This window comes from Trachurus trachurus (genome assembly GCF_905171665.1).
Source record: "Trachurus trachurus genome assembly, chromosome: 7".
Classification (NCBI taxonomy): Eukaryota; Metazoa; Chordata; class Actinopteri; order Carangiformes; family Carangidae; genus Trachurus; species Trachurus trachurus.
Window position 1 is genome coordinate 3,358,225 of NC_139901.1, and position 67,272 is coordinate 3,425,496.

The following is a 67,272-nucleotide window of genomic DNA, read 5'->3' on the forward strand; positions in this document are numbered from 1 at the left end:
ACACAGCACAGGTAGCCTGCTTTAAAAAGAAAAAAAGTCCCCTGCATAACGTTAATAAACTCTGAACAGATTGGTGTAAGTGTAAAACAGTTAAGGTATGATGTACGTCAGATTAATTCCCTTGTAAATTAAACCAAAGTCCGCAAAATCGATCAACACAGCAGCTACGTCGCTAGCCCGCTAGCTCCTTAACACACAAGTGAATGGAGCCGAGTTAGCTCCCGTTAGCACGGCCGTGGATCAATTAGGGATCGTTACGCTCTCGTTTCAAGTAGGTGACAAATCAAATAGTTGGCTTGCATGATGTGTTGGTTGGCGTTCGTATGGTCTTAAAACCGCTACACATTAGACGGCAGTAAACTTACACTTTTGACGTGAAAGTCGCGCTCCCAGCTGCTCCTTTGGTGAAGTAGTCCGCCATGTTTCAGATCCGGAGGCGGAGACTTGAGATCTGGAAATCCGTATCCGGCCAGGTAGGGATCACGGTGATCCACCCTGCCAGTGTTTTGAAATACTCAGATAAAGTCAGCAGGATCACCGTGATCCATGACTGAGAAAAGGAGGATTTCATTATCCGGATTATTCTGATCCAGATTACAAGTTTTGAAATACTGGGCCCAGGATAGGCTTTTGACTGGCCGCTTCAGATCACCAAAGGGATCAGATTTCACCCCTAGAGTGGAGAGCACCAAGAGGTGTGTCCTGGGCTCAAAGGGCTCCCCTGCACAGTGGCCAAGCTGCTGCCGACTTATAGAGTCCATCTTTATCAGGCTCTGTGAAATCCATAAAATCCCTAGAAAACAGGGAAAAGAGAGCCTGTCAAGATGGTCTCTTGTCCTTCAAGATTACAGAAGAATTCGACAGCTTCTTCTCTGCAATGGAGTCGTCAAAGATCAGACCAACCTTCAGCCAGTAGAGGTGAACCAAACCACTCTGATACAGTGGCACAATAAATGCCTGAAGGCTCAGGAGGTTGGTCTTCTGCTCAAAGGCTTACAGCTCACAGAGGCACGGCCAGTGGCAACAGAGCCTCTGTTGCCTGCTAACACACAGCCTGATGTGCCTGTACAGCATCATGACCAACATCTGCTGCATTCATATTCATTGCCACCCAGTACAGCAGGGCAGGCCAGAACCAGGTTCAGGAAGCCTCCAGTCACCTCAGTCCAGCCTCCAGCGACTTCCATCCAGCCTTCAGCCTCCCACATCCAGCCAGGGTTTAGAGCAGGGCCCCGGCAGATCGCTCCAAGGCCCATAGCTGCACAACGGCAACTGTTTCCTGCAGCACCACCTGCACCTGTCATGCCAGGGATGCGGCTGTTGCTCCCTTGCCCTGTCCCATCTTCAACACCCTGTACCACCACTACCACCAATGAACATACCAGTGACGAAGCTGCACCCACCAAACGCAGATATAATAGGTCAGCCTCATCAAATGTCTGCAGGAGGTGTGGGCAGTTTCGCTCCACAGAAACTGGCCACAGCCAGTACAAAGGCAAAATATACTGCCCCAAAACTGAAACACTGACAAAAGAACAGTGGTTAAAGGCCATGCAGAGTGCAGCCTATGAGAAAAGCCTCAACGTAAAGTTTTAGTTATGCATGTATATATTTCATTGTCTGCACTGCAGTTCCCACAGGTTTCAGTTGTTTCTCCTGCTTATTTTTAATGTTTCTGATTGTTCTTGCTATTATCTGTCTATTAGCAATACTATGCAGCGGCACCTACTGTAGCTACATGGTATTGTTATATTTTTGTTTGTTTCTCTATTGAATAATTGCACCAAGAATTGTGTCTTCTTTTATGTTTATGCACATAGCAATACTATGCAGCGGCACCTAGCTACATGGTATTGTTATCTTTTTTTTGTTTGTTTGTTTTTCTATTGAATAATTACTGCTAATATTGTGTCTTTTTTTATGTTTATGCAGATAGCAATACTATGCAGCGGCACCTAGCTACATGGTATTGTTATCTTTTTTTTGTTTGTTTGCTTGTTTTTCTATTGAATAATTACTGCTAATATTGTGTCTTTTTTTATGTTTATGCAGATAACAATACTATGCAGCGGCACCTAGCTACATGGTATTGTTATCTTTTTTTGTTAGTTTGCTTGTTTTTGTATTGAATAATTGCTTACTTTATTGTGATATCTGTAAAAATGTTACAGTAAGTTTCCAGCTTGTTTCCTGTATGTAAATATGTTTGGCCATTAAAGCTGATTTTGATCATGAATCATTCTTGCAAGTGTGTGATCATAACTGACACCATAGTTACTCACAGTGCTTAGGGTTTGGACTGTCCTGTAGAAAATTATGGTATTAATGAAGAGATAATCACTTTCAGTTAAACGAATTTGTATCAATGTCACACAGATAATACAATTAGAAAAAGTGCAAACTAAATAAAATAACTAAATAGTGGGGGGAAATCAAGCTCATTGGCAAATCAAATAAGACAGTCCTGAGGCTACATTTCAGCTTCAAATTAACCCTTTAACAGTTTCTGTATCCTGGGGGATACAGACATTTGGCAGGCTGTGGGGGGGAGGGGCATTAAGTATCTGAACTTAATATCATGAGAAAGTCTTAAGGGGGGATGGGTCAAGTACCCAGGTCATGTGACTTTATGGCAGCATTCAAAACTAAATTGATACTTTTATGTCAAACTCCAAAATGGCCACCTACGTGGACAGAGACACTAGACATAAGTAAAGTGTTTTGGTTTTTCTTGTTAATTACATTATGGGGGATTTGTTTTTGAAATTATTGCTCTTTAAGGATCATTTTATGTATTCTAGTTGAAAAATAATAAATAACATTAACACAACTTTGATAAACAGGCATTGAATGTCTGTATCCTGGGGGATACGTTGTCCAGATAGGGGTATGTAAACAGGCATAATCACTCTCAGATATACTTATGTTTGGAAGCCTAAACTCTACAGATAATCAATAATATAAAGGTGTTAAAGGTTGAAAATGGAATATTACTAGAATACCACCATCTATTGGTGAAGACAGGCAACAAATAATTAGAAAAGGGAGCGAACGACAGTAAAAGAGGGAGGATGTTCAGGTCATGATTAGAGTAGTATAGTGAATTCTTATGCAAAAGATCCAGTGATAGATAGAGCATCTGTCTGCAACAAAACATGATGTGTTGTGGGGCGGTGTTTAGCTCAGTGTTGAGGCTATAGTCCTAATTGCAGGCGACCTCGGTTTGAATCCCGCGCCAAGTGGTCCTATCCTCCACACATACACTTGCACACACACAGAGCCACAGAGAGTGGCTAATTAATTGCTTATAATATGTTTTAAAAGTTCATAAATGAAATATTTGATAAATTGGTAAATGGCAAATTTATACCCTAAACGGGCAATGTATCTTGGGAGATACAAACTCTAAAATGAAAAATAAAGGTCATATTTTGAAAAAAATCATAAAATTGTGTTATTCTACCCTAGAAACATTAGAAAATAAAAAAAATTTATTTTTCCAAAATTTTGATATATGCTTGCCCATTTAAGGGTTAAAGAGAAAAAGGTGATAGATCATGAATACAGCTGGATAAATAAACGGCACTGTCACTGAAAATAAAACAGTTACAGTCTTGGCAAAGAATGAAATATCAGGTAACAATTGACCTTAATTTCATAGATACAAAATTGTGTAAGTGGATTTTAACACAAAATTATATAAACATTTGCCACAAGAAAAGTACTTTAAAGCCATAAAAACAATCTCCCTGTGTTTATTTTAGTTGTGAGTAACAGTGTATTATTGAATTGACAAATTTAGAAACATTTGCCACAAGAAAAGCCTTCAACATTTTATGGCTTTGGACGGGATTTGAACTCACGCCACCTGTGTCCTCCCTTCCCTCCCCCTCCTCCCCCTCCTCCCTTCTTCCTCCCTTCTTCCCCCCTCTTCCCTCTTCTTCCCCATCTTATACGGACTATTGTTCCCCAGCTTCTGAGCTAAACACCACCCCTATATCTGTATAATTGACCTGTTGTTTTGTGTGTTGTCTTCTCATTTCAGCACCACAACATAGAGGACAGCTTCTACTGGCTTGCTGCTGCCCAAATTTGAGCTGTGTAAAGGTAAATCATTTCTGTCACATATAGGCTACAGTCATGAAATTACAACTTATATAGTGAAATCAATTCTATGTATGTGATCCATCCTAAGTATTCTATCAGAGAACCTGCTGGTAAAAAATAATACATTTTTATTTATTCTGTTAAAATGTATGTATCCGTATAATTGACCTGTTGTTTTGTGTGTTGTCTTCTCATTTCAGAGGGCCCCATGCCTGCCTTTGCCTTGGGCCGCAAATTTCTTAAATCCGCCACTGGTTCGTATAATGGGACAGGAGCCCATGGATACCAGTGACATCACGTCACCGAGACTGTCACCATATTTGTGTCCGATTTGACAGTTATCCTCAAAAGACAGCACGCAGACGGCGGGATGGAAATTACAGTTCTTGACAAATAGCAGGACTCATCTCCTCCAGTGATGAGACCACAGTTGTGTCATCTGCAAATATAACAGTAGTGTTGGAGGGGTGGATGGGAGTGCAGTCATGAGTGTACAGAGAATACAGAAGTGGGCTCAGTACACAGCCCTGTGGGCTACCAGTGCTGTACTGAGCTTGATGGTGATGGTGTAGTACTCGAGAATGGTCTTGGTCTCGAGACCGCATTTTCAAGGTCTTGGTCTCATCTCGGTATCGACTGCATTTTTACTTGGTCTTGTCTCAGTCTCGGTCGAGCTGGTTTCGGGTTTTTTTTGTCAAGACCAGCCGAGACCACAGCTGCGGTGATTTTTTTTTTTAAACCGCAAGAACTTCCCGAATTAAAATGTAACCAATACGGTCTTTTATTTTGAAAGTGTTGATGCTGCCACCTACGTGTCAGAGAGGAGAAAAAGAGGGAGAAAGGAAGGCAGGCTACAGTAATTTTTTTTTTGTTTTTTCATCAGCGAATCACTTTTCAAGTGTTGATATGTTCTTCATACATTGGTTGTAACAGCATCATGGTTGCTGCTTTTGAAAGCACCATGTAAAAAGGGTTAAGTACTTCTGCAGGCTGGTTGGCTTTACCAACAGTTTGAAATAAATGTATTTTTCAGTATGTCAAATAGACGATGCTAATTCTTCTGTTTATTCTGTTTGGTCTCAGTCTTGGACTTGGTCTCGCCCCTCCACGGTCTTGGTCTTGACTCGGTCTCAACCCCTCACATTCTTGGTCTTGTCTTGGTCTCGGCCTAGTCTTGGTCTCGGGTTAGGTGGTCTTGACTACAACACTAGTAGGAACTGATGTTGGCCACGTTTCCCAGATTCGATCTTTCTTAAGGACTTAAGAAGGCTCTTAAGAAGGGTTCGGCTAAGAAGGAGCGCTAAGATACGGGTGTTTCCCAGATGCGTTCTTAACTGCCTTCTTAAGATCACGCCAAAGTAGCTTCTTAAGAAGCTCTTAACGGGAGCTGTCCACCACCACAGTACTGAAACTGAATCAATAGATGCCAGGCAAATCGATTATTATATCACCCGCCACCTAATACACACATAGATCACACACAGTGACCAGCGCAGCTGCACCGACGGGCGATGTATAAACCGAAGACGGGATTTCCACTTTCCAAACGGGGTTAACACAGGTCCCGGTGTCCGCGGGCCTGATTAGAAACTTCTCCACTGTTGTTGCCGCGTTGGTCACGGGCAGTGACGGACTGGCCGTAGATGACACGGCACAGCCGCGTAAAGATGCGGCCGAGACGGCTGCGTGACCATGTGATTGATGTGTGTGAAAATAAAAAATAAAAACGTGCGCAGGGGCTGGCTGGTTTTCAGCCAGACAACTCTGGAAAAGAAAGTGGAAGCATTGCCGTGGTCTGGGTTCGAATCCACCCACTAAAATATTATTTTGGTGATCAACACGTTTTTCTTTTCTCATCATCATTAAATGATCAATGCAAGGCTACATATGTATATAGGCTACATATATATTTAGGCAGTGGAGTGTTAATGCGTGACAGTCTTTTTGGTGCCAGTATAACATGGCACAGGAGGATCAGTGTCACGGCTGCCACACTCCGTGACACTGACCCTTGCTTGCGATGCCCCCACCACACCAAGAAGCTGCCCACTGTGTAAAAACACGATGAAACAGCGACACTAGGGGCTGATTTAAGAACGGTTGTTTTTGATGTTCATGCAGATATGGGACGTGGATGTGTGCGTAAAAAGTTATGATGAATGATGATGATTAATTTTATTTGTGTGCCTGATGTGCAGAGCACATGTTATTCCTCATATTTAGTTTATTATTGTTCTTATTTTATTTTTTTATCTCTTTATTTTTTATTTCGTCACATAATTTAATGTTTTAAACATACGATGTGCACTGTTTAATATCTTGCTTAGTGTGATATTGATTTGCCTTGAAAACGTGAGCGTTGGTCGCTAAGAAGACTCGTAAGAGTGGGTCCGCTCGATCTTACATTTCCTTCTTAGTGAAAGATCTTCTTAGGCTAAGAGCGACTCTGGGAAACACGTTCTTCTTTCACAGCGCTCCAAAGAAGATCTTAGCGCTAAGAGCTTCTTAACAAATCTGGGAAACGCGGCCGTTGACAGTTTGTGAGGTCCAGAAGCAGATGCATGGGGGGAAAGGCCAAAGTATCAGTCAGGTGTCAGTGTTTGGAGTGTGGGTGCATCTGGGATGTTTTATATTTAGTCTTTTGCTGGAAAATGGTGTTGGTTATGGTCTGGTAATGCTCAGAGCAGCAACAATCTGCCTTCAACAACAACAACAGCTGAATAAAGTCATTCATAGGCAGTGGCGCCGCCAGCCGGAATCCTGTATGCACTGTGCGTACAACTTTTTTCATAGGTGGGGGGGAAAAAGCAATTTTGTTTATTTTGAGGGGGTGTGATAAAGACTCTTGTAACAGGCTAAACGTGCTCAGTTCATTGATTGTAAACCAATCACTGAAGACAGTGATTGTCGTTTACGTCATGTCATCTGTCACTTTTTGATTTCTGGCGCCTAATTACACTACCGCTCTGTGATGATTACGCTCGGTCCAGTATAGAAATGTCAAAAAGACAGATGAGCCTTTTCCAGGCATTTGAAAAAAAAAGAGATCCAAACCCACAATCACAAACACACAGCAGAGCAGCGATAATGAAGGTGCTACGTGAAGACTCTCTCCTCTCATTAGCTCCAAACTCACTTGTCTGTAATGGCGCCGATCCCGTGGGTGCTCCGGTGCTCGAGCACCCACTGACCAGACCAGATGCGCATTTCTCCGTGCTGGTCGGCAACCGCCTCAGCTGTGTGTCTGCGGGTATGTGTAGCCTGTGTGAATGTGTGTGTTAATCTCTCACGCGCTCTGTTAAGATGAATCAACACAAATAGCTGCAGAGCCCAAGCCTGGTACAGAGGCGCGCGCTCTGGCGCATCTGGCTCGGTTAACGGCACAGAAAGGAAACTGCTCCGCTCCGCGGCTATTTCGCGTCCGACGTCGATGTTAAGCACATGTTGCTATTGATATTGTAGCGTCTGACCTGACGTAACTACAACAACATAACACAAACTTATCTGGCAGCTCTCACTTCTTCCTCTGCTCCTCCTCACTCACTCACCTACACACACACAGACACACACACACACACACACACACACACACACACACACACACAGGACTCTGTCCTCCTCACACTCACCCCGGCCCCTCAGTTTCTCATCCTACCTGCCCGTACACATTCACAGTCAGTCAGAAATCACAGAACTTAAACATCAGAACAAGAACATTACTGCGGGGTCGCTACAATATTTTCAGTTGAGCAGTAGGCTATTATTAATAATGAGCCATGAGTCCCATTGCTATGTGCCCAACCCCCCCCCCCATTGTGTTTGCCGTTTCTGTGCGTACATTGACAGTGAACCCTGGCGGCACCACTGTTCATATAATGGTTAACTTATTACGTATTATTAGGAAAACTGTAAAATGCAAATGGTTATGTCCATAAACCCTTTGTATCAAATGAAGGAGCAGAGGCAGGTTGCTGAAACATCTTTGTATCTAGTGACAATCAGTCAGAGACTCAGAGAGAGAGAAACCTGGATGATACAGAGATGGAAAAACTTCTGAGCATCATAGCAGTATCAGGTAAGTATTTCTTATATTTTCTGTCACTGATTCTCCTGTTTAAATATAATATATGATTAGAAAATATACAACATTGTAATTTTTAACATCATTAACTTGATTGTATGTAGGTTTTTCTTCAATCAACATGAAATCTAACAATATAAGAAATAATTGCATTTGTAAGGTTTTTACAGTTGGAATAGCTTTTACTGCCTATCAATGACATTATGTATGTCTGCCACTACAGCACTGTGTGTAGTGTCATCACATGCTGGGCGTGAGTACTATTTTGTCTATGAGCAAAAGAACATAGCAGAAGCACAGAGCTACTGCAGAGAGAAATACACTGACCTGGCCACTATAGACAACATGGAGGACGTCAGAATCTTGAACGCCATGGTGGATTTAAACCAACTGAAAACCTCCAGCTCTGTGAGTTAACGTTTGACAATGAAGTGACTTAGTAGTAAATGCATATGTTTATTATCATAATTATTATTATAATTATAATCATCTTCTCTTTATGCTAATTTCCTGTTTTATTTTACATATCAAGCACTAACTTTTTAAATTGTTTTTTTTTTTATCTGTTTTCGACGCTTGACTGCTGTGTCTCAGTGTCTGTGACATAAAACTAGCATCCTGCTATAATCTGGCCTATTTACATGTTCTTATGCCCATTAATGTGCACTGTCCCATTCAAATAAATAAATGTGTTGATTTTTAAAGCTACTTTCATGCTCTTGCCCAAATAAATTGTTTTTGAATTGAATTGAATTAACTATTAATGGACCCACAAAGCAGACCTCAGACAAAAAAAGGTTCAAGTTTTTACTAAACAGACAGGTTGGTACACAGATAATCAGTCCATCAGGCAAAGATAACCAAATCAGTGGGCAATAGGGCATGTACTGTAACGCCACATTATGTAATAACACTGCATAAAATCTTCACGTCACTATGTAATAACGGCGCATTTTGTAATAATCTGCCACATTTTATAATAAAAATCTTGAACGCAATATGTAATAAAATTTGCCGCATTTTGTAATAAGTTGTTACATTTTGCATCACTTATTACAAATTGCGGTTGTTGCACTTTTTATGAAGAAAATGTAATAATTTGGTGCATTATGTAATAAACCACCAACACCCGCCAATGTGTGGCACAGTAGCCTATATGAATATCTACAGTACATGGACTGGACCATAGACTCCCAATTAGGGATGCATATTTAGAATTTTCTTTCTGACCGATGATTGCCACATCCACTGAGCTCTGTCTCAGCTGATCACACTCATATGGAGGTTAGATCATCCAATGTTGAACTGTTTTTATACTAAGTGCAGCCAAACACCAGGCTGAAGAGATGAAGAGAGAAGAACAGACGCAGGTGAACCATTTAATTTATTTTATTTTATTTTTTTGCACCGCACTGTTATTACAGGTGATGAACATCTACTGTATGTCTGTGTAGGCTACATTTGTTGTCTGATCTTCCTTCATGGGGACTAGACTGCACAGCACATAGGCTACTGCCAGTCCTCCTGTATTCATACTGGCAGTGTTGCTCTGATGGTCCTACTGTTTTTTTTTTCTAATTAAGACATCCATTTTGGTGGTTTATGCACCAAATTATTAAATTTTCTTCATAAAAAAAAAAAGTGCAACACCCGCAATTTGTAATAACTGATGCAAAATGTAACAACTTATTACAAAATGCGGCAAAGTTTATTACATATTGCGTTCAAGATTTTTATTACAAAATGTGGCAGATTATTACAAAATGCGCCGTTATTACATAATGACTTGAAGATGTATTACATTATTACATAATGCAGCGTTACAGGGCAAGTAATAGTAATAATAAAATTATTAAACCCGATTGTTAAAACCACAACAGAGGATAACCTCATGAGAATGCCAAGAGTGCAAAAGGTGGCTCATTTGAAATCCAAGACAATTTGCTTTGCCTACACATAACCCCCTAACCCTTGTAAACCACATCATGATTCCATATGTTTTTTTAAATCTTGTTTTGAGTAAGAATTAAATTGGAAATTGAAAACATCACATATAAAACCAACAATACTGATTAAAATCATAAACTATCTGTCATATTTGAGGCCAATGACAAGATGTTGTTTCCAGAGAGCCTGGATCGGCCTGTATGATGACGTGAACAGCTGGAGGTGGTCGCTGTCAAACAGAAGTTTCTACAAACCAGGGGAGGCTGAGTTCAGAAACTGGAGAGGTGGAGAACCAAACAATTATCTGGGCGAAGAGAACTGTGTAGTGAAGGAAGGTGATGGAACGTGGGACGATTACATCTGTGATTACCCGTTTCATGCAGTCTGCATGGATGTCAGAGGTAAGGATTATAACTGGATTCTGGCTGTAGGTTGACTGTTTAATATGCACAAGGTGGCCAATACAAAGCCATCAAACTTCTATTTCAGCTACCCTTTGGCCTCTGTCCACCACCCTCAGGAACAATGGGCCTCATACACTAATATCTTCTTAAGAATCTTCTTTGATTCTTTTTTAGGTTGTTCCTTAAAGAACAGTAAGAAATCAAAAGCAAATAGTCATAAAATCCTCCTAATATGTCACAGAGGCTCAGGAATAATGTTGATATAACATACTGATCTCACCAACAACAACAGTACAGCCAGAATATTTGCATGAACATTTTTTTTTGCAGACTGCAAATCATGTTTATGTTTTGAATTTACGTGTTGGCATGTCGCCACCCAGCACTCTCTCCCAATCACAGCCTCTGGGTTGCCAGTTAAGCTTCCACTGAGCTGCAGCTACGGCTGGGAGATAAAATGAGATCACGAAGAAAAAAAAGATTGTTTTCTATTATTGGTTATTATGGTCATATTTCCTTGATATCACACGGTAGAAATAAGCGGCTTGTCTCTCTGCCGTTTAATAGGCTACACAGCTTGCTGTTGTGATGTCGGAATAGCGGTATGTCGGAGTGGTGGGATGTCGGAATGACAGCATGTAACCACTATAGTGAGCTCATTGGCTAAATGAAAAAAATACTGGGCAGCTGTGGCTCAGGAGGTATAGCAGGTCGTTCATTAACTGGAAGCTCAGTGGTGCGATTCCCAGCTCCTCCAGTCTGCATGTCAAAGTGTCCTTAGGCAAGACACTGAACTCACACTTGCCCTCTGATGTATCATCGGATGTATGATTGTGAACGATTAGCCCCCAAAAGCCTGTCTGTGAAGAGAGCTATATGAATGTGTGTGTGAAGGGGTGAATGTGATGAAACAGTGCAAGTCCATTTACTCACACTAGTCATTTCCTTCCTATCGTTTTTTCTGTCTTTTAATTCATGATGGTATTGAAGGCATTGGGAGTTACTCCAAATCCACTAAGTAGGATAATAACTCTCACTATATATTAAGACTGCGCTACAAAATGGCAAGCTCACTATAAAGTGAACTTCATAGGGTGTAATAAGTGATTTTGCACACAGCCTCAGAGAAACTAAATGCTGCAAAGTTGGATGGTGGGTCCAGGTAGGCGGGGTCTGGGGCGGGGCTAAACTGCTTTGTTGTGACATCACACCGTTACAGGAAATCTGTGGGCTGTGTGCATTTAAAGAACTTGGATAGGAAAATAAATATTTATTAATATGACAATATAGCTCGGGCACAGACAGCGAGCTAGCGTGTCCGTGCAGTTAAGCCATGGGTACCGTTCAACATCCAACTCTAGACTAACATAAACAACAGGGGAATCTGCTCACGTACTCATCCCCGCCCACGTGACTTCCCACACCCAATCACTCACTAAGCTCAGCAGCACGTAACAGAACAGTATCACCTAGGGATGTAACGATGCATCGTGACTCAATTAAAAATCGATTCAAATGCATGACGACATCGGTGAAAATTAAAAAAAATCGCGATGCGTGACAACAAAGTCTCTGGTGAGAAGTAGCTTACATTATCTCAAAAGTCACTGGTTGATTCATTTGTTCGACACCAGACGCCGCCGCCACGCACACATACCAATTCACTCTCTTTTCTATCTCTCTTGTCCCTCGATGCTACCCCCCTCCCTCCCCGCGCACGGTCGCTGGTTGCTTATGAGTCTGGCAGTTTTGGGTCCGGGATTCAACACGGGTTTTAACTCATTGAGTGCCGCGCTCCTTCCCAAAGTTTTAGTCAAGTGTACCTGCAATTTAGACCATTTTTGACGTTTTTTGTAGAGCCACAGTGTATTCTATATTATTGCCACCAACACATACTGTGGCTCATTTGAAAGGTGAAACTTAATGCTTCAAATGGCCACAAACCGTTTGTTTCTACGTGCCTCTGTTCCTGAGAAAAGTCAAGCTAAACATGGCTGGGTTTCGCCAAAATCCCTCCTTTTTTTCTAGAAAAGGAGATAGAGCGTCTTTTATGAAAACTGCTCTGTTTGTGTCTGTCGCTCTTCTGACACTCGCATTTCTGGATCAAAGGGCTCGTGTAAGATAAATATATACAACAAATGTTGTTCTATTCACAAATCCACCATCGGGGGCGGGGGGGCGCCACTACACAACAATAACACAGACGCACCGTGCCGTGTCACAGCCTCTCGCCGTGGAATGTGATGGTCTCTGGGCCAAAAGCAGGTCGGGAACACCGGCCCCACCGGTGGTCGCGGTCCTTCTGTGGTACGGGTCGGTGCCGGCAGCCTGCTTTGACCGAGGGATCATCACATTTTACCGCGGGAGGACTTTGGGGAGGACACGGTGTTGCTCCAGATGAAGACCAGGCGGGACTGTCGGCTGAGAGCTTCCTGTTTCAGCTCCGAGCTGCTGCAGCCTCGCGGGTGAGAGCAGAGCAGCTGCTGCATCCACATGCAGAACTCCATTTGCAGAAGCCGAGTTATGATGAAAACTTCCAGATCATGAGCTGTCATGAGTTTTTGATCGTCATCTATTTCAGTTCTGCTCATCGTAGAGTCCCCAAATTTACACATAAGGTGTGTTAAAGTGTCTAGTTTCATAATTAAAAAAAAAAGCAAAAAACGAGAAATCTCGTTTTTGGCACTCAACGCATGGGAACGAAAAACGAGAAATTACGTGGTTGGCACTCAATGAGTTAATTACATTATGCCTGTTTATCACCAATAAACACAGTAGATGAGGTGAGTTGGTCAGCATGCAGCGGTGCGAGGCTCTGCCTCTGACTGCAGCGGACTGCTGCTCCAACTGACAGGCTGTGAGTGCTTTGAGACGGCGGCGGCTCGTTGAAAACAGCAGTGACGGCCGACGTGAATTCACGTCGGAGTCATGGATGTATAATATTATCTTATAATAGATCCGTGGTCGGACTAGTCTCCAAACCAGACACGTCTGTAACAACATCTGAAAAAACACAGGGATATTGCAGGGACCTGCCGTGTAGAAAAAAGAAGAGAAAAAGCTGACAGTGTCACGACTTCCTGTATGTGGCCCTTCAAATTAAAAGCCCATGGTTCAGTCATATTGATTTTGATTTAATTTTGACAAGCCTAGGCTCCAAATGTTTATTTTGTTTTTTTCTCAGACCAATCAACCAATGAAATTGGTTCATAAACTATTAGATTTTTTTTTTTTTAATTGAACTACTATTTGAAAATAAGACCAGTTTTACTTGTGATAAAAGGTGATACATGATGATGTGCAGTGTATCTGTAATGAAAGGTGAATTTTTCAGACTATCTTTCTCTTATGAATAAAAGATCATTTTATTAGGTCATAATTTGTCTGTAGCTCATTTTTGACCTAAAAAAGAAATCATGAGAAAATCGTAATCGTGAACAAAAAATCGGGAATCGAATCGTGAGTTGAGTGAATCGTTACATCCCTAGTATCACCTAATCTCAACTACTGTGATCTGCCTTACAATATATTAGCCCTGTGATAGACTGGCGACCTGTTCAGGGTGTACCCCGCCTCTCGCCCAAAGTCAGGTGAGATAGGCTCCAGCTCCACCCATGACCCTAGTGCAGGATAAGCGGTATAGAAAATGAATTAATGTTTATTCATTGGATGTAGAAAGAAATGGTGATCATTCACTTTCACTTTCACATTCTCATGTCATAGGCCACCATTTGTTGTTTTGTGAAATTCCTTTTTAGTTGTTGTTGCTGTACCTGCCTCTGTTTTGTGAAATCGTTGTGTGTTGTTTTTCTTGTTGCTAATATAAAGAACTTTGTAACTTCTGTTTGTAAAGTGCACAGCCTTTACTTTGGTTTGTTTCCAGGGTCCAGTAAGACATACTTCTTCACAGAAAAAGCTATGGATTGGACTGAAGCTCAGATCTACTGCAGAGAACACCACACAGACCTGGCCAGTGTGAGAAACCTTCAGGAAGTACAGGAAATGATGGCGCTGACCTCATCACAAGCCTGGATCGGCCTTCACAAAGGGACATGGAAGTGGTTGGATGGAAGTAACTCCTCATTTAGGTTCTGGAATGAAACAGCACTGGAACCTAGCAGCAGCCTTCAAAATCAGAGATGTGCAACAGTAAATTTTGCAAACTCTGGAAAATGGGAGCCCGGGAACTGTGATGACACAAGAGCATTTATCTGCTACAATGGTAAACCAAGAATCAGTTTTTAAATGTACATTTAGGGCCTGATCTACTAAAGGTTTGCTTGTATAAATGTGTGCAAACTTGATGTCACCCGCAAAAAAATGTGCAAGTTGATCTACAGTACTAACCGGGCGCACCGAGGACTCTCAAATGGGCAAAAAAGCATACGTGATGCATTAAGCGCGTTTACCTTAATGAATATGCAAATATGGGCGTTTCAGCCAGAATGTGCAAAATACTGGGAGGAGTAGATGTAAATGGATTTATTTAGCACACACAGCATGATTTATCAAACCTGAAACAGATTGCGGTGGAAGTTTTTGCGTCTTTATTTAGTACGTTTGAAAGGCAAGTATTATCTGGCACTGCTTTTTTTTTTTCTTTAATTGATTTAATACCTGCCAGGGCAAAAGCTCTTATATCTTTACATTTCCTCGCATCCAGGTCATTCCAGCGAACTGTAGCAGTTTTTCCAGGTGTATTAAAAGTTACGCACACCGCACGTCTCTCCTCCTGTGCGCTCCTCTCCTCTCCTCCCTCTCGAGTATGTGGCTGCCCAGCTGCGGGACCGGGACTGGGACTGAGAGACGTCACCCCGTCTTTGATCCCTCTGGTCAGCAGGGCTCCAGAATGCGACCAAATTGGTCGAATATGCGACCAAAATTTTTAAGAGTGCGACTTATATTTTTTCTAGGTCGCACATAGAACCCTTTTTCTAAAAAAGGGTCCTATGTTCCCCTCTGTGTCCGGACCGGGGAACATAGAACCCTTTTTTAGAAAAATGGTCCTATGTTCCCCACTTTTCCCCAAAAGGACCCGGGGAACATGCAATTTTTGTACCCATGCCTGGAAGTGGAGTTGTGACTTTGCAGATTTCTGCCTATTTCTGAGTGAGAAGTTGAGTTGTGACTTTGAGTGAGAAGTGTAGGCTAATTGTCCCATTGGTTGGGTTTAGGTAATGAAGAAAGGAGTTGGTTAAGTTTAGTAAAAAGACCAGGTAGAGGCTAAACAGGCCAGATAGATAGAGAGAGTCCAGATAAGTAGAGAGAGTCCATCGACCGGCAACAGCGGGGAACATAGGACCCTTTTTTAGAAAAAGATGATCAATTAACCATTAATCGACTGGCGGTCAACCAACTAATGATTAATGAATTAGGCCTAACTGATAATTTGCATCCCTACTCACAACCCAAAGTGACGCCATAGCGACGTGCATTTAGTGGGGCACAAAAATTTGGGTGCACCTACATTTTGTGCTCGTGCACCTAAAAATAAAAGTTAGGCGCACCAGTGCAACTAATGCAAAAAGTTAGTCTGGAGCCCTGGTCAGTGTGGCCTGCCCTGAGTGTCCCACCTGAGCTCTCTATTAATCCATCGGATCAAATTTCATGCTGCCATCAGCTCTCTGTCCACACTCTCCATGGCGGAAACGATTACCACGCACAAAACCCTCATTTAAATACTGCGGTTTGCGTGTGTTGTCATTTAGCAGGATCACCTGTTTTTCGTGCGCTAACCAAACACGCAAAATTTGACCAGGAGCACGCAATTTAGCTCCCCTTATCTGGGATCTTAGTAGATCAGGCCCTCAGATTGACATCACCTGCTGTAGATTATGCTAAATAATAGTTAGTTAGTAGTTTAGTGACAATACTAAAATTCATCTGTTCAAAACACAAATTTCAAGCACAACAACACAAATCTAATGACAACAATATGGATATCAAAGAAAAATGGGAGTTGGAAGTGAGTATCACAATATCAGAGGAAGAATGGGAGGAAAAATACAAAGAGGGACATAAACTAACTAATAGCTCAGCATGGAGGGAATTCAATTGGAAGGTGAAGGTGATTATTTTAACACTCTATTTATTACGTCAAAATACAGTAATACAACTATGCAGGAGGGGGTGGAGCGATGGGTAACTTCACTCATTCTGGGACTGCCCAAAAATACAGAATTTCTGGAAGAATGTTCAAAAGAAGATTAAACAGATTCTGGGTATTCTTTTTTTTTTTTTTTTGGAACCAGCACTTTCCATTCTGGCTATAATTCTTGACAGTATGATGGATACAAATTCTAAATTTCTACTGACAATCCTGCTTCTGGATAGCAAAAATGACAATAACAGCTTCCTGGTTAAAGCCACAGCCTCCCAGCATAATGCAAATAAGAGACAGGGTTAAAAAAAAAAAAAAAAAAAAAAAAAAAGTGTGTCATGGAGAAATGCTAGAACTCTGGGCCAAAACCTACCACAAGGAAAAAAAACATGAAAGATAACATCCATAGATATCAAATTGTGGATGAAATATAAGATCCCTATGAACTTGTTAAAAAAGTTAAAATGCAGTAGGGATCAAAGTTTTCAGTAGGAGTGCCAACTACTGTACCAAGACCAATGACAAATTCTTCTTCCAACACAAAATGCACTCAACAAACACTAAGCTCATGGAAAGTTGGGACTTTCTATACTTTATCACTGACTCTGAGATGTCAGTGCTGCTGTTAAACAGTGTTACCAATTAAGCTTGTTTGTTCTTTTGTTTTTTGTTTTTCAGTCCTGGTTTCAAGGGTGGTGAGAATGAAGCTGGAAACAGACTCCTCTCTGGATCTGAATGACCCTGCTGTGATGGAGAACATCCTGAAGCAGGTAAATAATAAGTAACATTTGTATTTATTTACAGAATAGATGGTTTTCAGTTTGCAAAGAATATATCCATGTAACACACACAAACACAAATACTACAGCTGTCAACAGCTTACACACCCCCGTGTTTCAGCAGTGATGTATTTTTCTGTCCTTTACTTGAACTTGAGGACAAACTCATAGCTTGTATGCAACCCAGATCAGTTTCCTTTGTAACTTGTTACTGATCCAAAGCCAACCATCAATCCAATAATGTCTGTTTAGAAGCTCAGTGTAAATGTAGGATGTGCAGTGTAAACATTGACATTTCTGTGATTCTTACAGAAAGTAGACATGGGTCAGAAAACATAGAAACAATAAGTAGTTGAGTGTAAGCAAACAAGAATCATCTTCTCTGTTGGTGATATTCATTGTTGTAAATTTGTGTCTCAGCTCAAACAGAAGCTGAAAGACAAAGGACTGAACAAAGACATCAAACTGAGCTGGAGGAAGCAGTCGGATGGAAAGACCTTCCACAAGAAAAAGAAGATTAGAACTAAAGATGATCTTTAGTGACTGAGTTTTGTGAGAAGTTTGTCAAGGTGAAAGAAAACTGATGTGCACAAGATAAACATCTTTCATTTTGGGACTCAAGGGGCTCAGTAGTTAAATGCTTTGCAATATCAACACACTATCATTGCTTGCTATGGAAATGCTTAATGTCACAATCAGTAATATGTATAATATTGTAACACTGCAATAAGGGTTTATTCAGTAAGACAATTCATCCAAAATATTCTTCTGATAAAACCATTGTGTTTTTACATCAGTAGATTCCAAATGTAGAGCATTTTAGTTGGCTGCTTTGATGTTGTGATTTTGCTAATTTTACTCAAATTAAATTACTTTTCAAATCATTTTGATTCTTTGTACCCCATATTTTTCATTCAGTTTTACTTCCTCCTTTTTAGCTATATATTTTTATTTTAACTTGACCACACACTTAACACGTGGTAATAACAATCTTGTGTGTTCAGGTCCAGGTTGTTGTCCCTGCACCATTTGGTCAGTGCAGAGATCTCTTCTCTGTAGGCAGGTTCATCTCCTCCAGTGATGAGACCACTGTTGTGTCATCTGCAAATGTAACGATAGTGTTGGAGGAGTGGATGGGAGTGCAGTCATGAGTGTACAGAGAATACAGAAGTGGGCTCAGTACACAGCCCTGTGGGTCCCACTTAAAGGAGCGGTATGTAAGAATGTGGCTAAAATTGTTGCTGCAGTCAAATTCGAAACAGCAGCACGTTGTTTCCCCTCCCCTACCCCCCAGACTCGAGGTTGCCAGATTGCGACGTGCTAACCTCTGCTCTGCTCACTCACAGTCAGTCTCAAAGTCTCAAAGCAAGTCTTGGTCCAGCTTAATTCAAAGCAAAGAAACAGGTTGGACACTGAGCATGATCTGAGAGTAGCTCAGTCTACAGTCTACAAATCCCAGACTTTGAAACTCTTATCAAGAACAAAGAACATCCCAAACTCTCTCATTAATGTCAGAATGGGGGAAAGAGGACCCAAAAGCAATCGCGGATATAGATGGTGGAGTGAACAAAATATCTTTATTTACCTTCGAAAAACTGCAGTGTCAGAAACATGCAGGGAAACTGGAGGGAAATTCAACTACACAAAGGAAGTGACACCAAGACAAGACAAAGGGACTTTAACAATAAGACAGGACGCAGACCATGACAATTAACCTCCATAATTGACTGGTTTGTTAAAAACATTTGTGTTCTTCCTTTTTTGTGTAGTTTTTTTATATTTATTTTACTGGCTTTCATACATGCAGTTAGTCATCCTGTTTCTTATTACCAGTAGCCTACTTATCTCAATATCTCATTTTGTGGCCTTATTTATTTTGTACAATTTGACATTTGACTGACTTGTGTACATCCAGTTGTCATGGTCCTCCTCAGTTTGAAAAAAAAAAAAATGTGGGTCCCTGATTTAGACAGCAAACCATTTTTTTGTGGGGACAGGGATCCAGATAACTCCTTATTGGAACATTATCAATCAGGTGTCAGTGTTCGGAGCATGGGTGCGTCCATGATGTTTTATATTTAGTCTTTTGCTGGAAAATGGTCTTGGTTATGGTCTGGTTGTGCTCAGGCAGCAACAACAGCTGCTTCCAGTGAATACAGTCATTCAAAGGTATATTAATTAGAGAGACAAATACAAATTACTTGCCTGCAGCAAAGAGAGAGGAGCCAACCTGTATGTAATGTAAAAATACAAAGGATTATTTCCATAAACACTTTGCATAGATCCAATGGTGCAGAGGCAGATTAGTGAAGAACTGAAAACATCTTTGTAGAGACAATCAGTCAGAGACTCAGAGAGAGAAAACTGGAAGATACAGAGATGGAAAAACTTCTGATCATTATAGCTGTATCAGGCAAGTATTTCTTATGTTTTCTATGAATTAGTTATTGATTCTCCTGTTTTAATATAATTTAGGAAAATATACAACATTGTGACAACTTAAAGGGACAACAAGGAGTTTGTATTTGGTTATAATAAAAAAGTCTCACCTTAATGTGGATGAATCTACGTTACCCACACTTATTAATGGGTCCATTTTCGATAAATATATTGTTTTATCTCTATCGTTATTTTATTATTACTTTTTATTAATGCACATTTAAATACACATTACAAGACAGTTACACAGACAGTTAGACATGTACAAAACCGTATGGTACGAAGGGCGGTTACAAAACAAACAAACACACAAACTGGGACAGAACAAACCAGAGATTGGAGGGTGGAATTACGAGAGGGGGTTTTGAGTGGAAGTAAAACAAAAATAAGAATAAGAATAAGAAAGGGGGGGGGGGGGGGGGGGTGAATGATGTGAGGTAGTGTTTCGAGGGATCAGGTTTTATTGTAGTGGGTGATATTGTCTTTAATGGTGAATGTGAGTTTTTCCAAATTTGAATGTTCAGTTAGCAGATTATACCAATGTTGTATTGAAAGTTTTGTTATGTATTGTGGCTGGACAGTGTGTGCAGGTATTGGTGTCAGTGAGGCCCATCAGGTGCATTTTATGGGTGATGATGTGTGTTAATACTTTGTGATACTTTGACATAGTGAAATGTCTTTCACTTTCATTCTTGATGAATGAAAACATTCTTGGCAAGACGTCCGTCTTGCGCTAGTCCAAGAATTTTACCGTACGCGTGGAGGCTCATGGGAAATGTAGTGTGAAAACACTTTGCTTTCCAAAACTCCTCGTTGTCCCTTTAAAAAAATCATTTTGTTATATAGGTCAATGACAAAATAGAGATTTGGTCAAATGTATAGTTTGTATTCACGTTGGTTTACCTTTTAACAAAAGTAAGACTGAATGCCCTGGAAATGTCAAAAGAATGATAAATATTTAATATTTGACCCACCTGCAGTGTATTTAAGTGTACCTATAAATGTATACTTACTTCTGAAAACATTAAGTTGATTTGACATTAATTGGATTTCTTGCTGTGTTTCTATTTGAATCTTCCTTCTACATAATGTGACAAATATTATAAAATTTGTTAAGATACATAGTGTTGCATTGCAAAAGTGAATTACATTTCTACATTCTACATTTGAGTCCAGATTTATTTTTCTGTGTATAGTTGTATAGTATAGTAGTATATAGTTCATGTCGCTGTCCCATAGATAGATTTTTTTTTCTTCAGTCAACATCAAATCTAAATATGAAATAATTGCATTTGTGGTCTTTACAGTTGGAAGAGCTTTTAACGTCTAAACAATGACAGTATGTATGTCTGCCACTACAGCACTGTGTGCAGTATCATCGCACGCTATTCCTCATTACTATTTTGTCTATGAGCAAAAGAACATGGCAGAAGCACAGAGCTACTGCAGAGAGAAATACACTGACCTGGCCACTATAGACAACATGGAGGACGTCAGCATCTTGAACGCCATGGTGGATTTAAACCAACTGAAAACCTCCAGCTCTGTGAGTTATCTTTTTATTGTTTGACAATGAAGTGACTTAGTACTAAATTGAAAAGGTTTATTATTATATTATTAATATAAATCGCTCGAAACGTTGTCTTTTGAATAAAATAAATATTGTTCTACTTCGGGAGAAGACAGTGTTGAGTTCTCTTTCTGCCTCATAACTGTGTGGACAGTGCCATGAATTTATCGGTGAAGAATGAACTGCTGATATTTTGTCTTAGTAGTGCTGACATATGACCAAGCCGCTGTCCGCTGTCTCAGTGCTGAAATATGAATGAATGACAGCGTGTCACTGCCCGAGAGAGAGGGGGAGAGAGATGGTCAGGTTATGTCAGATGAATTAGTCCTCTAACACAAACTACAGTTTGACTTGTCAGTGTTTCCAGTAGGATGTAGTTAATGGGCAGTGTAGCATACAGTAGGGGTCTGGGTTGTTTGGGGAGCTCTCCTGCTCTCCTGATCGCCCGCGGCGGATGTCTTTCCTCCATGACGATGCGCCGCGACCGGCTCTGCCTCTTTCTTTTCTTTTTGCCACCGACTTTCCTGTTTGTGTACATTTTTTTCCTGCGGTTTATGACACCCGCCGTCCCCTGCAGATTAAGAACCTAATGCATAGCCTAACTGTGGTTTACTATTGTGCATTTCCTTTTGTTGCTATAATAAACATTTGTTTAGGATTGATCGTGATACAAATACGATGGAAACTGGTAATGACAAACGTGCATCAAAATTACAGAAAGAAGTGGCAGGCAGGGAAGTGAAGTTTTGCTCGGTGCAGAGGGAGAGAGAGTGTGAGAGCGATGTGAGCAGCAGATATTTAGCCTTACTGCTCCACAAAATGACACAAATAGGAAAGCCAGTGACAAAAAGAAAAGAAAGACACATAAGTCGTGAGTCTACTTCACCTCGAGCCTTTCCAAGCTGACCCAGAGCCGGTCTGGTCCAAAATCGGAATTCTGGATGGTCAGATTTAGCCCTGATCGGAATATAGGGATTATTTTGGTCGGAGCAGTGGGCAGTCGGGCCAATGGGTCTAGAAAAGTCGGATTAATGGGTAGTCGGGGGGATGGGCAGTTGGACTTTTGGATGGTCGGACTGACGTATGCTCCCCGAGAAGGGGCAAGGGTGCAAAAGGTGGCTATTTGCTTTGCCTACACATTTTTGTAAACCACACAATTGTCTTTTTAAATATAGTTTTGAGTAAACTGATTTAAGTCTATATGTCACATTTGAGGCCAATGACAAGATGTTGTTTCCAGAGAGCCTGGATCGGCCTGTATCATGACGTGAACAGCTGGAGGTGGTCACTGTCAAACAGAAATTTCTACAAACCAGGGGAGGCTGAGTTCAGAAACTGGAGTCCTAACCAACCAAACACTCCGTCTCATGGAGAGAACTGTGTAATTAAGGAAGGTGATGGAAAGTGGTCCGATTTTTCCTGTGACCACCGCTTTAATGCAGTCTGCATGGATGTCAGAGGTAAGGATTATAACTGGATTCTGGCTGTAGGTTGGTTACACCCCGCCTTTCCGAAAATGACTTCCATTCTTCGTAATAGTGGGTTTCCTATTTTTTCTAAAGACCCCGTTATTCCGAAAAGGCTGTTGGGGAAAACCCTCCATCATGAAACCCCCCCCCCACTCCGAACGGACAGACGGATGCAATCAGAAAGCGCATTGATCCTTTTTGGGATCAAACGGATCATGTGCATAATTAACTGCAAAACAAGCAAATAGCCTACTTCATATTAATAAAACGCTCATTATGCTTCTAGCCTGTCTAGTCTGTACCTGGTCTTTTTTTACTAAACTTCACCAACTCCTTTCTTCATTGCCTAAACCCAACCAAAGCACCGAGCAAAGAAATGTCTTTCTACTCCAGTCTGCTGTCAGCAGGAACGGTGGCTGCAGCAGCGAGCGGAGCGGGGAAAAGAAGAAAAAGTGTATTTCTTTTACTCTGTGGAGATCCCCCTCAACGGAGTGATCCCCCTTTCTCTGCCTCCCCATTTCCTGTCTCTCTCGACTGCACTGTCAAATAAAGGCATGAAAAAGCCCCAAAAATATACTTAAAAAAAAAAAAAATGTGCAGACCGCAAATCATGTTTATGTTTTGAATTTATGTGTTGGCATGTGGCGCCACACAGCGCTCTCTCCCAATCATAGCATCAGTGGCAAAAAAAGAAGAAGATTGTTTTCTAATATCGATTATTATGATCATATTTCCTTGATATCACACGGTAGAAATAAGCAGCTTGTCTCTCTGCCGTTTGATACACAGCTTGCTGTTGTGAGCATAGCCTAGTTTGTTTGAGCAGCGCACAACCATGAGGGTATCTATCAGCATGTCTTAAAGAAGGGAGTCACCTGTTGAGTAATGCACATTTCCTTATATTGAAAGCCTTGTCGGAATGGTGGGACGTTCGCATGTCGGAATAGCGGTATGTCGGAATGGTGGGATGTCGGAATGACAGCATGTAACCACTATAGTGAGCTCATTGGCTAAATGAAAAAAATACTGGGCAGCTGTGGCTCAGGAGGTATAGCAGGTCGTTCATTAACTGGCAGCTCAGTGGTGCAACTCCTCCAATCTGCGTCAAAGTGTCCTTAGGCAAGACACTGAACTTACACTTGCCCTCTGATGTATCATCGGATGTATGATTGTGTGAACGATTAGCCCCCAAAAGCCTGTCTGTGAAGAGAGCTGTATGAATGTGTGTGTGAAGGGGTGAATGTGACGAAACAGTGTAAAGCGCTTTGACTGGTCAAGTGATTAGAAAAGCGCTATATAAGTGCAAGTCCATTTACCATTTACTCACACTAGTCATTTCCTTCATATAATTTTTTCTGTCTTTTAATTCATGATGGTATTGAAGGCATTGGGAGTTACTCCAAATCCACTAAGTAGGATAATAACTCTCACTATATATTAAGACTGCGCTACAAAATGGCAAGCTCACTATAAAGTGAACTTCATAGGGTGTAATAAGTGGTTTGGACATAGCCTCAGAGAAACTTTTGGCGCATTTCCACTAGCACAGATCGGCCTGGTTCATTGTAAAACATTTATTTATTGATGTTAATGTGGTGTTTTCTGTGCGTACAGACCCTAAGGCAGTGCCCAGGAGCCGGGCTGCTGCCTCTATGATGTCGTGGTCGCTGCTCGGACCTGGAGCTTCACTTCTCCGAAAAACATCGGGACAAACTTCTAAACAGCCGTCGTTTGGATAAACTAACCGCACATTGGGGATCTAAACAGTTACTTTCTTGCATGAAAAAATATTAAAACTTATATTAATAAAGTCACGTAATAGCAGGCTTCAGCAGGAACATTTCTGTTGTCGGTCGTCGCGCGGTTATGACGCTTCCAGTGACGACACTCATCGGCCAATCAGTGGAAGGCAGTCGGCTGACGTCACGTTTTAGTAACGCTTCGGCTCACTTGGAACCAGGGCTGAGGTGATACCAAAAGTGTACCTGGTTGCATGTACTGCGTGCTAGTGGAAACACGCAAATAGCGCGCCGAGCCGAGCCGAAGCGCACTAGTGGAAACGCGCCATAAATGCTGCAAGGTTGGATGGTGGGTCGAGGTAGGCAGTGTCTGGGGCGGGGCTACACTGCTTTGTTGTGACATCACACCGTTACAGGAAATCTGTGGTCTCTGTGCATTTAAAGAACCTGGATAGGAAAATGTATATTCACTAATATGACAATATATTCAATTATTATTTTTACAAATTTGTTTATTCATTGAATGTAGAAAGATATGGTGATCATTCACTTTCACATTCTCATGTCATAGGCCACCATTTGTTGTTTTGTGAAATTCCTTTTTAGTTGTTGTTGCTGTACCTGCCTCTGTTTTGTGAACTCGTTTATGTTTTTCTTGTTGCTAATATAAAGAACTTTGTAACTTCTGTTTGTAAAGTGCACAACATTTACTTTAGTTTGTTTCCAGGGTCCGGTAAGACATACTTCTTAATAGAAAAGGCTTTGGATTGGACTGAAGCTCAGATCTACTGCAGAAAACACCACACAGACCTGGCCAGTGTGAGAAACCTTCAGGACGTCGAGGAGATATCTAAGCTGCCCAACCACAATGCCTGGATCGGCCTTCACAGAGGGACTTGGAAGTGGTTGGATGGAAGTAACTCCTCATTTAGGTTCTGGAATGAAACAGCACTGGAACCTAGCAGCAGCCTTCAAAATCAGAGATGTGCAACAGCAAATTTTGCAAACTCTGGAAAATGGGAGCCCGGGAACTGTGATGACACAAGAGCATTTATCTGCTACCATGGTAAACCAAGAATCAGTTTTTTGTACATTAGTTTTTTGCACATAGATTATGCTCACAATGACAATGCTAACATGGTAATGCTCAGCTGGTAAATATTTACCATGTTTAGCACTTTAAATGCTAAAATTCATCATCTTCAAAACACAAAGTTCAAGCACAACAACACAAATCTAATGACAACAATAAGGATATCAAAGAAAAATGGGAGGAAAAATACAAAGAGGGACATAAACTAACTAATAGCTCAGCATAGAGGGAATTAAATTGGAAGGTGAAGGTGATTATTTTAACACTCTATTTATTATGTTAATACAGTAATACAGCTGAACTATGCAGGAGGGGGTGGAGCGGTGGGTGACTTCACTCATATATTCTGGGACTGCCCAAAAATACAGAATTTCTGGAAGAATGTTCAAAAGAAGATTAAACAGATTCTGGGTATTCATTTTCCTTTGGAACCAGCACTTTCCATTCTGGCTATAATTCCTGACAGTATGATGGATACAAATTCAAAATTTTTACTGACAATCCTTCTTCTAATAGCAAAAAAGATGATAACAGCTTCCTGGTTAAAGCCACAGCCTTCCAGCATAATGCAAATAAGAGACAGGGTTAAAAAAAAAAAAAATGTTTTAAGTGTATCATGGAGAAAATGAACAAGACTACAGCTGAAAACAGACGTTTGTTAAAAGATGGTCATTATTAGTACAGGCAATGCCAGAACTCTAGGCCAAAACCTACCACAAGGAAAAAAAAACTTGAAAGATAACATACTTAGATATTAAATTATGGATGAAATATAAGATCCCTATAAACTTGTTTAAAAAGTTAAAATGCAGTAGGGATCAAAGTTTTCAGTAGGAGTGCCAACTACTGTACCAAGACCAATGACAAATTCTTCTTCCAACACAAAATGCACTCAACAAACACTAAGCTCATGGAAAGTTGGGGCTTTCTACTTTATCACTCAGTACGTTTACATGACACTTGAAAAAACCGAATTATTGCCTTAATCCGACTATAACTGGATAACTGAAGTGCATGTAAACACCTTAGTCCGACTGAAATCGGAGTTGAGAACTCCGATTAAGACACCCAGATAATGCGATTGGAATTCGATTTTCTCCGTCATGTAAACACCTTAGTCAGAGTATAACTGGACAATGCATGTGCGCATGCTCCACAACAGTAGAGACGGCACAAAGTGGAGCAGAGAAGCCGCCCGCACCCGGCCAAGTAAAGAAAAAAACCCAACATCAGCGCCGCCGCCGAGTCAATGCATTTCACACAGCGCAACCAGCAAGAGTGTTTTTTTTTAAAAGAAAGAGAGAGAGAGAGAGAGAGAGAGAGAGAGAGAGAGAGAGAGAGAGAGAGAGAGAGAGAGAGAGAGAGAGATGAAAAAAGGAAGCCCGTATCCTATTCTCAGCGCGCATCCAGCCCAGACTGGTGCGTCTGGTCGGGAACTGCAGTTGAGAATTTATTATTAGGCTTACTAAGTTGTTTATATCCAGTTTTTAGGAGGTGACAGAAAAGTCAACAGGACAGGCGGCGTATTAACCGGCTGAAGCAACGGGTGACATCGCATGCGGGGGCGGACCCCGTCAGTTATTCGGTTTTCTCAGTTGCATGTATATTGAGACAAGGACAGAAGTCCGACTTGACGCCAAAATCGAATTTTGAGCATAGCTCGATTAAGCTCTGCATGTAAACGTACTGACTGACACTGAGATGTCAGTGCTGCTGTTAAACTGTGTTACCAATGAAGCTTGTTTGTTCTTTTGTTTTTTTGTTTTTCAGTCCTGGTTTCAAGGGTGGTGAGAATGAAGCTGGAAACAGACTCCTCTCTGGATCTGAATGACCCTGCTGTGATGGAGAACATCCTGAAGCAGGTAAATAATAAGTAACATTTGTATTTATTTACAGAATAGATGGTTTTCAGTTTGCAAAGAATATATCCATGTAACACACACAAACACAAGTAGGCTACTACAGCTGTCAACAACACATTCCCCGTGTTTCAGCAGTGATGTATTTTTCTGTCCTTTACTTGAACTTGAGGACAAACTCATAGCTTGTATGCAACCTAGATCAGTTTCCTTTGTAACTTGTTACTGATCCAAAGCCAACCATCAATCCAATAATGTCTGTTTAGAAGCACAGTGTAAATGTAGGATGTGCAGTGTAAACATTGACATTTCTGTGATTCTTACAGAAAGTAGACATGGGTCAGAAAACATAGAAACAATAAGTAGTTGAGTGTAAGCAAACAAGAATCATCTTCTCTGTTGGTGATATTCATTGTTGTAAATTTGTGTCTCAGCTCAAACAGAAGCTGAAAGACAAAGGACTGAACAAAGACATCAAACTGAGCTGGAGGAAGCAGTCGGATGGAAAGACCTTCCACAAGAAAAAGAAGATTAGAACTAAAGATGATCTTTAGTGACTGAGTTTTGTGAGAAGTTTGTCAAGGTGAAAGAAAACTGATGTGCACAAGATAAACATCTTTCATTTTGGGACTCAGTAGTTAAATGCTATACGATATCAACACACTGTAGTAGGCTACAATAGTTTTACAACAAACTGCTGATTTCTCGGCATGAAACGTGATGTTTTAAACAGGTAGAGGTCATATTTTTTTCTCATGGCACAATTCAATCGGATCACGAAATAAAACTTTGACTCCCGTTCACTTACATGGAGACTTTTTCCGAGTTGAGGTCCCATGGGGCCGTTACTTCCTGCTTCCGCTTCGGCACTCTATGCTGGGAAAAAAATATGCCTCCCACATCCCTTCACTTTTGTTAGAGCACTGGAAAAGAGAGTAACGACACCACCATTGACTCCCGTGGTAAGGGTTTTGTGCCCCTAGTGGCAGGATATGGGTATTGCAAAAGCGCCCAGAAAACTCCTTCACTCCAACGTATGTGTGTTGCCCACTTGCTTGTAAATTGATGAAAACGGCCGTGTTTTTGTTTTTAGGTGTCTTGGTCATATCAAATTATACTTATAATTTGTTTATTACAAAATGTAGATTGAAACATTAATGTAGACAACTGTCTGTAAAGGGTCCTCAATGATGCTATTAACATGGGTGATCTATAAATGTCCTTAAATTATTGAAAACACCACACTTGCTCATTCACCAACAATGCAGAGATGTTCTTGGGCGCTTTTGCAAAACCCATATTCCGCCATCAGGAGGCTCTTCCATATTAGACCAATGCGTGTCATCCAGTCACTCTCTTTTCCAGTGCGCTAATTTTTGTGAAAAAGAACCAATCGGAGTGTAAAGAGGATTTCAAATGGTTTTGGAAAAAATGTTCCATGTTTACCCTACATTTTCTCTTTCATTTATATTTCTTTGTTCGGTTTTACTTCCTTCTTTTTTGCTATATTGTATTTTCACTATAAACACATGGTAAAAACAATCTTGTAAACACCTCATGAAATGCAACCAGGAGACTTTGGATGATTGATGACAGAATGATAGAATGTGGGGTTTTATTTTGCTTTTGTTAAATCAGGAATTTACCACAGAGAGGATAAGATGTATTCATTTGCAATGTGTAATGGTAACATTTATGCTTTCTGTAAATGTATGTTTTTTGTATTTTGTTATTATTTGTGTGAAACTTTGGACGTCATGGGACGCAAGACAAATTTCAGAGTGATCTGACAATAAAGTATAATCTTATCTTATCTTATGTTGTCACATGTTTCTAATATATTGTGTATCCAGCCTTTAAGAGACTTTAACATTTGAATAAAATTGATTGAATTGAATTGAAAGCTTTATTGTCATTGTGCTACAACTGAAAAAAGTGCAAATACAAAACACTCCCAGATAACATCACGCAAGAGACCTTTCTACTTATTCTACTTTTTATGGCCATACCGCTTGCAACCATAACCCACTTACCAGAAAGCTGAACTATCCATAAAGCGAGCTCCTTCTCCCCAGCACACATGATCTATAATTAAATTTTTCTATTTCCTCTTGATGTCATGCCTTGTGCCAAAAAAAAAAAAAAAAAAAAAAATGTGTTTCAGTTTTTGTTATATCTGCCAGGGACACAAATTCTACGATAGTTGAAGAATCACCCAGGTACAGTGTACTGTTATACTGTACTATACACGTATATTTATCTACAAAATAAATTATTATGATGTTAAATTTCTTTTTCTTTTGCGTTATCTACCAACCGCTAATCTTTACATTTACGCCGCTGTTAGAGTGCACGTGAAGGCAACACAGTGTTACGTCATGACGTTTCGCTGTTACCATGGACACGGATGTACAACGCTCCAAGTTTTTCACCGTTCGGCTTCTCCCAAACAAACCAATTCATTTCAGAGAGTGGGTGAGTAAAACAGACTCTGATAAACAGTGTTTAACTCGTCATTGTAGCGTTGACAACAACACTCCGGTTTTATTTACTTAGACAGCACTGTAATGACGTTCCCACGAGGGACATTAGTTGAAATATCATCCAGCTGCTGGCTACAAAGGCGGAGTTGTAAAAAAAAACATGTAGAGAATTGCTGCAGGATGCACAGGCAAACACCGAACACGGTTCAGTAACGTTAAGTTCTGTTCAGAAGCAGTCAAGACCGCTCTGTAGTCAAGTCTTCAGAAACTCCAAGCAGGTTAATGGTGCCATGAGGATATTGGGGGACATTGAAATGGTGGAACAAATAACCAGAGCAGAAATCTCAGAAACTACCCAGTTTCATGGTAACGTTAGTTTCTTGACGTTACACAGACACCGATGACATGCAGGCTTTAAAAAAAAAACGACCCCCCTCAATCGTAGGGCTTCATATTTTGATATTCATATGCCAATGAATCACGCATAAAGTAGGCTAGTCCCATACACTGGGAGAAAGGGAAGATGTTGAGAAGACTTGGGGATCTGGGAGGGTCGGAGGGAGGCAGAAGATAGGAACGTCAGTAGACATGACATGCCCGAGACCCTGAAAAGTATGATTTACTAATATAACAGTTAAGTAAACAGTGGTGCACGCTGTTGGCTGTTTAGGACAAATAAACAAAAAAGGTAAGCACAATAAATGATTCCGATGGCGAGCCTATATGAAGTTGTGCATGGTATGAGTTACATACAGGGCAAAAAATAAAAATCACTTTTGTGCCTGCTGTTTTAAATTTTGGCCCCCTTGTCTGATTGAGTTTGACTCCCCTGGCCCAGATGGTGCAGTGTAAAGGAAATGTTTGTGGCTGCAAGAGTTAGCGGTTCTATGGAACCTAATGTATACATTTATGTGTCACTTGGATGAGTCTGTGACTCTATGGTCTGTGATTGTCATCATCAGCAGTATGAATAAGCCTGTGAGGAGCTGTATCAGATACTCCTCTAGCCTAAGGGTACACTGGATTAAAGGAGAATTCTGGATGTTGCAAAGCATTTGTAGTGATATTTTGAGCATTATATAGAGGCCAAAGTTGCGGTTAAGAACTGCTCCCATTACTTCACTGTTTCACTACAGTGTAGTGCAGCTAGCAGGAGGAGAGCTACGTCCGGTCTGCACATATTTTGAAAGTGAAACAAACATTCAAGTGTCTTGCTAACTTGTTGTTCTGTGTGTGACTGTGAACTCCAGGTGCATAAACTACATTGACTACTTTTCAAAAAGATGGAGACTCTGCAGGAGTCAGACAGAGAGAAGCAACTCAGGCGTGGGATGACAGAAGAGGAGAAGGACCACCAAGAGCTGGAGAAGGCTCTTAGTAACCTCCGTGTCTCAGTGCCTCACCAGCCCCCACCAGTGTGAGCATCCACCCCACCCCCCCACCCCACACACACACACACACACACTGAAGGTGATTATGAAATTCACACTGACTTCACCTGCTGTGCTTCAACAGCCAGAACCTGGAGGTGGTCTATCCTGAGTCCTACAGGATCAACTCTCCTGAGGAGATCCGACTGTTGGAAATCGCGAAAAACTTCCAGCGTCAGTTTTCACACCTGTTTCCTGACCGCAAGCCCCTGCTGCTGTGTCCTGTCAACGAATGTGGTGTTAAGGTAATGCTCAAACTTCTCTCATTACACTCTCAGCGTGAGAAATGCCACTTCACCTCTCCAGTATGTATGTACTGTATCTCTGACTCACAAAAAAGACTGCGAAGCATAAAGTCCAGAACAACCAGGTTCCAGAACAGTACATATCCACAAGCTGTCCAGTTCCTCAACACCTCAGAAATATCATTTTAAACACATTGGTTTTATTCAATGGGGCAGAGTATTGTTTCAATGTGCCATATTTATTCATTTATCTATTTATTACTCGTTTTTATTGTGCACTTTACTGTGGTATGCAGTTGCACGGTTGCTACCAACCCCTTATAGTCTGGATTTTTATTAAAGGGATAGTTCACCCAAAATTCAAATTTCACTCATTATCTACTCACCCTCATGTCGATTAAGAGTTATGAGAATTTTCAGAGTCCTCCGTGCCTTCTTGGAGTTACGGGGGGGTCCGCGCAGCAGTATTGAAGCCCCGACATGAGAAATTGTTCCGCCGGTCTGACACAGGAAGAGCAGTGAACTGAGACACTGGGAGCTTCCGCTACAAAGAAGCTTAAAATATATAGTTGTTTAATTTTTTTACGGAACAATTTCTCATGTCGGGGCTTCAATACAAGAGGGACATTACAAATGAGCAGTATGGAGGTATTTGTTTTTTTTTTGTTTTTTTGGTGTGTCTTTTTGGACGAAGAAAAGTGAGCACCATTCACAACCATTACATGGACAAATACTGCTGTGCAGATCCCAGCCCCCCCCCCCCGTAACTCAGAGAAGGCACGAAGGACTCTGAAAATTCTCCCAGCCGTTAGTCGACATGAGGGTGAGTAGATAATGAAATTTTAATTTTGGGTGAACTATCCCTTTAATTCTTCTTTGTATATTTATTTTATTATGTTTTGTATTGGGTGAATGTTTTTATGAGTGTGTGATGCCCACTGAAACAAATTCCAATCAACAATATTGACATGGCAATAAAGTATTGAAACTTGAAACTTGTCTAATATAAGTGTATTTTTCTGATATTCAGAAGTTTGTGTGTACGACTCTCCGGCCCACGCTGACGGTCCACCCCGAGCTGTTCGACTGGGAGGGCAGTTCCTCCTTTGTGGCCGACTTCCTGTCTCTGGAGCTTTTGGAGCCGCCTGTCCACCCGGTGAGACATGCACTTTTTTATCTGTCAGAGAGAGACAGGTAGACACAATTTAACATCTTACAGGCCAAACCAAACAGTCTCAACATTATGCTCTCATGTCATGTTGAAGTTCTCATTAGTAAATACTCTTCACATTTAAAGTGGTTATTCGTGTGGCTGTTATAAGGAACCCTGACTATGATGACTTGTAGGCTGTATAAGATTGATATCAGTAATATTAATATGATACAGAATACATTCTTGATGTTTTAGTTTCTATAAAATTTTAAATTATAATTTCACCCGGAGATCGCCATTGTAATTGACAGTGACGTCAAATGGTTGCCTGCACCTTTCCCGTTTTTCTGACTTTACAGCAACAAACATGTCGTCTGTCAGACCTTTTCGCAATGTTTGCGAGGGTGACAACACACAAAACATGAGTCTACGACTCAATCCGAGCCTCAAAATGAAGAAAATCAAAGACATGAGGAGGCGAGAGTGGGGCAAACTCGATGGTGTCACTCAGTAACATGACACTTGAAAAAAACGAATTATTTAATCATTTTTAACTTTTATTACACACAAGGTAGGGAGTTCACGTCTCGCCTGCCTCCCTCCTCTCCACACGGCGGTGAGTCCTCCATTCAAACTGACAGACAGATTGAGCAGTGAAGCTGCTGAGAGGGATTCACGGTGCTTGAAATCTGATCAGCTCTGTTTACTCAATTCCTGGTTAAATGACAGAAGCACACCACTAATGTAAAAATGTGACAGGCGCTTTTGGTTGCTTAGTAATGGCAGACGCCACCATAGACGGGAGCTCAGAAGCGCTTTGAAAAACACATGCAAAATGCTCCAGCTGGCGTTTTGCATGCGTTTTCAGGCGCTCCATGTGAATGGGCCTTTAATCCGACTATAACTGGACAACTGAAGTGCATGTAAACGCCTTAGTCGGACTGAAGCTGGACAATGCATGTGCGCATGCTCCACAACAGTAGAGACGGCACAAAGTGGAGCAGAGAAGCCGCCCGAACCCGGCAAAGTAAAGAAAAAAACCCAACGTCAGCACAGATTCAATGCATTTTACACAGCACGACCAGCAAGAGTGTTTTATTTAAAAAAGAGAAAGAGAGAGAGAGAGAGAGAGAGAGAGAGAGAGAGAGAGAGAGAGATGAAAAAAGGAAGCCCGTATCCTCAGCGCGAATCCGGCCCAGACTGGCGCGTCTGTCGGGAACGGCAGTTGAGAATTTATTATTAAGCTTACTAAGTTGTTTATATTCAGTTTTTTACGAGGTGACAGAAAAGTCAACAGGACAGGGGGCGTATTAACCCGCTGAAATGACGGGTGACGCCGCATGAGGGGGCGGACCCCGTCAGTTATTACATTTTCTCAGTTGCATGTAAATTGAATCAAGGACAGAAGTCCAATTAGACGCCAAAATCGAATTTTGAGCATAGCTCGATTAAGCTCTGCATGTAAACGTACTGAGAGTAACAACTTTGTCTCCATGACAACCGAGAGGGCGTGTGGTGTGAGAGCTTCAATTTCCAAATCAGCAGTTAAAGCAGAAGTGAGTGGTCCGGTCGTTTTCGCTAATGCTGCGTTCCAGGCAGGCTTTTGAAATCGTAAATTACAGCTTCAAGTCACAACTTACGACTTTGTAGCGTTTCAGGCAACCCACTCGTGTTTTTCCAACCTGTTTTACCTGTGAAAGTCACTATAACGGCCACTCGTAACTTCCGACCGGTGAACTCGTACCAGATCGAACTGGTACCACTTCACGGTCGGAAAAATACGAGTTTCCTTGAACGCACCATAACAGTCCTCGTCGCTACGTCACCACATTCACGGCGTTCCTTGGCTGCACACACAGCCCTGCATGCCGTTCTCTCTCCTCATTGGATAAAAACTGTAGGATACGATAAATGTTTTCTCTTCGGCTCAGAGCAGAGCAGAGGGACTGAGAGACCCGTGTTTCAGTCCAAACACTCTATGTAAGTGATTGCTGTTGGAAGATATAACTATTTAAGACTTATATTAACACAAATATATCACTCACTTCTGCTTTAATCTTACATCAGCTATCGATGTATGATGTATTCAAATATAAATGATTTCAGAGATTAGCATTATAGTTGCATTATTTACAGCCTGCATTATGAGGAAATAGCAGTAAAACACAATGACAGGATGCGTACGGTACGGGTTTGATTTTTTAATGTAGATCCCGTGCATCACAGCACACAAGAACTTTGATGCGGTGTGCATTAACCAGTATGTATTATGGGCTGCCCTCGTCAGCCTCTAGACAGGGAGAGTGTTGGCCTACCAAATCGGAACAGGGTCACCAACAGGTAGCCTACATCAAAACATTAACCCGGATCATATAATCCTGTGATCGTCTTTCGCCTTTTGATTTGAAATTGTAACCAAACGCAGCACAAAGTGGCGTTGTGATGATACTACCGGAAAGTAAACATACGCTGGTGCCAACGGCTCTTCTCCCTAGTGCAACCTTCTTACGTCGCTGCTCCCATTGTGCAGGTAGAACAACGGCTGCCTCCGTAGTTAAAAATATATATGTGGATTTTTAAAACAATGACAATAGTTTATCTGTTTCTAAAAACACATTTATATAGAAGAGAGATGGTTTATTCAGGCCTATAGGTCATCATAGTCTGGGTTCCTTTTAAAAGCCGGGATGATTTTGGACAGTTTTACATTTAGTGCTTGTTATAAAACATAAAATCTGAATCAGAATCAGAATTACTTTATTGGTCCCAGAAGGGAAATGTTTCTTTGTTACAAGCAAAAAGAAAAACCAATACACAATACCCCCCCCTCAGGTCCGACCACCCGCCACAGTCTCCTTGCAAACCTGTGGGAAACACAAAAACATAGATTTCTTGGTTTGGTTTGCCCTAATGTGTCAATATATGAAACATAACATATCAGAGGGAACAATGACGTCCTGGACCTCTGTGACAGCAACATCAAACTAGAGTCCAAGCTGTTGGTTTCTAGCCCTGCAGCCATTAGGAACAGGACTTCCCTGAAGTTGCCTATTAGTTCTCATGTCTGTGTCCACATTAACTAATAGACACACACACATGCACCTTCTCTGCAGAGAATATGACAGACCATGAAAGTGTGTGTGTTTTGCTATCCCAGCCCAGGTTCCTGTTCTCCTCCACTTCAGTGCTGCACAGTCAGAGAGCCACATGTTTGGAATCTGCCACCCTGCTGTGCAGCCTGCTGCTCGGCTCCGGCTTTAACGCCTATTGTGTCAGCGGCTACGCAGACAAAGACCTGTGTCTGCTTGACCAAAGCCATCAGGATTGCCCTGTGCTGGCCACAAAGATCAAGGTAAGTGCTGCTCTGCAGGTTATCCAGTTTCCAGTTATGGAAAGTATCTCAGTACACATAAGTCTCTACTTGCGTGCAATTTGGAGGTGTTTGCATTGTTTGTATTTGCATTTTCTTCAGAACTGCTTCATTTGTTTACCAAATAATAGTTACTTTGGATATTACTGTTCGTAAGCTTCTCACACATGATGCATTGTGTGGGGAAAATCTCAAAAGTCATTTTTGAGTGGAACTGTGTTATATCTTGTTATTTTATGAATTGTTTGGTCATAGAAATGAAATAAACTTGTCGCTGTAGGAATATTTCCGTTTTTCAATATTCTACCGCTTAAACAGTTTGTGTGATTTATTAAAGCATCAATGACAATAATCTAATTTTGTTACTGAGCATATCTTAACAATACTTTTGTCCTGTCACTTAAAGGTCCAGTGTGTAATATTTGTCAAGGTTTATTGGCAAAATCTGAACCACTACCAATGCATATAAGTGTATTATCGCTGTAAAATAAAATTTGTTTGGTTTTCGTAGCCTTATAATTGTTCTGTTATATATATACATATAGCAAGGGTCTTGCTTAGAGAGTGTAGCCCTCTTGTATGGAATGGAAAACCCAGCCAACCAGAGAGCACGTTACAAGAGTTTCACCTTCATAAACAAACAATAGAATTATTTAATAGATAAATAATAGAATCGGAATGCTTAATGTCACTGTTTCCCCTAATTTTACACACTGGACCTTTAAGTATAGTATAGGAATAACTTATTATGGAGTGCTTTTGTATTATTATCTCAATTCACTTAAGTAAAGGACCTTGGTGAAAAAAGATGTTTGTTCCATCATGGCTGCAGATTTGAATGTGTCTGGTGTTTAGCTGTGTGCGCTGTATATTTGTATTTTGTATCAAATTTGTTTTATTTGCATGTGCAGACTGTGATCTCAGAGCAGGAGGCACTGGAAGAAAAATACCTAGTGCGACCTGAGTGGCAGTATGAGTTTAAGAGTCAGTTTTTGGAGCGGCAGGAGAAGCAGAAAGAGGAAGCAGAGGCTGCACTGCTTGAAAAACAAAAACAACAGAAGGTCATGTAACACCTACACAGTTAAAGCTTCTATTATTTTGATTCTAATCATGTTTTGTCCTGAAGGTCTGAGAAAAAATATTGAATTGACAAAGGAAATGATGAATTTTCAGTGATCAGAATAATTGCTGATGATTTTGTGTGAAACAAGTAATATACTGGTTAATTAATGGTTGCTGCAGTTTAAATAGTATGTAATCAAAGCCCTGTGAGTGGATTTGAGAGCACCAGCAGTTTCCTATGGTGTAGATATTAAAACCTCCCTTTTCCCTCTGTGTCATACACAGGAGACTGAGCGGCGATTGGCCGATCCCCTGCGAGGGCTGCGGGTGCACTGCTGGGTGCTGGTGTTGACAGGGAGTAATGGGGTCCAGGAGAACTTCTTCATCGACCCTCTGACCGGGGTTAGGTATGACACCGCCCACCACAACTTCCTGGGCATCGAGAGCGCTTGGAACCATCTCAACTACTATGTCAACATGCAGGACTGCAGGAATGGAAGCGCTGTGAGTCCACAACAAATGCAAATGTAACATAACTGGTTTTAGTCAAAATCAAGAGACAATGGATGCTTTCTTTCTCTGTAGGACATGGTGTATGACCTGGAAGATTTAAATATGTGGGAGCCAGTCTTGTTTGGTTCATCCAGCAAAATGCAGCTGATTCACCAGGCCTTGATAAAAGAGGAGCGAGAGCTGATGGGCCGAATGATCCAAGACAGTGAGGTGTGTATGTGTGTGTACATAGCTCACCTTATCATCTTGTGTAGCATCTACGATCCCAAAGTAAGACTCAGCTAGGACAGCAGTAGGAGGGGTAATGCTGAAGACTGTTTTCTTATTGTCACTACTTATTTTAATCTACACACATCAACAGTTTTATCACCTTTTGTTATGAGTTATTTCCATGGTAATCATATTTCCCCCAATAAACACAATCTAGGTGGCACAGAGATTATCAAGTCTACCCACTTCCTCATGTGCTCCAGCATGTGTGTTTCAGCTTACACTTAAAGGGATAGTTCAACATTTTGGCAAATTGGCCCATTGCAATAATCCCCATAGTCATCGCAGTAGGTTCATTACCTTTAATTGTCAGTGTAAGATATTTTTAGAACCGCCGAGCTGCAAGCTGCTCAGAGCTACGCTACGGAGGCTCATGGGATTTCTTGGTTTCCCTCATCAAACTCATCAAATACACAATACAACAACTCCAAAACGCTCTGGTGGACAAGTTGTGACCTGCACAACGGAGTTGTTTTCGAGGCAAATGCAGAGACTGCTTGCCGAAAAACTGCCACCGTCGGGAACGCGCATCAGCGGTTTTGCATGAATTTACCTAGAAAACAACTGTCTCGTAAATTGCATGTGAAAATGTTCCTACTTCTCTCGGTCCAGTCAGTAAAACCATCTAACTCTCTTAAGCCGTTTTCCCACTAAAATTAGCGGGTCGACGCGGGTTTTTTAAACGCGGGTCGACCCGCTAACAATCGGCATTTGGCCCCTTTCCAATTGACCAAAATGAGCCGAGTCTGCCCCCCCGCTGAGGGATCAGACAGAGCATAAACCAGTCGCCCCGCTCTCATCCGCGGTGCAAGAGACACACACAGTCGTGCCACAGCCGCCCGCCGCGGAGTGTCCGTCCGCCGAGGCAGACTCTCTGGCTGGCTGACCTGGAGCACCAGGACCGCGGAGGACAGAGAGTCTGCTGCGGCCGGATGACGGACGTCCGCGGCACAACACATCAGTTAAACAGACGGTCGCTTCTTTTCTTTTCGTTTTTTCTATCGTTTTTGGTCAGTGTTCTCTGATGTTTTGATCCCAGTCTCGGATGAGAGCAGAGCGGAGCAGAGCTTTGTTTTGGTACGTGATATGAGACGCGACCGGCGCGATGACGTAGCGTCACGTAACGTTCAGTGTCATCACGTAAATTAGCGGGTCTGGCGTTCCCACTGCAAGCCGTTCGGAGCCAAGCCGATTAAAGGTTTTAACCCGCGTCGCTTGCCGAGTCGTTTGACCCGCGTCGACGCGGGTCGACGCGGCTCATTGCGCCTTTCCCACTGCCACCAAAAGCCGATTGTTAGCGGGTTTAAACGGGTTTTTTGGCCAGTGGGAAAGGGGTATTAGTCTCCTTAACGTTTTTCCTGGTATTCAATTATGTTTTACACCTTTCCCCATCACCAAGATCAAACCCCAGGTCTCTCTTCCAAATGATACTCAGATTTTCACACATGTCTTTTGCATTTGTGAATTCGTGTTGTGTATAAATAAATCCAGTTTCTGATTTGTGAAGCACTCAGAAAAATAACCTTTATTCTTCTAGTCATACACTCCATCCAAGTGCATGTCACTATGTCATTTAATAACATCCGATTTTATAAGCCATTGCCGCCAATAGTCAACATTGTGTTGTTGTTTGTTGGAGGTGGAGAAGAAACGTCGGGTTCTTAAGATGCCGAAATCCTGGGTCAGTGACATCACAATCTCAGAGAAAGGTACTGAAACTCCACATAAAGGTTTTCTCCACGAATGCTGTTTGTTACTATTCAAACTAAATACACTGTTCTTAAGTTAGTTAGTTAGTTTTTGTCCTTTCATTTATAAATGAAACACTGACATCCAGACGCAAACATATAAAACACCATGATACAGCAGAAACTCAGAGTATGAATCAAGTCAAGTGCAGATGGCGTGGCGAGTGAAAGCAACATAGGTTGTTGTCAGTATCCTTCTGCAAGCTTCTGCCTCTACTCTCTCACTCAGACCTGGAGACCTGCTGGCCTGGAGGACAGAAGGTGACCCATTACAAAGGAGCAAAGCTGGAGAAGTTCGCTCCATACCTCAGGCCAGATGGCCTGGTCACACGACTCACAACATACAATGACCCAGAATGTATGAGTACAAAGACATATAAAATACATTTTTCTGCAAATAGCTATTAGTATTTTTACTCAGACCTGGAGAAAAAGGTTTTAGTCACAGCAGGGTCCAGTAGAGCAGAGCACATGTGCTATAGGACTGGAATGGGCTTGTGTATGATGAAACCTGTGTATGTGTGTGTGTGTTTCAGACACTGAGGTTGCCACGGTGAAAGAGTGGTTTCAACACAGGAACGACCATTTGGAGGAGAGGGAGGTCAACAATGTCGACAACTTCACCACAGAACACTTCAAATGCGGAAGCTGTTTCCACCTCTTATGTAAATCAGATTTTTGTGGATGTTCAGCTCCAAGCTCACATCACCACTGACATCACTGACTTTACATGTTAAAAAAAACGTATTGCTCGCATTGTAATTTTTTTTACTTGTGAGCAAATGTGGTGAAAAGCATTTACCGTTCCCAGTTCTATAGTTCACACTATTATTTTCTAGAGTCTAGAGAAGTGAGTGATCCGGTCGTTTTCGCTAATGCTGCGTTCCAGGCAGGCTTTTGAAATCGTAAATTACAGCTTCAAGTCACAACTTACGACTTTGTAGCGTTTCAGGCAACCCACTCGTGTTTTTCCGACCTGTTTTACCTGTGAAAGTCACTATAACGGCCACTCGTAACTTCCGACCGGTGAACTCGTACCAGATCAAACTGATACAACTTCACAGGACGGAAAAACACGAGTCTACGAGTTTCCTTGAACGCACCATAACAGTCCTCGTCCCTACGTCGCCACATTCACGGCGTCCCTTTGCTGCACACACAGCCCTGCATGCCGTTCTCTCTCCTCATTGGATAAAAACTGTAGGATACGATAAATGTTTTCTCCTCGGCTCAGAGCAGAGCAGAGGGACTGAGAGACCCGTGTTTCGGTCCAAACACTCTATGTAAGTGATTGCTGTCGGAAGATATAACTATTTAAGACTTATATTAACACAAATATATCACTTACTTCTGCTTTAAAGCAGTACTTAAGAACTTTCAATTTTGGTTGGGTTTGGTGGCGCCAGTGGCCCAAAGCGGTAGTGTTTTCCTTGAAGGAAGACTCCATTTCCTATGAGCATTAGCGCGTAGTGCTGTAAACATCCTGATCTCCTGGTGCATGGAAATGAACAGAAGACGTCCAAAATAAGTTTCTGTTACCAGCGGATCATTTCACAGTAAACACACATGCACAATCCGACAGAAAGGTGCTGCATTGCTGCTCCCTCCTCTTCGTGACTCGCAAAAGTGAAAGTGAAACTTAAGTGAGAGCCGGGTTCCTACCATGCTCCTCAAAGCTGCTTAGTGCCAGTGAAGACGATACAGACCCCCTCAGGCCATGACAGAGGTGTCATTCAACCTGTTGTAAGTTGATGTACCATCACAAAAGTTATGAAAATATTATATGAAGGTTGAAAAGTTCCTTAGTGTTGGTTTAAAGGTCATAGCTACAACTTTTCATCAAAACGATTAATTTTTCAAAAATAATACATCCACAGAACATCTAGAGGGGTGCAGAATAAAAGTATTAATTTTACAGATTTTTTTTATAGTATATAAATAAATGTTTTATACATTTTGACGGGTTCAAAATATATAAATATTTACATCTGGTTACGTTGGCAACGTCGGCATGAAATGAATTAATTAGTACATTGATGTCATGTGAGGCGGAGCTCAGGGGGGGCCAGATCCTGATAGCTCTGTGGAGAAATGGCAACGTGCTAATGCTAACTAACGGTCAGCTGGTACTTTAAACGTTTTCGGTGCAGGCGTGAAATGATTCAGATGTGTTTCCAGTCCGCTGTCAACACACCGGAGCTGCTGCTCGTTAAATACAGTTAGCATTAGCTTAGCTTTAGCTACTAGCCGCTCCCTATAGGCGTACCTGGCAACCAGTACAATTGAAGGTTGGAGCGAGAGCGGGCGAGTATGAGTGCGACACTTACTGGCCGGGAGGAACTAAACTTGTTGCTAACACCTTTAAGCAAGAATTTGCAGGAACATGGTGAACAAAAATCAACAGGCTTTAAAGGTCTATATTTGATATTTGATACTTTTCTGTGTTCATTTATTTGTAGATTTGACTCGTTGATCCGTAAAGAAATGTGTATTAGTAGTTTTAGGAGCCAAAAATCATCTCAGTGTAGTTTTACAGACTTCCCTTCGGAGCTTTAGCAACAACAGGTCAACCAGCCAATCAGATGAGAGGGGGCTCTGATTGGCTGACTGTTGTGAGTGTGGAATAAAATGATGGTGGTGGGTCCAAGTGGGCGGCGCTCTGTGGACTGAGGTTTTGATGCTCTCCCAGTATTAAAGTAGAACCAAGAGCTGCTTCATAATAAAGAACACATGGGCATCTACCTGTATACTATATGGACCTTTGATCTCAAACTTCCCTCAGTGTTAAGCCTCTTTGTTTTGCTCAGCTCACAGGTTCCAGTCCCTGAGTGCAGACTCTATGCATGACTTGGAGTTCAGCTTCGGTCGTGTGGACGGCCTGGTGCTCAGGGTGATGTCACCGGGTGAAATGACGGAGACGTTTAAGGACCGGGAAGACTTCCTTTACTGTAGACGCGTCATCTTTAATCCACAGGACCAGTTTCCAGAAAGACATCAGACCCGTGACGGCCAAGTTCTCAAGGTAGATATGTGAGGAGGAGTTAAGAAACTGATAAAACATTAATGTTTCCAGTTTTACTGTGTCTCTGTGGTGGTCAGAGCTGTTACTGAAGGCATCATGTCTTCAGGGTGTCTATACTTGCCTCCCTGCCAGAAAATGCCCAATGCAGGCGGGACATAGAGTAAAATTTGGTGTATAAGTCGCACTTTTTTCCCCTTTTTTTTTCATCTAAAAAGTTAGGTGCGACCTATAGACCAAGGTAAATGTCGACCCGTTGACGGCATGGCATGGCATGAACATGCGTTTTCAGTAATCAAATTGCAGTCAGATAGTGCTTGACCACTTGAAAGTACAGGTCTTACGCACGGACTTGTGGAATAACTTGTAAAACGTTTTTATTAACAAATAGCAACAGAAAAACCCTCAAAAATCGACTGTGACTTATATTCCAGTGCAACTTATTTTCCGAATTTTACGGTAGTAGGTTTTTTTGGACCAGTGGAAAAGGCCGGGGGGGTTGGGGTCAGCAGGGTGGGGTGCGTGGAGCTGAGTCAAAATTAACCAATGAGTGTGTCGTGGCGATGATAGAGTGGCTTCCATCTGATATGGACCAGGGACACATGGTGATTTGTTTTCTGTCAAACTTGAGGGATCAACTTTGTTTTGCATTCAAGGTAGTGGAGTGTTTCCATAGGAACACATCAAAACCAGCCAATGAAGATGTGGCCAAGCGAGTGTTCCTACCCAATGAAAGAAGGATCGAGGTGACCCATCACTTACATGATCACAGATTCATACCTTCAAAGATGACCTTCATCAAACCTGCACAGTCCGCAGAAAATAAGAAGGGCGAGAATTTCACACCTGACATGCTCTTCAGCTTCCAGGTACAGAAAACAAACACAAAGCATCTACAATAACATAATGTAAGCATAATGATAAAACCGTTTGTGTCTGTGTGTATATGTATGTGTCTGTATGTGTGTGTGTGTGTGTATGTGTGTGTGGTGGGATTAAGGTGTGTCCATCTGTGAGATCATACACAAAAGAGATGCTGTATAAAGTTCTGATTAACCTGATGAGGGATGAAGAGGAGGTGACTTTCCAGATCCAGATGTCTAAGGAAGAGGTGAAGATATTCAGAGATTTACCCAACATGGGCTCTTAACAAAGTCCTGTGGTGTGTTGGCAGTTTGTAAGTTAGTGTAAGTTACTTTGACCTCAGTAGAGAATGTGAGAACTTGTTCCACATTTTCTGTACAAGCAGGTGAGAGACATCGTGGCTTCCAGAGAGCAGGAGGAGAACAACATCCAGCTGGTCCTGTCCCCATGGAGCACAGCAGGAGCTGCCAAGGCTCGCAGCTACAGTGAGGAAATGGTTAGACACACACATACACAGACTAAATACTGCATATAACATGCTTGTATCAGTGGCATGATAACAATCCGATTCCCAATTTGATGGTCTTAAAGGGATAATTCACCCAAAATTGAAATTTCACTGGGCTGGGAGAAGTTTCAGAGTCCTCCGTGGCTTCTCTGAGTTACAGGGGGTCTCGGCGTAGCAGTGCATGTCCATATAACGGTTGCAAATGGATACCAACTGTCTTCGTAACAAAAAGACACACCAAAAAACATCCAAATACCTCCATGCTGCTCGTATGTAATGTCCGTCTTGTATTGAAGCCCCGAAATCCGAAATTGTCCCGAAAAAAATTAAATAAGTCTATATTTCAAGCTTGTTTTGTAGCAGAAGCTTCTCGAAGCTCCTCTTCCCGGTTCGTCAAATTTGGACAAACTGGGAAGAGGACGGACCCTGGTTCGTCCAAATTTGACGAACCGGGAAGAGGAGCTTCCGCTACAAACAAGCTTGAAATATAGGGTGTATTCACACCTGTTTAGTGCGCACCCTGGTGAGCACCAAATGTTAAAATGATACATTGTTTCATTTTTCAGTTAGTGCGGTTGCGTTCACACCAGCTTTTTGTCACTCGGGACCAAACTTGGAGAGCGTCATGTCTCCATGACTACCGGCTGAAATCTGGAAGCGCTGATTGATAAAACTTTCATGATGGAGACTCAAGTAGGGCCGGTTGTTAGTAGCTCTGGTCATTTATTTCTATATTGTTTGCATGTATAACTCTGTTTGGTACTTCCGGCTGGTTTCCGGTTGCGTTCACCGAGCTCGGTCCCGTTAGTTCCCGGTTAAACGTTAAACACGGGCGGACCTCTGCTGCTCGGTAACCAGCTGCTCCACAGACACAAGGGACGGACCCGCCGACCTGTCCAGTGTCTGAGCGGACTCAGCGGACACGCAGAGCTGCGTAGGACCGGAGCACCGGGCGGTCTCCCCGCTGCGTTAACCCATTGTCAACGACTACGGGAGCCCTTTTAGCTCAAACGTGTTGAGTTTGCCTGGCAGTTGGGTCGCACCAGAGTGCGGTTGCTTTCACACATCAACTAGTGCACCAGAGTTTGGCTGGAGCCGAACCGAGACAAGACCACCTCCTCAGGCCGCACTAGTTTTGGTGCATTAGAGTGCGATTTGCTTTCACACTGACCCAAACGGGACCAAATTTAGTGCGCACTAACACTGCAGGTGTGAATACACCCATAGACTTATTTAATTTTTTTCGGGACAATTTCCTTTCCATTCCATATTGGGTTTTTCAGGGTTGTTTTATACATTTATTTTTTTAATTTACAGTTTAGTTTTACAACAAATAACAGAGACACACATACACACACACACAACACAAAGACATACATATTCAATGTACTTAGTAAATCACTGTGCCAACATTTCCCCAGTGGGGCTGAATTTCTGTCTTCCATGTGACTTCATGCTGGTCTCTAATTGGTCACTTAAAGATTCTCCTCCGGGAGCTCTCTGCACCCGTGGCTAATCAGCGCGTTTGGGTTATTTTTCATCCAATCGGATTGATTCATGATACCTGTCAATCAAAGTCACTCCCCTGGCAGCGGAGACGCACCCACGTGCAAAGTACTGAGCAGAAAGACAACAACAACAAGACAGGAGACAATGGCGGCGGCAGCAAAAGAAAATTTGGTTGTTTCTTTACAAAATAATCCTTTCACGAGGCGTTCGCTGGAGTAAAAAAAAAAAAAGGATAAAGGAGCTAGGACCAGGGCAACCTGACTTAAAGATCCAGCAGCAGGCAAGTGACCGTGGACGGAGTTACACGACGCTTCTCCCGTCTGTGTCATGCCAAACACAGTTGGCTGGATGTGAAGTTAGCAATGCTCTTTCTTTATCGTATTTATCTGACGCCCCCCCTCCCCAATTTATGGCACCAGCCGCCACTGGACACCGCTGATAAAAAGACAAGTCACACTAACACCAGATGACGATTTTAAAGAAGACAGAAGTTTCCCAAAGAAACATGTCAAGGTACTGACTTTTCTCATGTTACATATGTCTTGTAGAACCTTGTTCCACTATGTTAATAAATAGTCTGGATGAAGACTGCCCTGTCAGTGTTCACCCTAACTAGACACTTATTTCTCTGCTGTTGCAGGAGCGTCTGGCTAAAGAGGAGCAGAGGTTCCTGCAGGAGAGGGAGAAGGACATCCTGGCTCTCCTCCTGATCCAGTTGGACAAATCAGATACTCTGAGCCCCGAGGATGCCAAGCAGCTCCACCAGAACTGTTTGACCATCTTTAAACAGAAACTGGTAGAGCATGCCAACCTCATTCAGGAACGCTGCAAAAAGGTAGAGCACAGACAGTCTGCTCATGATGTGATGTTTCTTCTCTGGAGAAAGGTCTGGTGAGCGAGACTAGGTGTGATGTAACCTGCTGTTTCACCTCTGTCCACAATGTTTCAATATTTTTCCAAGGAAAGATGCTTCATGCATGTTCGGTGTTTGTATGTTAATACAGTCTATGCTCAGCTGTTACCAACCTCTCTGGGATAAGACCAACACTTACCTCTATGTTTAGGAGACAGACGTGCTGGAGTGGAAACAGCAGTGGTACCAGAGAAACCAGCTCAAAATGACGGCGGCACAGGAGGCAGAGTACCAGGACTTCTGCTCTAAGAAAACACTGCAGATCCAAGTGGCCAAGAAACGACTCCACATGTACTCACTCACACACACACACACACACAGTTCAACAGTCTAAAGCAGGGGTATTCAATTAAAATTCAAGGAGGTTGCGTTACAGGTATAATATGTAGGAATTACCCCCATCTACTGTAGCGGTGCGGTTGCATATCGGAACATATTCTTGATGTTGCATTCATCTGAAATCGGGCAGATGTCAGACAGACAACAGACGCTGCATGTTAACAGGATAAACAAGTGGTCCGCCAGCACGAGGCAAAACATTACAGGCGTGACAATATGTTGTCAATAATTTAAGGCAGGTCCTTCATTTCCTGTCTTACATTATTGGACACACTGATTAATCCAATAATGTAAGACAGGAAATAAAGGACCTGCCTTAAATCCAGGAAGTAGTGGAGCTGTGCATAGAGCCCATTGGCATGTGACTGCCCTGCCAGCAGTTTAAATCTCGGCTTGTGTGGAGTCAGAGCCAAAAGTTCAGTTTTCAGCATCAACTTTCCTTATTTTGGAGCCATGCTGTCACCACTCCTTCTCTTTTCTCTTCCTCTCTCTGGCTCACTGGCCGCACAGGGTAAACAAACAATTTGATTGGCACAATTGAGTGACGGTATTGTCGTATTAACAATTAGCATCTATAACTGCAACCTTCAGAAAAATCTAATTCCGTATCCAGGAAAAACCTATGTAATTTTAAGAAAGAATACTGTATCGGAATATATCGTTATATAAATCGGGATATAAATTTATCTATATCGGCATATAAAATTTTGTCTATATTGCACAGCTCTATGAGAATGATCTATTATCGCTAATTTATCAGATATTGGTCACGGGTCTGGATAGAACCATCACGGCCATTTGGTGATGCCTTGTTTAAAGTAATTTGAGGATGCAAAAGTGTTGCTTGGCTACTTGTTGATGTAAAAAGAGCGAAAAGCAACAGTAAAAGGAAATGATGATTCCAAATGGATACAATCTGATTACATATATGTATCTGTGTATGTTTGTTCCAGGCATAAGAAGGCAGCTCCTCAGAAATACCGTGATCTTGATCAGAAGCTGAGACGAGACCCTCGACTGGCCAACTGCCTGTGGAGCCAGTGACTTTTTTATACACACGTATTTTCTTTAAGGCCGCAGTCAGACTGCCAGCCAAAATCTGATTTTTAGCCAATCCAGATTGGAACTGAATTTAAGTCTACAATCACAAATCACATGAAATCCGATTTTTGCAAACTGGATCAAAACCACCTTTGGGTAGTTAGGTAGTTTCAAATCGCATTTGGACAGATACGTCTCAGTCTGAACAGCTCTTTGACTGTCCGTGACGTCACTCTACGCCGTGCCAGACCCCCTCTGACCACCTGCCTATTGAGGAGTTGTGGAGCAATATCAACGGAATGCAGCAGTCAATGGAAAACGTTGAAAACATCAGTCCTTGGACAGAGGACAAAACGAAATGCCTCGTTAATCTGTGGGGAGACGGCTCATGGATAGCTCTGTTTTTGTTGTTCTTGTCGCTGTCGCAATTATATGACGTCACACAATACACGCGCTGGATGACGCCTCCGCTCCGATGTCGTTACAGTACATCAACCTGTCAGATTGGTCAATAATGTGGCCCAGTCTGAATAGCCCATAGCCAAATCCGATTTGGACACTTGCTAAAAACAGTGTGGACAGTGAGCCCTAAAAATCTGATTTGAATCAGATTTGCCTGCAGTCTGAACGCGGTCTAAATACTTCAACAGTTGAAGTGAACTTAAACTGGCCCTCCGCCTGCGTGAGGTGGAGCTCCAAACTAGGAGCTATGAGCTTCAATTCCAAATCCAAAATCAACATTCAGTAAAAAAGCACAACAGATAAAAACAGCAAAACAAATAAATAATAAGACCATAGTTGCTATAATATTTGGATTTCAGACTGTGTTAAAAGCCAGGGAGTAAAAGTGCGTTTTAAGACGTGTTTTAAAAACAGCTAGGCTAGGGGCTTGTTTCACGTGAGGGGGTGAGGGAGTTCCAAAGTTTGGGGCCAGCAACAGAAAACGCACGGTCCCCTCTGCCCCTGAGTCTGGTCTGAGGGACCTCCAGGAGCAGTTGGTTTGTGGACCTGAGGGACCGAGAGGGGACATAGGGCTTTAAAAGGTCAGTCAGATAAAAAGGAGCGAGCCCATTAAGAGCTTTAAAACAAACATCAAGATCTTAAAATCAACTCTGAACTGGGAGCCAGTGCAGCGATGCAAGGACTGGGGTTATATGATCATATTTACGTGTACCTGTCAAAAGTCTGGCTGCAGCATTTTGGACCAGCTGTAGGCGGGAGAGTGAGGACTGACTAACACCCAGATATAAACCATTGCAATAGTCCAGTCTTGAGGTAATAAAAGCGTTAACAACTTTCTTGAAGTCTAAAAACGATAAAACGGTTTGACCTTTGAAAGCATTCTTAGTTGAGTTTATGCATCTCCAGATAAGGGCCATGGAGCTCGATAGAACATCACCCCCAGCCACGTCTACTCCGCTGGTTGCGCGCCCCCCAGTCCTCCTGTCCCCGGATCAGTTTGACATGATGTTACGCGCGCCCTTGCCTCTCCTGCTGCGCGTCCCGGTCCTTTCCTCTCTCTCTCTCTGTCAGCTCCCTCCTCCCACTGGCCCTCATTTATGAAACTTGCGTACACCAAAAAAATGGGTGTACACCAAATTCACCGCAAGGATCGGCATTTATCAATCTGAGCGTGAGCGTACGGTACGCACAAATCTCATGCCAGCTCTGACCAGGTGTACGCACATTTGGAACCAGCGTATAACATGCAGAAACGAGTGCTGCTGTGTCAGAATTATTATTAAACCATAGTCTAATAACGCAGCGATGTGGACCACATGTTGTTGTTGTTTATATTGATAAAAAGATTAAAAAAAAAGTAGCCAAAAAAAAGAGAAACGATACCACCAAGTCCGTGTTGAAAATTTAACTCAACTTTTATTTTGAGCAACTGAGATGAATTAAAAACCACGATGTGACAGATGCTCGTTAATCAGCTGTGTAAACAGAAACAGTCAATGACAGACAGACCTGTTATTGTAGATCACACACACAAACTTCCAACATCTCCTGCACCAGAGCATGACCGGACGGCTCCTCAGTATCTCTCTCTGCCGGACACCGGAGCCCCCGGTTGGAGGGGGGGGGGGCTCCACTACCTGTCCAGGTGCAGCTGATCTCCGCGGCGGAGTGTTTTTTTTTTTTCCCCGTCACCGGGACCTGTCAGCGGGAGATCAGGCCGGTGTTTCACATCCCTCCATCAGCCAGCGGTGCTGATGGTCATAAAGTCGCGTTCGCAGCAGTAATATGCCTATGATTTCTCCTCGGTCACTTGTGTTTAGTAAATTGCAGGAGCATTTCATTAGATTGCTGGGTTTCCTGACGTGGTCAGTGACATGTGCGTCTGCAGCCTCCATCCACCGGGATGACGCTTATCAATCACAAAAACTATCAGTCTATCAATGTCCAGATATTTAATGTTGCCGCCCTCCCCCTGTTCAACGCGGTTAATGCCAGTAAAGTCCCTCTTCTTGGCCGTCTTCCGTGTCTCCATGTCGTAAAAGGGGCAGGGCGACGCCTCTAAAGCAGGAATATATCGGGGCGTGACATTTAAATTACGCTCGTTTTCAGCCGCCGGATTTATCACCACCACGCCGGTTCTACACGTGACACTTGGCGTACACTGGTATTTACACCAGAATCTACACCAGATCCTGCGCAAGTTTGATAAATGAGGGCCACTGTGTGGATGCACACCTGAGCGGTGTTTCCACTCAGTGGACGGGAGAGAGTATTTAGAGGGTGGAGAGAGGCCCGTCGCTCTCTCTTCACACACACACTCACACGACCACGACAGGAGGAGGTTTCTTTTGTTTTCTGTTCTGTGTTTCTTTCCAAGCGTTTATTTTTCTCCTTATTCATTTGTTCCCATGTGGTGGTAGACCGCTGGGCTTTGTTGTTTTAGTTTGGGGTGTAGGTGACTGGTGGTCCTGTTTTCGGTCTCCCCCCCTCTTTAGGAAGTTTGGGTTAGGCACTTTAGTTCGACGGTGGACAGTGATCCTACGGCCTATTGCTGGGTCGGTCTCTGTCCCCGTCTCCCTTTTGTTTTGTTCAGCCGGCACCTACATCCCCCTCTTTATTTGCATTCATTATATATTCCACATCCTGCTTTGGTTTAATAAAGCTTGGTTTGTGTTGTTTAAAAATCGAAACCTGTGTTTGGCGTCCTTAATTTATGTTACTGGCCTCTTTGCGTTTGAACCTTTGTTCCCTTTGCTTTGAGGCCGTAACACATGAGTAGACAGATTGCGCTGGTACCACCTTTCAGGGAGGGTGAAGTTGATTCATATTTCAACGCCTTTGAACGTACAGTATTGATTCTACTTGGATGTGGCCAAACGTTACCTGAGAAACTCACTGCTCCGCTGGTGTCTGATCCGAACCCAAGGTTATAAGAATATTGACATCACCAGCTTCAGTTGCAACACACTCTGTCCCGCACCACTGTCCTGTTCCATGACATTGATGTTGGCAGCCACCCACCTATCAAGTAACATGCTTAATCCCACCTAGCCGGCCCTCGTACGAAAGACATATCTGCTGTAGAATGGCCTGGCGGTTCCCAGCTCCAGTGCGTGGAGTTCCCCTTGCCTGCTTGTGCCCAAGCCTGACAACACGTCTCGCTTCTGCACCGATTTCTAGTTGCCTCTGTGTAGTATGGAGGCCTGTAGTGGTGTCTTCTCTGGATCTGATTGCCCTGTAGGGAATGTGATGGGAATTCAAGGTAGGAGGGAGGGTGGTCTTGATGCTTCAAACTATGATTTCATAACAACCTGTTATGTCCCAACTCTGTTGGCCCTAAAGCTGGGGACACACTACGCGATTTTCACAGTCGTTGACTTGGAGTACACAATATAATAAGGCTTCAGCAGATTATTATGATGACTGGGGATGTTATGGGTACAGGTTTGTCTGGGTTGTGTGTGTGTGTGTGTTTGCCCCGCCTTGTCCCAGGTGATTCCCTCTACGTCATTGCCCGGAAGCTGGGAGGCCTAAGAAGCCGCCGGGATGAGAGGTTCGGGGGCGCAGTCTGCTTTGTGGCTGCCAGCCCCACGCCTCGTGTTTCTTTTCCTCTGTTGCCTCGTGCCAGTTATGTTGAGGCCTTATAGTTTGTGAACATTCGTTTGGAAACCGGGCACTAGGTTTAGTCTTCTGTTCTTTTGTTTGGGGATCGTTGCCCCTCGTTTTTTTCTGTGATTTTCTTTTAGGTTATGAGTGGCGTCCCTTTTTGTTTCTGTAATGTATCGATTTAGTTAGTTACTTTGTGTAGGTTCGACTGGAGTTTGCTAGCGACTCTTTTTGTTTATTTATTGATTTGATGCCACCCGCTGCCCTCCCTTTGTGTTGTATCAAACATTCAATTATTTTTATCATTCTTTAAATAAATCTATTAAGAGCTCTAACCTGCATCCTGGTTACCTTTTTTGTTACTTTGTTACTTACTCTTCTCTTCCTATGAACGGTGTTCCTGATTTTTTTTTTTTTTTTTTTTTTTTTTTAAGTTATGATGTACATTAGTTAGGTTTATTTTTATTTATGTATATAGGCTATTTATTTTTAGAGGATCACGAGTGTGTGAGTGCGGGAGGTTGACAAAATAATCAGACTCACCCCTTGGACGCACTGCACGCGGAAGCTGGGCGCGCGCACTGCGCGCGGCTTCTCGGGCGCTTGGCTGGTCGCACTAGGAGCGTACTTCTCCTCCTCTCTCCGCGCCGGTCAGACATCGACTGCAGTCGTTCATACTCGTATTCACTCGGTTTTTCACACACACGTCATTTTAAACATGTGTCTGTGTGCCCCATGTGCAGACGCAACGGTCAAATATGTTTAGAAGGACAAGCAACAACTTAAGTAATCATCATTTAATTATTTTATTTTGAAAATTGACCGGATTCTCTCGCCTTTTCTGTCCCCGACTTCCTGTCTGGTACGACCACGTCTGTCCAGCTTGACAGACGGCGCTCTCGGCGCGCGCGGCTCGCGCGAAAAATAGAAATGAACCGAACTGAAGCGCTCCAGGCGCGCGCACTGCGCTCCACAGCGCGAGATGTGCGGCCAGGCAGACCTGTTAACATGTGCGCCGAACTGAAACTCCCTTCGCTCCAGGGCGCTGCGCTTCGGTTCCGCGTCTAGTGCGTCCAAGCTGTCACATTCACACCCGCTGAATAATAAGCAGAGAAGAATTAGTCTATCATCTTTCTTACAGTTAAAATAAATAGCCAGGGGTGTAGTGTAAGCCATATTAATTTAAACACAACAACAACAACACAAATATATAATTAAGTAAATATATAGATATATTACTTAAATTAATACAATTTAAAAACTTTATTTAAAAAAATTAATTGGTTATCTGATTTTTTTTCCCCCAAATAATCGTAATTGGCATCGGCCCCAAAAAATCCATATCAGTCGGGCCCTAGATGAAAGGCGTTGGTTAAGTTTAGTAAAAAGACCAGGTGGAGGCTAGACATGCTAGATAGAGAGAGTCCAGAAGTAGAGAGTCCAGATAAGTAGGAGGGATATTGAAAGCCTTGTTAGGAATGGTGGGATGATGGCATGTCGGAATAGCGGTATGTCGGAGTGGTGGGATGTCGGAATGACAGCATGGAACCCAAAATAACAAAAGTGTTAAGAGTCTCTCTCTGCCCAACGACTACCTTACAGCATGCTCACAAACAAATTCACAAGCAGGCAGTAAAATCATAAATTGCCTTGAAAGACCACCAATGACCCCAAACACCCACACAAAGACACAAAATAAAATAGGAAATATAGGAATATAATGATAAGGATGACTTATAATAAGGATAATAATAAGGATCACACAAACAAGGCAAGGCAAGGCAAGGCAATTTTATTTGTATAGCCCGTTTTTACAAACAGTTTGTCTCAAAGGGCTTTACATGGCATCGTAACAACATCCTCTGTCCTTAGACCCTCACATCGACTGAGGAAAAACTCCATGGTAAACCCTTTTAACAGGGAAAAATCGGAGAAACCTCAGGGTGAGCAACAGAGGAGGGATCCCTCACCCAGGACGGACAGACGTGCAATAGATGTTGTTACAGACAAGGCAGACACAAAATAAAACACAAGAAAAGCCAAGCTGGGAGGCAGGCAAGCCCAGCAGCACTGTCCCCCTGATGCCAGCTGCCGGGTTTTAAGCTCTCAAGCAGGCCAAGTGGATCTGGTTCCATGATCAGGGCCTGGGTGGAGCTGTGGGGAGCAGGGAGAGAGAGAGAAACAAGGCCGAACCCCTTTCGGCCGTAACAAACCGATGTAAGGGCCATTGATCTGTAGTCATTTAGACTGCACACCAATGGTTTTTTGGGGACATGGATTACAGAAAAAAAACCATGATGTTTCAGGCGTGATGATGTCGTCTTTTAGTAAAAAATGGTGTAGGTTATGGTCTGGTTGGAGCATCCACAACAGCTGCCTCTAATGAATGTAGTCATTCATAGGTAACCCTGACCCTAACCCGCATAGAATGAAAAATTTAAAACAAAACAAAAAACAAAGATCTACTTCCTTAAACACTTTGCATGGATCCAATAAAAGTGCAGAGGCAGGTTAGTAAAGCCGGATCAGTCAGAGACTCAGGGAGAGAAACCTGGAAGATACAGTGATGGAAAAACTTCTGAGCATCATAGCAGTATCAGGCAAGTATTTCTTATATTTTCTATGTAATAGTTATTGATTTCCCTGTCTTACAATAATTTATGATGAGAATTAAAATTTTAAGAATTTAAAACATTACTTTTGTTATTTATAGGTTTTTTCGTCATTGAACATGAAATCTTAAAGTATATTATTTGGGGGGCTTTTGGCCTTTAATGGATGGTATAGTTGAGACAGACAGGAAATGGGGAGGCAGAGAGAGGGGGAATGACATGCAGCAAAGGCCTGCCCGACTCGGGATTCGATATAGGGCTGTAGAACTGTAGCCTCTGGGGCACCTGCTCTACCAACTGAGCTGAACGACGCCCCAGTCTAACATTATATTAAATAATTACATTAGCCCTTTAACAGGCACACTAAGAAAACTATTTTTTTGTAAAATTGTGTTCCTGGCTCCACATTTAGCAACTTTTCAGTTTTTTTTTTCCAGTTGACCCAATCAGATGGCAGAAATGCAAGTCAACCGGCCGGTTGACTTGCCCAGTAAGGGTAACTTTAGGCTCCATGTAACAAGTATTAGGAATCAATGGAATTTTTCCATTTGTGGAACTGAAGTTGAAGATTTTTCATATAAAATGATTATACACAGCAGAATTTGCTAATATAATTCATCAATTTATTGAAAACAACAACAACAACATATTATTCCTTAACGTTTCCCATAAAAACACAAACACAAGCTGTACAGTAGCCTATATCTGCATCAGGGGGGGAATGTGTGTGTGTAGACATCCATGGTGTCCACGCAACAGAGATATGAGCAGAGATCTGAAAAAGATGGATAATAATCAGTTTTAGTGCTATATATTTATCCAGTCATAAAAAAAAAAATCATTGTCACGACTGCGCTACTGGATAAGCAAATGGTTTTCTAGATACATCCCCTCAATTCAAACCTACTCAGAAAACAAGAAAGTGAAATCATAATTTGCTGTGCTGAATAAAGTAAGTCCACCCAGTTGCAGCCTCATATATATTTGCTACTGTAAAATTTAATGTTTGTACTTTCTAGATGTAACTGACTAGGCCTATTCAATGCACAGTGTTATTCAATAAGGATTATCTATATGACAGGAATAATGAGCACCAGCTCATTATTTATCTTACTATGTAAAGATATTATTGTGATTGTATTATGTAAAGAGTAAATGGCTTTATAGATAATGCCGATCTGAAGGTAAAACACAAACAATGCGATCTAGCACGGGGAATAGTGATAACACTTTTGCTGGGTCAGCATCAGCTTCAATTTACACAATTTAACGGGCAACTCAACCGAGCGGTCACACACTTTTTCAAGGAGACCACAAAGATTAATTTAATGGTCAGGCCATTCAACAAAAATATAATCGTTAGGGTGTTAGGAACATGAAATACGATAAAGATTTTTTCTTACCTCAACTTTCCTTCTCACGGGAGGACAAAACTTTTGGTTGCCGTGGTCACCGATCAACTTCCGGTTTTGACGGCACTTTCTGACAAGGCTGTCTTTTTACTACATTGCCACCCACTGGATGTAATTGGCATTACACACATTACACGCAAATGACCAAAGAATGGTTTTGACGAGGTTTTATAATGGCAATTCGACCGCGAATATAGCTCAACCAGTGTTACAGTGCCTGTTAAACGGTTAATAAGTACAGTTGCAATAGCTTTTACTGCCTATCAATGACATTATGTATGTCTGCCACTACAGCACTGTGTGCAGTGTCATCACATGCTGGGCGTGAGTACTATTTTGTCTATGAGCAAAAGAACAGGGCAGAAGCACAGAGCTACTGCAGAGAGAAATACACTGACCTGGCCACTATAGACAACATGGAGGACGTCAGCATCTTGAACGCCATGGTGGATTTAAACCAACTGAAAACCTCCAGCTCTGTGAGTTAACTTTGGTTTCTTCATTCTTTGACAATGAAGTGACTTAGTAGTAAATCTAGGCTATACTTTTTTTTTTCTTTATGCTAGTTTCCAATTCTATTATACATATCTGTCACTAACTGTTACCTCTCTTTATGAAACGGGCTGGAGTTACTCCTCTTTCCCTAGTTTGAGTTACCTCCCTTTCTCAAACGGAAAACCCAGAGTTTGCCTCATTTCAGGGTTAACAGACTCAGAGAGTTTTCACTAAACCTGCTTCCTGAAACGGACCCCAGGCAGGAGTGTAGAGGACACTGTCAACACTCTTCTCAGCCTGGTCCTGGGTCATCTTGAGGGGGCAAACACCTTTGCACGTCTCCTTTTTATTGATTTTTCTTCTGCTTTTAATTGTATCCAACCGCACATTTTAGCTGACCGTCTGACCAACACACATAACCAGGACCAGGGCTTAGTATCTTGGCTTGTTGACTTTTTAACTGACAGACCTCAGAGGAGGAAAGTAAATGGCATTTTATCTGATGTACTTTTATCTTCCACTGGTTGCCCTCAAGGTTGTGTCCTCTCACCACTTTTATTCATTTTACACACAAATGATTGCCGTAGTCAGCATCCTGACAGGCGAATTTGCCGACGACTCAGTGATTGTATCTCTTTTAAACAACCAAGATTGCATTCACGGCCCAGTGGTTAATGAGTTTAACATGTGGTATGAAAGCTCTTTTTTTTTTTTTTTTTTTTTTTTTTTGGCTTTTTGCCTTTATTTGATAGTACCCAGTAGAGATATACAGGAAACGGGGAGGTAGAGAGAGGGAGAATGACGTGCAGGAAAGGGCTGCCCGACACGGGATTCGAACCGGGACCACCTGCGGTGAGGACTGTAGCCTCTACATGGGGCGGCCGCTTTACCCACTGCGCCACGCACCACCCCTGAAAGCTCATTTTTAAAAATGTATGTTCTTAAAACCAAAGAACTTATTAATGATTTTAGGAAAAAGCCTCCACCACACTCCCCTGTTTTTTTGAGTATATTTTTTGGCTTTTTGCCTTTATTTGATAGCACAGTAGAGATAGACAGGAAAGGAGGAGGAAGAGAGAGGGGTAATGACATGCAGGAAAGGTCTGCCCGACGCGGGATTCGAACCGGGGACGCCTGCGTTGAGGACTGTAGCCTCTACATGGGGCGGCCGCCTTAACCACTGCGCCCCACACTCCCCTGTTTTTATACATGGTCAGGTGGTCGACACTGTACAACAGTATAAATACCTGGGCACCATTGGTGATGCGACACTGTAGTTTAATTAGTGCAAAAGAAGGACCAACGTTTCGACATGCAACGTCTTCAACATAAGCTATTAGAGAAAACATGAGAGGCTGAGTTCCTCATTCGGTCTGAGTGGTTCCACTGTGTTAAAGCAGAAGTAAGCGATCCGGCCGTTTTGGCTAACTTCCTTTCAGCGGATGGAGTTAGCAGTCCCCGCCCTCATGCCTACGTCACCACATGCACGCGCATCGTCCTCAGTCTATGCAACTGCCCCGTTGGCGTGCACAGGACCGCCCCTTTATGCCGTTCTCTCTCCTCATTGGATAAAGGTTGTAGGATACAAGGAAAGTTTTCTCCTCGGCTTACAGCAGAGCAGAATGACTGACAGACCCGCATTTCGGACCAAACACTCTATATAAGTGATTGCTGTCGGAAGATATAACTATTTAAGACTTATATTAACACAAACATTCCTCTTACTTCTGCTTTAAGGGTGTAAATCCAAAACGCCTCCCTCCTGAGGAGCTTGTTGATAATATCTCCGCCCCTCAAGGAGAGAGAAATTTTCTCAATGCCCCAGAAACGTAGAGTCGCAGCGGAGCCGTGGTTTGCCTGTTTGTAGTGCAGAGCAATTGCGTAGTCCATATTATTGTTCCGAATGGCTGCTTTGTGTTCAGCTATACGGACTTTAAAACTCATGAGTCCCCCACATGGGGGACTTGAAGACATAAATAACAATAACAGAGCCCCCAGTGCACTGATTATGAAAGAATATGGTCATATTATATGTCAAATTAAACAGCAGAAGCCTGGCTACAACGTGTAAAAAACCATGTTTATATGACCCAAACACAGCCCAAACACTACTCAAACAAACAACTAGACATCAAACTTCATAAAGCACCTCTGTGTGGACCCAGTCGCCACATTTCTGGCTCTTATACTACTGTACATTATGCAAAACACATCAGCGACCGCTCATGAGGAACGAGCCTGCTACAAACATTGGGGCGTTACGTAGCAACCGCGGCTAACACAGAAGCTAACAGCAGCAGGCAGAGGGAGAAGACAACAACGAACAAAGTCGAGCAAAACCAGACGCTGCGTGGCCAAAACATGGTCGTACATTTGCTCTTACCTTTGCTGTTTTGCCGTGAAAAGGTTGTGTTATGGGTAAATCCACAATATTTCCAGTTGAACTCTGCCTACTGTGCCTAGTGTTTACATCTGAATCAGCCGGACTGCTACTCCGCCGGCTGGTGAAGCCTGGTGCGCGCGCATCCACGTTGCGCAACCCCACGTTGGCCTGCACGTGGATCTGCTGATCTGATTGGTTCATGGCTGTCACATGGCCAGTGCGGCCAATCACATCGACCTGGGTCTATAGCGTCATTCCTCTCTCTCTATTGGTTCGAATGAGCCGCCACTCACTCGAATCGACCACTCCGCTGCAGAGATAGAGGCTGATAACCAAACCCACCCAAATAAGCTGCTCTGAGCAGCAGGGCGCAGAGAGACTGAATCCACTGTGTTAGTCATTTACAATCGGTTCCAGTAGATTTATTTTCAGTTAGTTTATCCAAATTGTGTGAAAATAAAGATTAAACAATAGTTTATAGTAGCAGGTGGTTCCAAGCTGTGCCAAAAATGGACATTTTGGAAAGTTCGCCTGGATATTTTGTAGTAAAATCTCAATAATTTTGTCCTGCTTCAATTAATCAGAATCAACCACTGCAGAGACAATGTTCACATGTTGTACAATGATTTTATAGAGAGTTTGAGCTTCATCAGCATTATTCTAAAGGGCACTCATCAAAAATATGATTTTTTTTTAGGCGAATATTAATTTTATTAATTTTTTTTCTGTGTGTCATCTTCATTTACTCTTCACCAGTAACAGATATACTGAAATTTACACATCTCAGCAATTCCTCATTTTTTTCCCATTACTATGACACCAAAAGTATTCAAATAGACCTTGTGGTTGCAGAGATATACTCATTTTATTATGGATATGCAATTTTCGAGAAAAGGCCTAAAAAATAGGCTCGTTTTTAAAAGGTTAAGAGGACGTTTTGTTGTACATTGGCCAAACAAAACATCCTCTAAAGTCCTGTTGTTTTTGTTGATATGGACCCAAAGCGCCTGCCAGAGGGCAACAGTTGAAACAGGTGTGTTGGATCATAGATTATCTTATGTGTTCTTATTGTACGTTTATGGTAAAGTGAGGGGGTGTTTGTGATTAAAGATGCTTTTTTTTATCCACCAAACACACAGAGAAAACATCACGTAAAACCTCAACACTGATCAGAGTCTATCTGTCACATTTGAGGCCAATGACAAGATGTTGTTTCCAGAGAGCCTGGATCGGCCTGTATCAAGACGTGAACAGCTGGAGGTGGTCGCTGTCAAACAGAAGTTTCTACAAACCAGGGGAGGCTGAGTTCAGAAACTGGGGGCATCCAGAACCAAACAATCATGAGGGTGAAGAAGCCTGTGTAATGAAGGATGGTAATGGAAAGTGGAACGATTATCCCTGTGACCACCGCTTTTATGCAGTCTGCATTGATGTCAGAGGTAAGGATTATAACTGGATTCTGGGTGTTGGCTGAATTTTACTCACAAGGTAGTGGACCAACACCAAGACATTAAACTTCTATTTCAGCTACGTTTTGGCCTCTGACCAAAACCCTCAGGAACAATGACTTCATCGGTTTATTCATTAAGTCAAGAGAATAAACAGACAGTCAACAGACTAGCTCTCTACCTCTTTAGTCAACAAGTAATCTATGAGCCTGCTATACTGTAATAAAAATACAGTATATTAAAATAAAGTTTAAAAAAAAACACTAAGGTTGAAAAAGATGGGTCAGATATGGACTATAAGTTTGAGGCAGGCCAATTACTATGGAAAGCCATTTTAGTCATAATGAAATAAATGAATAAATAAATAAATATAGCCATGAAATGAGTCCCGATTTAAATAAATAGGATGATAAATAGATATAAATGAAATATAAATACATATATTTTTATTTTAAAAACAACATTTTTATTTTTCCAGGAGACTTTTATTTTCTAACGCCTCATTTATTTATTTCCAGATACTTTTATTTCCTAATGTCACATTTATTTATTTCCGGTTACTTTTATTTCATAACGTCACATTTATTTATTTCTGGGGACTTTTATTTCATAGCATCACATTTATTTATTTCCGGCGACTTTTATTTCATAACGTCACATTTATTTCTCTCCTCTTTTATTTCATGCTGCAATATTCAAATGAGGGGGCGGGGTTATCTGGACCCTTTCAGAGTAAAACATCACAGGACGGTCTATTCACCTTATTTTGCGCTGGATCTAGTGTGCGGAAGTGCTGTTGTTGTGAATTGTTGAACAATCCACTTCCCTATCCACTTCGCTATGTGTTAGTACTGGTACTCTGGTTGAGAAGAACAACTACTACGTTTACGTGTCTGCTCTGCTCTTTCCCAGAGAAGCAGTAGCTTACGTGAATTTGTCATACCGGTCCCGTTGCTGTCGGACCGCAGTAGCCGGCGTCATCGTTGCCGCCGGTAGCGGTGCGTAGCAGCTCCAGAGAGCTCGGGTGATTGATAGCGTCGTCATCACTGGTGGATGTAAGCTATCAACGATCGATATAAACTATTGTGTCAACGTTTACAATTTTTTCTACACGTGTAACCTGGGCTTCTAACCGACGTGTACACTTACACTGGAGATTATGATCTCTTTCTATCGCGGGGGAGGGGGGGTCGCTGTGGTCTGGACTGTCTGAAAGATTGTCAGCGAGTGAGACGACATCTCACTCTGTTAGATCTCTGCTACTACGACCGTCACTGGGTTAGCGAGGTATGTTGAGTCTAGAGTGCGTTGAGTCTAAAGCCAGGCTCTCCTGTAGCCTACTACAAAAGTTATTTTAACCCGGCTAGATCACCATGGTAATTATGCTTAGCTCATGGTTCAGGTTATGAACAGAGTTTAATCATAAAATCGGCTATAAAAGCGCCGCTGTTTAACTATTTAACTCATTTTCAGCTGGTCACACACACAGACAAAATACTGCTGCGACAGGTATCACACCGGAGCGGTTCGTCCCCCTCTTCAATCTGGGCTTTGGTGTCAGTTCTACGCTGGTTATACGTACACCCGGTAACGACTTAAATATTTTCATTGCAGTTCATTATATATTTTCTTTGGGAGGTGGGTGCAGGTTGTGCTAGCCTGCTCCACAATATCCCTGCCTCTCCACTTTGTGTTCGAGACACACGGCCGTCTGCTCTTTACCCAGTTGCTGTGGCAGGGACATAATGCTAGACATAGCTAGCTGGTTAGCTAAGCAGCACATAAGCATGGATGTATTATATTAACACATAGGCAGAGAGACCTCCTTCCATCTGGACGCCGTTTTAGGATGCCCAAGACCAGAACGCGGCGTGCCAGGGTCTCCTTTATCCCTGCTGCTATAGACAGGCTTAATCTCTTGGGCTAGGCTTGGTTATTCTCTCAGGCCTCTGCACTTAAATGCACTTGGGTATTAAATGTTGTTTATCTTATTTTATTTTTATTTTTATTTCCAATTCTTGCAGCACTATGCACTTTAATGCACTGTGTAGACTGTTTGCATTCTTACTTGCGCAGAGCATTATGCATTATGTATTATGTATGCTATTATTATTATTATTATTATTATCAACAGTAATTTATTAGTAGTATGTTTCTATTACTCGTACTGTTTTTTAATGTATTACTGCACTATGGTGTGCCTGGTGACATGTTGATGTCTTGGATGCTGTTTTTTGTCTTGTGTCTGTAATGCCTGCTGCAAATCCAATTTCCCTCGGGATATTAATAAAAAACTGAAAACTGAAACTGAAACTGAGAGATGTGTAACAACAACAGAAACTAGAAAAACGGAATATGTTTAAAACACTATTCTCCTCCCCAAGTTATTGATCAAGTTGCTGAGTAGCCGTCAACAATTCACAACAACAGCACTTCCGCACACTATTTCCAGCGCAAAATAAGGTGAATAGACCGTCCTGTGATGTTTTACTCTGAAAGGGTCCAGATAACCCCGCCCCCTCATTTGAATATTGCAGCATGAAATAAAAGAGAGTGAAATAAATGTGACGTTATGAAATAAAAGTCGCCGGAAATAAATAAATGTGATGCTATGAAATAAAAGTCCCCAGAAATAAATAAATGTGACGTTATGAAATAAAAGTAACCGGAAATAAATAAATGTGACATTAGGAAATAAAAGTATCTGGAAATAAATAAATGAGGCGTTAGAAAATAAAAGTCTCCTGGAAAAATAAAAATGTTGTTTTTAAAATAAAAATATATGTATTTATATTTCATTTATATCTATTTATCATCCTATTTATTTAAATCGGGACTCATTTCATGGCTATATTTATTTATTTATTCATTTATTTCATTATGACTAAAATGGCTTTCCATAAATTACCAGCCATGTTGTTGAATTAAAGTTGTGCAAAATAATATAAAAGATTATGTAATAAACAATGTTATCAGAGATGATAACCTCCCAAAGCAGGCATGGGTGAACTCTACCGCTGCAGGTTTTTGTTCCAACCAAGCAGCAGTTCACCAGACTTGACTAATTTAATCAACTGATCTCAGTCTTCAGAGTTGATTGGTCAAACTGATTGGTTGGAACTAAAACCTACAGTCACAGAAAGAGTTTGTCCATGCCTGCACCAGAGGGTCCAGACAGATGAGCCTGAGAAGTTGTAGGTGATCAAAAATATCAAACAATCTACAGGTTTCAAGGTACCATATCTCAAGCAGGTCCAAGAAGTGGTGGGGGCCGATGTTTGCATGGTCCCTGAGCAATGCACTCATAAGCAGCCATCTCTCCTACAGAGATGTTGGAGGAAGGAAGTCTCATGATGGTCATTGGGTCAGTGACAAGGGTTGGCAAATTCAGAAATATCTTAAAAATTGGTTTAAAAAGCATGCATCAGATTTGTTTAAATGTATATTTTCTAGTCATGTTGCTTTTATGTCATTTGAAATGACATTTTAACATTAAAGGGATAGTTCACCCTAGAATGATATTTCGCTCATTATCTACTCACCCTCATGTTGACTAAGGGCTGGAAGAATTATCAGAGTCCACCGTCCCTTCTCTGAGTTACAGGGGGTCTTGGCGTAGCAGTGCATTTCAATGGGTGAGTAGATAATGAGCGAAATATCATTCTAGGGTGAACTATCCCTTTAACAAAAGTAAGACTGGGATTATGCAGGTTAGGCCTAACCCTATTCTGAGTGGCTGTTATGTTCGAGTGAACGACTGCCCAACAGTTTAAAGTCAATATTGCACTAACATTTTACATTTACAATGGTAAAAAGAATAGTACACTAAGCAATATTGCATTAAAGTGTAAATCCCAATATAACAACAAATTTACAATAACTTACTTAAATGTTGCATAAAAGTGACAATGGTAATGTTGATGGGCTTCTCTTGGTTTTGCTTTCAGTTGTTGTACATGTTTTTTATAAGTAAAGTAGTCATACTAACATGTGATAAAGCACACAAGCATCTGATAATTTATGCTGGCACTGGTTCTCAAGTTCTATATTACAGCCCAGTTCAAATTGGGCTGGAATATAAGAAAATTTATGGATATGGTGCATATGTAAAATTTATATACAAATTATCCCACTGGTCACAATTGTGGCTGACTATAAAACCTACATTTTTACCTATTTTTCCATGAAAATAAAAAATTGTAATGACTGACTATTTCAAAGGGTTGCTAATGGCACATGATTTTGATATTTTTATGTCTGGGAAAAATGTGGGATTAAATGGGTTAAGACTGCATTACAAAATTACAAGCTCACTAAAGTGAACTAGGGTGTAATAAGTGGTTTGGCCTCAGAGAAACTAAATGCTGCAAGGTTGGATGGTGGGTCCAGGTAGGCGGGACTTAGGGCGTGGCTATAAGAGTGGCGACTGCTTTGTTGTGACATCACAACGTTGCAGTAAGTCTGTGTGTATTTAAAGAACCTGGATAGGAAACTAAATGTTTACTAATATAACATTATATTCAATTTAGAATGGCATGGTGATCAGTCACTTTCACATCCTTACTTCATAGACCACCATTTGTTGTTTTGTGCAATTCATTTTTATTTGTTGCTGCTGTATCTGTATCTGCCTCTGTTTTGTGAACTCTTTTAGGTTCACAGCCTTTACTTTGGTTTGTTTCCAGGGTCCAATGAGACATACTCCTTAATATATAAATCTATGAATTGGGCTGAAGCTCAGATCTACTGCAGAGAACACCACACAGACCTGGCCAGTGTGAGAAACCTTCAGGACGTTGAGGAGATATCTAAGCTGCCCAAACACAATGCCTGGATCGGCCTTCACAGAGACACTTGGAAGTGGTTGGATGGAAGTAACTCCTCATTTAGGTTCTGGAATGAAACAGCTGTGGAACCTGACATACGCCTTCAAAATCAGATATGTGCAACAGCAAATTTTGCAAACTCTGGAAAATGGGAGCCTGGGAACTGCAACGACATGAGAGCTTTTATCTGCTACAATGGTAACAATCTGTCAGCTTTTAAATGTTCATTTAGATTTACATCACCTGCTGTGGTTTATACTCAAAATGACAATGCTACATGCTAATGCTCAGCTGGTAAATATATACCATGCTCAGCACCTCAAATGCTGCATCTGTACGAAACACAAACTCCGACTTGGGTATCACTAGGCAAACATGAGCACTTGAAACTCATTTCTTCACAGTTCTTCCACTAGTTGTAATATAGTTGTTGTCTGGGAACCAAAGTTTCAGTGAAGTAAATGTTGGTGTATAACTACTAGCTGCTGCTATCAGGATTTGTTGTCTATGTAGCCTACCTTGACTTCCTGAACAGTAGTTGACATATTTTTCCATCTCTGGAGCCATGCTGGTAAAAAAGGCCAAAACCTACCACAAGGAATACATGTGAAAAAAATAGATAGCCTAGTATCCATAGATATCAAATGAAATATGAGATCCCTATGAACTTGTTTGAAAAGTTGAAATGCAGTAGGGATCAAAGTTTTCAGTGATGCAGGATTCTTCATCCAACACAAAATGCACTCAACAAACTCTAAGTTAATGGAAAGTCGGGGTTTTCTACTTAATCACTGATTCCGAGATGTCAGTGCTGCTGTTAAACTGTGTTACTAATGAAGCTTGTTTGTTCTTTTGTTTTTTGTTTTTCAGTCCTGGTTTCAAGGGTGGTGAGAATGAAGCTGGAAACAGACTCCTCTCTGGACATGAATGACCCTGCTGTGATGGAGAACATCCTGAAGCAGGTAAATAATAAGTAACATTTGTATTTATTAACAGAATAGATGGTTTTCAGTTTGCAAAGAATATATCCATGTAACACACACAAACACAAATACTACAGCTGTCAACAACACATTCAACACATTGCCATTTCTGTGATTCTCACAGAAAGTAGACATGGGTCAGAAAACATAGAAACAATAAGGTAGTTGAAAGTGTCAGCAAACAAGAATCATCTTCTCTGTTGGTGATATTCATTGTTGTAAATTTGTGTCTCAGCTCAAACAGAAGCTGAAAGACAAAGGACTGAACAAAGACATCAAACTGAGCTGGAGGAAGCAGTCGGATGGAAAGACCTTCCACAAGAAAAAGAAGATTAGAACTAAAGATGATCTTTAAGTTTTGTAAGAAGTTTGTGAGGTAAAAGAAAACTGATGTGCACAAGATAAATATCTTTCATTTTGGGACTCAAGGGGCTCAGTAGTTAAATGCTATATGATATCAACATACTGTAGTACAATAGTTTTACAACAAACGGCTGATTTCTCGGCATGAAACGTGATGTTTTAAACAGGTAGAGGTCATATTTTTTTCTCATGGCACAATTCAATCGGATCACGAAATAAAACCGAGTTGAGGTCCCATGGTGACCGTTACTTCCTGTTTCCGCTTCGGCACTCTATCTGGGGAAAAAAATATCGCCTCCCACATCCCTTCACTTTTGTTAGAGCACTGGAAAAGAGAGTAACAACACCACCATTGACTCCCGTGGTAAGGGCTATGTGCCCCGAGTGGCAGGATATGGGTATTGCAAAAGTGCCCAGAAAACCCATTCACTCCAATGTATGTGTGTTGCCCACACAAAAAGCCGTGTTTTTGTTTTTAGGTGTCTTGGTCATATCAAATTATAGCCTACTTATAATTTGTTTATTACAAAATGTAGATTGAAACATTAATGTAGACAACTGTTTATCTGTAAGGGGTCCTCAATGATGCTATTAACATGGGTGATCTATAAATGTCCTTAAATTATTG

At 41.8% G+C, this 67,272-nt stretch overlaps 1 protein-coding gene across 1 annotated transcript; it reads left to right on the top strand.

Moving 5' to 3' along the window:
- Nucleotides 1-31,353: 31,353 nt before the first annotated feature.
- ccdc135 (coiled-coil domain containing 135) lies at nucleotides 31,354-48,057 on the top strand (the record flags this gene model as incomplete). The annotated part of the gene is made up of 17 exons (XM_083975704.1): nucleotides 31,354-31,487; nucleotides 31,586-31,745; nucleotides 32,776-32,901; nucleotides 36,056-36,250; nucleotides 37,180-37,329; nucleotides 37,616-37,857; nucleotides 37,978-38,053; nucleotides 39,753-39,822; nucleotides 40,091-40,219; nucleotides 40,398-40,526; nucleotides 42,669-42,883; nucleotides 43,537-43,749; nucleotides 43,881-43,991; nucleotides 44,130-44,240; nucleotides 46,402-46,596; nucleotides 46,826-46,965; nucleotides 47,967-48,057. The coding sequence occupies 17 exons, from the start codon at nucleotides 31,354-31,356 to the stop codon at nucleotides 48,055-48,057; spliced, it is 2,487 nt and encodes an 828-aa protein (XP_083831830.1).
- Between the last annotated feature and the right edge of the window lie 19,215 nt (nucleotides 48,058-67,272).